The sequence below is a fragment of the Macaca fascicularis genome, chromosome 8 (assembly GCF_037993035.2).
Source record: "Macaca fascicularis isolate 582-1 chromosome 8, T2T-MFA8v1.1".
Lineage (NCBI taxonomy): Eukaryota > Metazoa > Chordata > Mammalia > Primates > Cercopithecidae > Macaca > Macaca fascicularis.
The window spans coordinates 135,055,238-135,125,800 of NC_088382.1; the positions used below are offsets into that span (position 1 = coordinate 135,055,238).

At 49.1% G+C, this 70,563-nt stretch overlaps 1 protein-coding gene and 2 long non-coding RNA genes across 5 annotated transcripts; all 3 read left to right on the forward strand.

The window, feature by feature from the left end:
- Nucleotides 1-24,540: 24,540 nt before the first annotated feature.
- LOC135964815 (uncharacterized) lies at nucleotides 24,541-30,696 on the forward strand. The gene is made up of 2 exons (XR_010577477.2): nucleotides 24,541-24,908; nucleotides 27,802-30,696. It is a non-coding gene; the product is annotated as an uncharacterized lncRNA (long non-coding RNA).
- A 6,681-nt stretch (nucleotides 30,697-37,377) lies between these two features.
- Nucleotides 37,378-45,418, forward strand: TRIB1 (tribbles pseudokinase 1). 3 transcript variants are annotated; one of them, XR_012416639.1, is made up of 3 exons: nucleotides 37,378-38,300; nucleotides 40,330-40,781; nucleotides 43,015-45,418. XR_012416639.1 is itself a non-coding variant. In XM_015455168.4 (3 exons), exons 2-3 carry the CDS (start codon nucleotides 40,468-40,470, stop codon nucleotides 43,478-43,480), a joined length of 621 nt encoding a protein of 206 aa, XP_015310654.1. In that variant the 5' UTR covers nucleotides 37,378-40,185; nucleotides 40,330-40,467; the 3' UTR covers nucleotides 43,481-45,418. The 3 variants fall into 3 exon arrangements, 2 of the variants coding, with proteins under 2 accessions (XP_015310654.1, XP_005564114.2); XM_015455168.4 differs by having other exon boundaries at nucleotides 37,378-40,185; nucleotides 40,330-40,622; XM_005564057.4 differs by having other exon boundaries at nucleotides 40,330-40,622.
- Nucleotides 45,419-62,880: 17,462 nt separating this feature from the next.
- Nucleotides 62,881-70,406, forward strand: LOC135964563 (uncharacterized). Its single transcript, XR_010577050.2, has 3 exons — nucleotides 62,881-63,058; nucleotides 66,963-67,062; nucleotides 68,925-70,406. It is a non-coding gene; the product is annotated as an uncharacterized lncRNA (long non-coding RNA).
- The last annotated feature ends 157 nt before the right edge of the window (nucleotides 70,407-70,563 follow it).

Genomic DNA, 70,563 nt, shown 5'->3' on the forward strand with positions numbered 1-70,563 from the left:
TTCCTCTCAGTCCAGGGGGACTAGTTTTTGTCTGATGCAGAATGCATGTGCAGGGAAGGGGGCTCCTCTCATGGCTGGGAGGCTCTCAGTGTGGGTTTAGGGCAGTGGTTGGACTCTGGGCTCTGGGCAGTGGTAGACACTTTTCCAGCAAGCAGAAGAGATGAGTTCTAATGCAGATTTCCAGACCTGCTCCTGTTCTCCGGCACCTATGCCAAATCACTGAGGGGGAAGAAGGGACCACTGTTGTCCTTTCCTCTCTCTGATTCTAGTTTGGGGGACATTGTGCAGGGATGGATGCTGGGGTGTTTAAGGACTCTTAGGATGCAGTGAGCTCATCATTCATGGTAGCTGTCCACACTCTTGATCTAGGCCCCAGGCTGCCCTTTCCTTTTTTGTTTTTTTTTGTTTTTGTTTTTGTTTTTTGAGATGGAGTCTTGCTATGTCCCCCAGGCTGGAATAGAGTGGCCTGATCTCGGCTCACTGCAACCCCCGCCTCCCAATATCAAGTGATTCTCCTGCCTCAGCCTTCTGAATAGCTGGGATTACAGGCACACACCACCACACCTGGCAAATTTTTGTATTTTTTTAGTGGAGACGGAGTTTCTCCATGTTGGCCAGGCTGGTCTTGAACTCCTGGCCTCAATTGATCCACCCACCTCCACCTCCCAAAGTGCTGGGATTACAGGTGTGAGCCACCATGCAGGGACCCAGGTTGCCTTTTCTATGCCTATGCAGCCAAGCCGGCTCCCTCCCACCTGGCTGGCCTGGCCCTGTGCTTGTCTATGGTGTTGCTGAGCAGAGCCAAAAGCTCTGGGCACAGCAAGGGGTTCTACGAAGCCCCAAGCCAGGGCTTACCGCCTGCAGCTTCCTTACATACAAAAACCCCAAGGGTTTGTTTTTGTTTTTTTGTGTTTTTTTGTAACTTTTAATTAATTTATTTATTCATTGATTTTGAGACAGAGTCTTACTCTCGTTGCCCAGGCTGGAGAACAGTAGCGCATCATAGCTCATTGCAGTCTCAAATTCCTGGGCTCAAGTGATTCTCCGGCCTCAGCCTACAGAGTAGCTGGGAATATAGGTGTGTACCCAGCTAATTGTCTTGAGTTTTAGTAGACATGGGGTCTCACTATGTTGCCCAGGCTGGTCTTGAACTCCTGAGCTCAAGCGATCCTCCTGCCTCAAACTACCAAAGTTCTGGGATTACAGGCATGAGCCACCACACCCAGTTCCCCCAGAGTTTCAACCAAGCTGCAGAATGGGTTCATGGTTGGGCTGTGGCAGCCAGAATGAAGAGGCCGTGTGACCCTGGGCAGGTCCCCTTTCCTCTGACCTTCTTTGATAGAATCCACTTCCCAGGAGCATCCAGGAAGACACCCACATGGGGATGTGTCACCTGTGTGTCCTTGTTGGTTTACTAGTTTCTCCTGTTTCCATCTCAGGCTGCAGGCTTCATGTGGATGAGGACAGCACCTTTCATGTTCACTGACAGATACTCAGTGCCTAGCACAGTGCCTGGGACATAGGAGGTGCTCAAGAAATATTTGTGATTAAAAGAAAAAAAAGAATGAGTATGGAAAAGAGGATCAAAAGGAAGAATGCAAATAGTTCCACATCCCACTCCCTCCATCACAGCAGCCACCCAGCTCTCTGCCCACCTCTCTGGCTGCTCCTCCTCCGTCTGCACTGTGAAGGTCAGTGTTCCTCACCTTCTTCCTGCATTCGCCGGCTGTTCATTGAGTGCTCACCGTGTGCTGAGTGCTGTGTGTGGCGCTGTGTGTCTTCAATTTCAGTAGATGCTGCCAGATGGTTTTCCAAAGTGGCTGTTCCTGTGTCTCCTCCCACTAGCAATGGATGAGTGTCCCTGTGGTTCCACATCCTCATCAGTGCTCGATGGTGGGGACCTGCCCTTTCACTCTTCTTAAAAAATTCTGGCCGGGCGCGGTGGCTCACCCCTGTAATCCCAGCACTTTGGGAGGCCTAGGCAGGTGGATTACTGGAGGTCAGGAGTTCAAGACCAGCCTGGCCAACATGGTGAAACCCCGTCTCTACTAAAACTACAAAATTAGCCAGGCATGGTGGCGGGCACCTGTAATCCCAGCTACCCAGGAGCCTGAGGCAGGAGAATCGCTAGAACCTGGGAGGCAGAGGTTGCAGTGAGCCGGGGTTGCACCATTGTATTCCAGCCTGGGCAAAAAGAGCGAAACTCCGTCTCAAAAAAAAAAAAAAAGAAAATTCTAGGCCAGGCACAGTTGCTCATACCTGTAATCCCAGCACTTGGAATACCAAGGCAAGAGGATTGCTTAAGCCTAGGTGTTCGAGACCAGCCTGGGTAACATAGTAAGCCCTGTCTCTACAAAAGTTTTTAAAACAAATTACAAACGGTAGCTTTAAAAAGTCACCCTGGACCATAAAAAAGAATGAGTTCACCGGGCGCAGAGGCTCACACCTGTAATCCCAGCACGTTGGGAGGCCGAGGTGGGCCGATCACAAGTTCAGGAGATCAAGACCATCCTGGCTAACATGGTGAAACCCTGTCTCTACTAAAAATAAAAATAAACAAAATTAGCTGGGTGTGGTGGCGCGCGCCTGTTGTCCCAGCTACCCGGGAGGGCGAGACAGGAGAATCGCTTCAACCTGGGAGGCGGAGGTTGCAGTGAGCCAAGAGAGTGCCACTGCACTCCAGCCTGGGTGACAGAGCAAGACTTTGTCAAAAAACAAAACAAAACAAAACAAAATGAATGAGTTCATGTCCTTTGCACAGACATGGGTGAAGCTGGAAGCCATCATTCTCAGGAAACTAACACAGGAACAGAAAAGCAAACACCGCATGTTCTCACTCATAAGTGGGAGTTGAACAATGAGAACACATGGACACAGGGAGGAGAACGTCACACACCGGGGCTTGTTGGGGGGTGGGGAGCAAGGGGAGGGAGAGCATTAGGACAAATACCTAATGCATGCGGGGCTTAAAACCTAGATGATGGGTTGATGGGTGCAGCAAACCACCATGGCACATGTATACCTATGTAACAAACCTGCACGTTCTGCACATGTATCCCAGAACTTAAAGTACAATAAAAATAAATAAATAAAATAAATAATTAAACAAATAACGTAAAAAAGGCACCCTGGAATCACAGGCTGGTCATGCTAATCTCCCTGCCTGCTCCCCAGGGCCTCTGGAACAAAGTCTATACATCTTATTGTGGTACACAAGCCCCTCCACGTGTGGCCTTTTTTGCCCACCTCTCCTTTCCTTCCTACTCCCCTTCCCCTCACCAAACTACCCAGCATTCCGGAACCCAAGCAGCCTCTTTTGCCTGCAACACCCTTCCCCGTTTCTCTGCCTGGCATCCAGCATGCAGTTCAGCTGCCACCTTCTGCAGGAAGCTGTCCCCGATCTCAACTGCATTTATAAGGTAGCCCTGCCCTGTGCCCCCAGAATCCCCTGCTTCTGTCTTTCCACACTCTGCCAAGTGCCTGCCCAAGCATCTTTCCCCACAAATAGCCAGGAGCCTGATCAAGTCTAGTTGGCCTCTGTACCCCAGCATCTGGCTTGCGGACAGTAGTATTCAATAACCAGCTGGATGGAGTCAAACCCCCCTCCTCCACCTGGGAATCTGACTTTACATAAGGCCCTAATGCCCATGTGGCGGGAAACAGGTTCTCACAACAGCCAGAGGTACACCAGGCCTCAGCGTGGAAGCCTGACCCAGAAGACAGTGATTTTCAGGGTGCTGGAATCTTCTCCTATTTTTAGCAGTGAGTCACTCACTCCACTGAAATGGCTTTGGGCGCATGTAGAAAATTTCACAGGTATGCAGGCTCCAGGCTCCTCCAGTCCTCCACGTCCCCCTCCACCTTGCATCTCAGCTGACACAGACCTGGCACTGAGGGCAGGGTTGGACCTCACAGGCCCCAGTGGGCTCTCCAGATAAAAAAAGTTGCTTATTGGGCCGGGCATGGTGGCTCATGCCTGTAATCTCAGCACTTTGGGATGGATCACGAGGTCAGGAGTTCGAGACCAGCCTGACCAACATGGTGAAACCCTGTCTCTACTGAAATTACAAAAATTAGCTGGGCGTGGTGGCGTGCACCTGTAATCCCAGCTACTCAGGAGGCTGAGGTGGGAGAATCGCTTGAACCCAAGAGGCAGAGGTTGCGGTGAGTTGAGATCGTGCCATTGCACTCCAGCCTGGACAACAAGAGCAAAACTCCATTTAAAAAAAAAAAAAGAATTGCTTATTTTTCACAATCTCATGGAAAAACAGCCATGATGTTTAGAATATCTGTTGTGCGTTGGTCCCAGGTAATGACCCCTATGTTTCAGTCACAGAGGCCACATGGGGATGGCCTGGAACAGTGAGGGCAGGAACTTTGGGATGACCCTACTGTGGGTCACCTTGGCCTGATGACTCTGGGGCTTTGTGCAGATTAAAAATTAACAAGAGGGGCCTGATGAGGTGGCTCACACCTGTAATCCCAGCACTTTGGGAGGTTGAGGTGGGAAGATCACTTGAGGTCAGGAGTTCCAGACCAGCCTGGCCAACATGGTGAAACACTGCCTCTACTAACAATACAAAAAAATTAGCGGGGCATGGTGGCGCATGCCTGTAATTTCAGCTACTTGGGAGGCTGAGGCAGGAGAATTGCTTGAACTTGGGAGGTCGAGGTTGCAGTGAACTGAGACCATGCCACTGCACTCCAGCCTGGGTGACAGAGTAAGACTGTGTTTCAAAAAAAAAAAAAAAAAAAATTAACAAGAGGAGTCTCTACCCTGACCAGCTCCAGGCCCAGGGCTTGCCTTTGAGTGATGGGCTGAGAACTTGCCATCTCTCTCCTCAGTGAATCCTCACAACTGTTTCTAGGAGGGGGTGGTCCTGGGCTTATCCCAGATTTCAGGAAACCAGGTCACAGAGAGGTTGTCAGCCACCTTGCTAGAAGGTGGCAGAAGTGGCAGAGCTGTTTGACTTTGAAGCTGTGTTCTTTTTAATTTGCTCTCCAAATAATAGGAGCAAGACAACATAAACTGTTCACAGGAGGTGCATGCACACACATGGGCAGAAGCCCAAAGCAACTGTGACTTTGAAGATTTGCATCAGTTCTGCCCTCAGGAGTCTGAAAGACCACTCAGCCCATCCCTTCTCCAAATTCATATTACCTGTGACCTTGGCCTTTCAGAGAACCTTCCCTCACCAATCACTGGGTTAAGGCCTGTCCCCTGAGGCCAGCCCTCTTGCAGGTATTACAGGAGGCTTTGGTTTCTAGGGGGGTGTGTTGTTTTGGGATTTGTAGGGTATCAGGGCACAAGCCCAGTGTGCTGTGTCCGAGAACTTGGGCCCTTGGGCAAGTCATTTTACATCCCTGAGCCTCAGTTTCTGAACCTGTAGAAAGGTGAATAGAACATATGCCTCCCTCACCTCAAAAAGGGGATGTGAAACTCAAAGGCAGGGAAGTGTGGGAGAGCCTTTTGCAGATTGTAATCCACAAAAGGGAGGTGGGCCATTGACGTTATTGTCATCATTTGAAGCACTGAATGCGCTTCCTAGGTTTCCCTGGCTTCTACCAGGTTCCCTGGGACTCCAGCAGTGGCCCATCACTTAAGGAAGGATAAAGTGCTAATGTTCTTATGGGGCATTCAAAACAGTTAACTGGGGAAATAGGGTGCCTGGTCCACCCTCTGTCACCCTGAATCACTTCCAGGTAGCTGAGCAATTGCTGAGCCCCTGAGCTGCTTGGGCTTAGAGGTACCCTGTGTTCGCTTAGCCACAAAAAAACAGAACTGACTTCTCCATGAAGCATGATAGGCCCAGGGCTTAGTGCCCACAATAGTTATAGGGGCCCATGAAATGTTTCCATTTTAATTTCTTATAAAATCTGAAGAAAAAAATGAATATAATAATAATGAATTCAGTCTAGATTATATTCATTATTATACCAATGTAGTCATAAAAGGCAATTATATATAAATATAATGTAATCATAAAATATATATAACAAATATAAATACATTATATTATAAAATAAAATATAAAATAATATAATATATAATATAAATAGAATGTATAATATATTATATAAAATAATGTAATAAAAATATAATATATTGCATTAAATATATTACAATATATCATATAAATATAATTTAATAAAAATATAATTATATATACACATATATATCACATATCATATATGTGTGATATATGATATATGTGATATATATCTGTGATGTATTTGTGGTATCTGTGATATATATGATATGTGATATATGATATATTGTATATCATATATGTGATATATATGATATATCTTGTGTGTGTATAAATACACACACACATACACACACACAAAGGTATATATACACATACACACATACTCATTTAAGCCACTAAGTTTTGGTATGGTTTATTATACAGCAAAAGCCTAACTGATGCAGCTGCCATTTGCCCTGAGGACTTAGTTGCAAATGAGGAAGTATAGGCTGTTAACTCATTTTCTAATCCAAGCAGGCCAAGGCCTGAGTAATCAACTAGCCCAGTGTCATCCAACAGAAATGTAATGTGAGCCACAAATGTGAGCATATATGTACTTTTAAATTTTCTACTAGCCATCTATATCTATATCTATATCTCTCTCTATATATATGTCCAGCTAATTTTTGTATTTTTTGTAGAGACAGCGTTTCGCCATGTTTCCCAGGCTGGTCTTGATCTCCTGGGCTCAAGCAATCCACCCTCCTTGGCCTCCTAAAATGCTGGGACTACAGGCATGAGCTACCATACCCAGCCTAGTAGCTATATTTTTTTAAAGTACAAAGCAATAGGGGAAAACTAATTTTAATACTATATTTAATTTTTTTTATATTTTGAATTTTTAAAATTTATTTTATTTATTTATTTTTTGAGACAGAGTCTCACTCTGTCACCTGGGCTGGAGTGCAGTGGTGTGATCTCCTCTCACTGCAATCTCTGCCTCCCTGGTTCAAGGGATTCTCCTGCCTCAGCCTACCCAGTAGCTGGAATCAGAGGTGTGAGCCACCACACCTGGCCAATTTTTTTTTGTATTTTTAGTAGAGATGGGGTTTCGTTATGTTGGCCAGGCTGGTCTTGAACTCCTGACCTTAAGAGATCCACCCTCCTCAGCCTCTCAAACTGCTGAGATTACAGGCGTGACCAACTGTGCCCAGCCTCCCCCAGATAATTCTAATATGTAATCTGTGCTGAGAACTGCTGGTTTAGTTTAAAATTATAACCCCTTTATTTCAGAGATGGGCAGAGGCCAAGAGAAGGGAAGTGAGTTAGTGCTGCAGCTAGGCAGAGGACCAGGACATCTAAGCTCCCACCAAAAGCCCTGTCCCCCGCACCCTTCCTCATTTAACAAGGAAACAATGAGTGCGGTCCGGGGCCTCCCTGGGCTCGCAGACCCTTGACTCAAATGTAGCCAATGCTGAGACTGAAGTCAGCAGGTAGGCAAAGAGGAAAGCAGGCAGCGCACACAGTGAAAGGGTCAGATCTTGTCTGGAAAAATCAAACCCCGATGCGGCACATACACCAAACCTCCACCTCGAACACCCGGATGACTTTGTTCCTGGTGTTTCTCTTGGCTTTTTACCTCTGTGAGAGACGAAGCAATGCTTGTTAAGGTTTTTCTAGCTTCCAATAAAGGAGAATCCACTTGACTCCCTGTGCAACTGAGACCAGGCTCTGCCACTTGCTAGCAGTGTGACTTGCTCAAGGTCACTTAACCTCTCTAGATGAGTTCCCAAGTCCAGGGGTTCTTGGGAGGTGTAAATGGTCATGACAATGCTTAGCCAAAGCCAGGCATGGGGTACATCCAATGAATGACAGCTCTTATCATGTTAATTATAGAATCATTATGCCTTCTTGTATGCCAGGTATTGTTTGAAGGTCTTCAGAGGCACGGAGTGACTGAGTAGGGTGCCAAGTTCACACAGCTAGTTAGTGGCAGAGTTACGATTCAAATATAGGCAGACTAGAATTCTTACTCTGAAGTGCTCCTGAAGCTGTGATGCTATCTTCATCCTTTCCTTCTCTCTCTTTCTGCCTCTCGGGCCCTACGTGAATGCAGACTTTGGTCTGCAGGAGGTGGTAGTGGGAAGACTGAGATGCAGGCCAATGGGGAGTGAGGAGCAGGATCTGGGCGGCTGGGGGTAGCAGTTGCTGAACACCTGTTTGGGGCCAGACACAATGCTGTTGCTTGGGGGCCCGGATAGAGGCTGGGCTCCAGGGATGGAAGGAGACAGCGGCCCTGGAGCACCAGCCTTTAGATAAAGCCTTTGCATAAAGTTCAGGCCTTTCTCTCACCTTACAGAAGAGCCAAGTGAGGCTCCCCAAATCAAGGATCTCATTCTAGATTCGGAGCTGCTGTGAGGCAGAGCCAGGAAGCTGCCCCTAAGGGGCTGCACAGGGCTGGGCTCTTCCAGAGATGGACTCTGGCCTGCCCTTCTCTGTCTCCTCCTTCCCACTCGAGGAGCCTGCACCCAGCTGTGGCTGAACACTCCAGGGAATGAAAGAGAGCAGATGACGGGTCTGGCGCGGTGGCTCATGCCTGTAATCCCAGCACTTTGGGAGGCCAAGAGTTCAAGACCAACCTGACCAACATGGAGAAACTCTGTCCCTACTAAGAAATACAGAAAAATTAGCCGGGCATGATGGTGCATGCCTGTAACCCCAGCTACTTGGGAGGCTGAGGCAGAAGAATTGCTGGAACCGAGAAGCAGAGGTTGCAGTGAGCTGAGATCACGCCATTGCATTCCAGCCTGGGCAACAAGAGTGAAACTCCGTCTCAAAAAAAAGAAAGAAAGAAAGCAGACGGGTGGGGGGGTGAGACAGTGGATGGGGGAGTACTCTGTGGATGGCCTGTGCCAGCCTCCTCTCAGGGCTTGCCCCAATCTGCTGCTGCTAGCCTGGGAGGCAGTGCTTCCTGTCTCTCTCTCTATCTCTCTTTCCTTCCTTCCTTTTTTCCTCCCTCCCTCCCTCCCTTCCTTCCTGGCTGCCTGCCTGCCTCCCGGTCTTCCTGTCTGCTTCCCAGTCTTCCTGTCTTTCTTTCTTCCTTCCTTCCTTCCTTCCTTCCTTCCTTCCTTCCTTCCTTCCTTCCTTCCTTCCTTCCTTCCTTCGTTCCCTCCCTCCCTCCCTCCCTCCCTCCCTCCCTCCCTCCTTCCTTCCTTCCTTCCTTCCTTCCTTCCTTCCTTCCTTCCTTCCTTCCTTCCTTCCTTCCTTCTTTCCTTCCTTCCTTCCTATCAACAAAGGATGACTGAGGATGCACCAGTAAATGAAACAGACATGGCCGCTAGTCTGACAGCACTTGTATCGTGTGTGGGGAGTGTCAGGCACTAAGCAAATAATTGCACAAAGAATTTTCTAATGATGGTCAGTGATGCAAAGGCGATCACTGGGAGCAGGAGTAACAGAGTGGTCCAGCTAGTTTAGTGTAGGGGCTCAGGGAAGCAGCACTGTAACTGAAACCTGAAGGGGAAGTGGGAGTTGGTAGGGAGAAGCAGAGGGGTGGATGGTGAGGAAGAGGCCCCGGAAGAGGACTCTGCATGTGCAAAGGTCCCGTGGCAGAAAGTGCCCGGCACTATTACATAGAGAAGAAGGCATGGCTGGAGCATGATGGCGAGATGAGGTTAGAGTAAGCAAGGTCAGGCGCAGCAGCCTAGAGGAGTTTGGATTTTACTTTATTTGATGAGGATGTGGCATGTTTTGGGAAGTCAGCTCTGGGAAGTCACACTGGGCTACTCCACTGAGCCACCCCATTTCCTTCCCTGGGGTCCAGCCAGGTGAGTGCCTTTGATGGCTCTGTGCACACAGAGGGTGCCCTGACTTAGAGACACGTTTGCGTGTCCCCCATGTCTGAGACACGGGAGGTGCTCAGAATCCACTTGCTGAGCATCCCTGGGTGCTGGGCAGAGGCCCTCAGGCTCTCTCCCCCTCTGTCTGCCACGGACAAGGTGGAGCTCTGCCCTCCTGGCTCCGGAAAGACACCTCATATTCCCCAACCCACGTCTGTGCCTCTACCCGGGAACTGCCCGCTTCAATAGCCTTTCTGTTCCGCAGTTACTCACACGGATTCCTGTGCTGGGAGAGCGACAATGCGCCACAATCCACCTAGTGCTTCCCGGGAGGAGCTAGCAGAGGGGCTCTGAGTCACCTGCAGGTCAGTTCCACAGGAGGCTCAGCTCTTCCTACCCCGCTCAGGCCCCTCCTGGGAAGTGCACTCAGACCCCACGCCACTTCCTGGCTCTCTTCGGGGCAGAGGGGCCAGAGCACATGGGGACTAACAGTGTTTAAAGCCCTGGCTCTGCAGTCACACGGATACAGGATACTGATGGCTGTGGGCAGGCCCCGACTCTGCCCCCTTCCAGCGGCTGCGTGGCCCTGGCCGTGTTACTCACAGCGCTGAGACTCCTGAGGACGGAGGGAGCGAGGAGTCCACTTTATAGGGCTTTGCGAGATCTGAGCGTCTGCCAAGGGCCTGCCACACGGAAGGAGCTCAGCACACGGAGACGGGACAATGATGACAATGACGCTGGTGATGAAGGTGTTTGGAGCAGGGCTCTGAAGAAGTGGGAGGTGACCAGATGGCCCAGCAGCCTCTGGGAATGTTCTCAGTGCCTGACTCCAAGTCTGGCTACTGCTCCAGTTCAGGGGACTGTTCTGTGGTGAGTGACTTAGGCCTGCTAGACAAGGGCCTTGGCAGGGATGGATCCCACCTAAGGAATGTGAAACAGCCAAGGAAATGGACTCCATGGGCTGGTCAGAAGGTGGGGGAACTGCTGCTTCTAGCTGCCACAGATAAGGTTCAGGGACACGCCCTCTGTTACCTGCTTAGACTGTCCACAATTTCCTCTAATTCCTGATGAAGCATCCACTAACCGCTGGTATTTGGGGGACATCCTCTCTGAAGAGGTCCATTTTTGAGTAGTTCACTAAAAACAATTATCAAAAACTTATGATGTCAGGCCGGACACTGTGGCTGTAATCCCAGCACTTTGGGAGGCAGAAGTGGAAGGATCACCTGAGGTCAGGAGTTCGAGACCAGCCTGGCCAACATGGTGAAACCCTATCTCTACTAAAAATACAAAAACGAGACGGGGGGTTGGTACACGCCTATAATCCCAGCTACTCAGAAGGCTGAGGCACAAGAATCGCTTGAACCTGGGAGGCAGAGGTTGCAGTGAGCCGAGATTATGCCACAGCACTCCAGCCTGGGAGACAGAGTGAGACTCCGTCTCAAAAAATAAATAAAAAGAAAACTTATTATGTCTATTTCTCATTTCATCATGTGCACAACTCTGTAACAAGCCTATTTTACAGACGAGGAAATGGAGGCTTAGAATTAAGGATTTGCACCTGTGACAGAACTTGAGCTTGGTCTTTTCCAGCTCTTCGTACTCAACCTCAGAATTGAGCTTCCCCTTCCCCTTCCCTTCCCCTTCCCCTTCCCTTCCCCTTCCCCTTTCCCTTCCCTTCCCCTTCCCCTTCCCCTTCCCCTTCTTCTTGACAGAGTCTTGCTCTGTCACCCAGGCTGGAGTGCAGTGGTGCGGTATCTGCTCACTGCAACCTCCGCCTCCTGGGTTCAAACAATTCTCCTGCCTCGGCCTCTCAAGTAACTGGGAATATAGGCGTGTGCCACCACATCTGGCTAATTTTTGTAATTTTGGTAGAGACAGGGTTTCACCATGTTAGCCAGGCTCGAACTCCTGACCTCGAGTGATTCGCCTGCCTCAGCTCCCAAAGTGCTGGATTATAGGTGTGAGCCACCATGCCTGGCTGAGCTCTAACTTAAATCTCAATGAAATAACAGGAAAAAAATCCTCATATTCATTGGGGCTCTCCCTACAGAATCTTGGTAAACTTTAAATGATCTTGCCCCTGGACTTTAGCTGGGCTGTCCCCTCTACTGGAATTCCCTCCCAAGCTGGGAACATCCTACTTAATCTTCAAGATTGTCTGTAGGTGTCCCTTCCTCCCCAAAGAGGCCAGATGAAGAAACCTTTGGAAGAAGCAGCAAACAGAATTGTCTGAACATGGAAACTCTCTTGCCCAACTCATAAGAGTAAAAGATGGTGTAAGGTCTTGGAGCTACTTGGGCTCCACAGCTCTGTCCCCAGCTACTCATCCCGCCACTGCACATGCCTAAAGGCAGAGATTGTTGTTTGCATCGCTGTCCTTGATCCTGGTGCCTGGCACATAGTAGGTGCACAAGAAATGTTTGTTGAATAAATCCCTGGATGGGTGGGTGGAAGAGGACTGGCGTCCCAGCTCTTTTCCTGGCTGCCTCAACCCTGCTGGCTTTTCTCAAAGCACAGAGGACAGTGCCCGTGTGATGTGGAGAAAGCAAGTGCACGCCACTGTGTAAAAACCAGTTTATCAAAGAGCCCCCTGGAATCTGAGAGGAGTGCCTGTGGACAAAGCAGTGGAAAGCCTCCACTCACACAGAGGGAACATCTTTCTCCTGGCTGTGGGGTTTTCACACCCTCTATCTTTTCCACTCCCTGTAGCAACCCAGTGAGGGAGGCAGGCTGAGTGTTTGATACCCATTTTACAGATGAGGAAACCAAGACACTGAGAGGCTAACATAAGACTTGTGCAGTCACACAACTAATAGCTGGTAAAACCCAGGGTTCTACACAATTATTACAATTAATATAATTATACAATTCATACCAATTACTTTATTTCTTTTTCTTTCTTTTTTTTTTTTCTTTTGAGATGGAGTCTCGCTCTGTCACCCAAGCTGGAGTGCAGTGGCGTGATCTCAGCTTACTGCAACCTCCTCCTCCTGGGTTCAAGCGATTCTCCTGCCTCAGCCTCCCGAGTAGCTGCGATTACAGGCGTGCTCTACTATGCCCAGTAAATTTTTGCATTTTTAGTAGAGATGGGGTTTCACCATGTTGGCCAGAATGGTCTCGAACTCCTGGCCTCAAGTGATCTGTCTGCCTTGACCTCCCAAAATGCTGGGATTACAGGTATGAACCACCATGCTGGGCCAGTAAATTGTATTTCTAATTTGTAAAAAGAAGTACTAATTAGAGCTTCAGGCCTGGTGACTCCAAGCCCCTGTGCCTATCAGCATCCTGGGTGGCACAGGACAAACACCCCTGAATAGTCCATAGAGGAAGGAGACGGTGCTGTCTGGAGGAGATGGCCTGGCCTTCACCTGCCCCCGGTCTGCCACGGGCAAGCCCAGACCTCAACTCCTCCTCCAGGCTAGACCCCCACTGTGCTTCTCTTTTTCTGAACTCCTGGGACGAGGCTTTCCCCTTCCCTTAAGATGCTCCAGGGTGGCTGGGCGCGGTGGGTCATGCCTGTAATCCCAGCACTTTGGGAGGCCACGGTGGGTAGACCATTTGAGGTCAGGAGTTCCAGACCAGCCTGATCAACATGGTGAAACCCCATTTCTACTTAAAAATACAAAAATTAGCAGGACATAGTGATGCATGCTTGTGATTCCAGCTACTCAGGAGGCTAAGGCAGGACAACTGCTTGAACCCAGGAGGCAGAGGCTGCTGTGAGCTGAGATCGCACCAATGCACTCCAGCTTGGACAACAAGAAACTCTGTCTCAAAAAAAAAAAAAAAAAAAAAAAGATGCTCCATGCTCCAGGGCCAAGCTTCAAGCCTGACACATAGGTGTCCACTGGATTACTTAGCCCTGGATCCATGGTGGCTGCACTGGGTCTGACCCCGAGCAACTTGTCCTACAGATCGGGGCTTGAGTTCACCCCTGACTATTCATTCCATGTTTGATCGTCACAACTCTTTAATTATGTTTTCTTTGTATGTTCTTTTAATATTTTATTATAAAATAGCTTAAGTATATATACATATATATGTTTGCACATTCTCATATATACACATACATATATAAAAACTTTTTTTTTTTGAGACAGGGTCTCACTCTTGCCCAGCCTGGAGTGCAGTGGTACAGTCACAGCTCATTGCTGCCCCCACCTCCCGGGCTCAGATGACACCTCCACCTCAGCCTCCCAAGCAGCTGGGACTACAGGTGTGTACCACCTTATCTGGCTAATTTTTGTATTTTTTGTAGAGACAGGGTTTCACCATGTTGCCCAATGTGGTCTTGAGCTCCTGAGCTCAAGTGATCCATCCACCCATCTCCCAAAGTACTAGGATTATAGGTCTGAGGTGGCCTAAAAACCCATTTTTTAAGTTGTAATATATCCATTTAATCTCTCTACTTTCAAAAAAGAAATATAGGCTCACGCCTGTAATCCCAGCACTTTGGGAGGCTGAGGCGGGCGGATCATGAGGTGAGGAGATTGAGACCATCCTGGCTAACACGGTGAAACCCCATCTCTACTAAAAATACAAAAAAGTAGCCGGGCGCAGTGGCGGGCGCCTGTAGTCCCAGCTACTCGGGAGGCTGAGGCAGGAGAATGGCGTGAACCCAGGAGGCAGAGTTTGCAGTGAGCCGAGATCACGCCACTGCACTCCAGCCTGGGTAACAGAGCCAGACTCTGTCTCAAAAAAAAAAAAGAAATATAAATTAGAGCTTCAGCCACATTCCCATCACCTCTCCTGTCTCCCAACCATATTTGTCTTTTTTTTTTTTTTTTTTTTTTTTTTTTTTTTTTTACTACAGAGTCTTTTTCTGTAAGCAATTTATACCAATGTTTTATGTGTTTTGCAGTTTACAGCAGTGATGTTGTGCCTTGCTTTTTTCACTGAAGATGTTTTTGTGAATTATTCAAGTTGATGTGTGAGGACTTGGTCCATTCATTCTAACCAACATAAATACTCCCGTATCTAACTAGTTTCCTTATCCACCCCTGACAGAGGCACTGTTGCTTCCACTTACTCACTCTTTACAATCAGGCTACAGTGAACATCTTCATACACACCTTCTCTTGTCCAGGAGGGATAGTGTCTCCAAGGTTTGCAGGCTCCTTGAGAACAGGGATTACAGCACTCTGCTATCCAGTCACAACCAGAAATGAGCGCATAGCAGGTTCTTGATATTTGGATGTTTACTTTGAATAACTGAACTCAATTTGGAACCACCTGGAAAGCCAGGTAGGGCAAAGTTTGCTAACTTCCTACTCACTATCCATTCTCCTTTCTTTGCTAACAGCATGCTAACCCCAGGGATGGATCACGATTGGGCTAAGCCAATCATCCTTCTGGCCTTCCTATCTCTCCTCCTATAGCTAGGAGTGGCCATGTGACCCAGTTTGGGCCAATGAGAGCTAAGGGATGTGTGCTGGGGAGTTTCTAGGAAGCTTTGCTCTCCTGATAAGAGGGAACTCTGATAGATTCCCCGAAGATGATCACAACACTATCTCCTACCCCTGAAAACACACTCCTTTGCAATGTGACTTTGCCATTTCTCCATCAAGAGAAAGAGTTTATTTCTCACCTCTTAAATCTGCGCTGGTCTCGTGATTTGCTTTGACCAACAAAATGTGGTGGAACTTCTAAGCCTAGGTCTCCAGAAACTTTGAAACCAACACTAGCTCTTTTGCTCCCGCAGGACTACTATGCAAGGAAGCCTTGGCCAGTGTCCTGGAATACCGGCTGGCAAACTTCTTGTAAAGAGCCAGCTGCCGGGCGCGGTGGCTCACGCCTGTAATCCCAGCACTTTGGAAGGCCTATGCGGGCGGATCACAAGGTCAGGAGATCGAGACCATCCTCACTAACACGGTGAAACCCCGTCTGTACTAAAAATACAAAAAATTAGCCGGGTGTGGTGGTGGGCGCCTGTAGTCCCAGCTACTCCAGAGGCTGAGGCAGGAGAATGGCCTGAACCTGGAAGGCGGAGCTTGCAGTGAGCCGAGATCATGCCACTGCACTCCAGCCTGTGCGACAGAGAGACTCCGTCTCAAAAATAAAAAAATAGTAATAATTAAAAAAAAAAAAAAAGGCCAGCAATGTAGAGCCTTGGTCTTGTAGGCCACATGATCTCTGTCACAGCTATTGTGCTAGCAGAAAGGCAAACATATGGAAAGGAATGAGCGTGGCTGTGTTCCAATAAAACTTTATTTACAAAATCAGGCATTGGGCCATAATTGAGTAAGCCCTGTCTTAGAGAATTAGAGAGCAGCCGGGCACAGTGGCTTACACCTGTAATCCCACACATTGGGAGGCCGAGGCGGATGGATCACCCGAGGTCAGGAGTTCGAGACCAGCCTGGCCAACCTGGTGAAAGCTCGTCTCTACTAAAAATACAAAAATTAGCTGGGCGTGGTGGCAGGCACCTGTAATCCCAGCTACTGGGGAAGCTGAGGCGGGAGAATAACTTGAACCCAGGAGGCAGGGGTTGCATTGAGCCAAGATTATGCCATTGCACTCCAGCCTGGGCGACAGAGTGAGATTGTCTCAAAAAAAAAAAAAAAAAAAAAAAAAGAGAGAGAGAGAATTAGAGAGCAGAGGAGGGAGATAGTTTCCTATGGCTGCTGCAACCAACTATGACAAACTTAGTGGCTTTAAACAGCATCAATCGATTGTCTTACAGTTCTGATGTTTCGGAATTCAGAAGACCAAAATGGGTCTTACTGGGGTAAAATCAAGGTGTTGGCAAGATTGCATTGCACCTGGAGGTTTCAGGGGAGGAGCCATTCCTTGCCTTTTCCAGCCTTTCTTGGCTCATGGAATGCTTCCATGCTCACTCTGACCTGTGCTTCTGCACTCACGTCTCCAACAGCCAAAGCCCAACACCAGATATGTGAGCGAGGCTATCTTGGACAAGACAGCCCCAATGAGCCATCGACTGATTGCTGTTGCATGGGTGAACCTGGTTAAGAGTGAAAGAACTGCCAGCTTATCCCACTCCAGAATGCTGACACTCAGACTCATGAGCTAATAAAGACTATTGTTTTAAAGCCTCTAAATTTGGCCATAGTCATTTGTGCAACAATAGATAATAGACATAGGAACAGACTCCAACAGCACCACCATTTTGTGCTCTTCTCTCCTTTTTCTGCCTTGAGAGTGGATGCAATATGTGGAGCTGCAGCAGCCATCTTGCAACCTTGAGGGAAAGACCGACAGAATCATGGTATGATTGGCTTTGACATCACCGTGCTGCCAAAAAAGCAAGAACAGTTCTTCTGTTCTGAATTTCTTTTAACGTGAGAAAATAAACCCCTATTTATTATAATACTGTAATTTCAGTTACTTGCAAACTAAAGAATTTCTAATGAATACATGGCAAGTTGCCAGGCCTCTGAGGCAGCTGGGAAAGGATCTCCAGTGGACAGGAATTAAGAAGACAGAAATGATGTTTGATGAGGGAAACTTGTGACCTGGGTTCAGGCGGGTTCTGTTCCCTCTTCTGAACCTTGACATGCCTTCAGCACAAACATCCAGAGCACATCCTTCCTGTGGAGAGAACTTGGAGCGGACTCCACTGAAGAATGCCTGGAAAGGCACTTAAGTCCACCCTCACTGATAGGACTCAGAGCGCTTGTCCCTCTGCCATGTCTTCTGTGAAGGGAAGTGACTCACGGCAGTTATGAAACTCCAAGGCCAATGTGTATTTACATTTTTGCCCTCTCACTACCCTGGCCAGGAACATTTCCAGCTTGAGGTAATTCTCCCAAGGGAATCTTTGTGGGGAGGGAGGAGTGGCTGAAGCGGGTGGGATTGCACTCCAGGTGGAGTGAATAAGGCACAAAGGTGAAGGCCAGGTGGGTGCTACAGAAGGAAATATCCCAAAGCCGGTCCAGGGCCAGCTTGGGTCCCCTTAACGGGTTTCTTTCTCCTTTCTAGAAGATTCCAATTCAATCTGTGGAGGGAGAGCTCTCCTGCACTTCCCCTCAACCACACCCTCCCCCCATGCCCCCAAATGTGCTGTTTCCTTTAATTTACAAAAGCTTTTTTTTTTTTTTTCTGAGACAGAGTCTCTCTCTGTAGCCCAGGCTGTAGTGCTGTGGCGCAATCTCGGCTCACTGCAACCTCCATCTCCCGGGTTCAGGCTATTCTCCTGCCTCAGCCTCCCGAGTAGCTGTGATTACAAGCGTGCGCCGCCACACCCAGCTCATTTTTGTGAGCGGTGGCTCATGCCTGTAATCCCAGCACTTTGGGAGGCTGAGGCAGGTGGATCACAAGGTCGGGAGTTCAAGGCCAGCTGAGGCAGAGAATTGCTTGAACCCGGGAGGCAGAGGTTGCAGTGAGCTGAGATCACACTACTGCACTCCAGCCTGGGCAACAGAGCAAGATTCTGTCTCAAACAAATAAACAAACAAAACAAAAAAACAAGCTCTTTTCTTCTCGGTTTTGCAGACAACATTAAGGGCTAATATTGATTGACTGTTTACCATAAGCCAGGCCTATGATAAGAGCCTTACTTGCATTAGTTAAGAAAATCCTCACAGCAAGCCTATAGGTGGGTTTTAAAAGGCTCATTCGCCAGATAAGGAAACTGAACCACAGAGAGGTTAACCGACTTGTCCAAGGTCACACAGCCTAGCCTGTAAGTAGTGCAGCCAGGATTACAACCCAGCCATTCTGACTTTAGAGTGCAAACTCTTAACAGTCTCCCTGTCCCACCTGCCAAGGAGAAAGGCCCAGAAAGGTTAAGTGACTTGCCTGATGCTGCAGAGCCATGATTTGCACTGGGGTCAGTCTGGCTACAGGCCCCTTATGCTTGCTCTCTTGTCACCTCTGCCATTCTCTGGCCCCTCCTCACAGCATCACCCATTGCCTCCAGTGTAGGCTCCTAACAGTGGAGAAATGAGCACTGGAGCAGGAGTCTGAAAGTCAGAATCCTTTACTTATCTGAACAAATCAATGTTCTCATCTGTGAATGAGACTTGGCTTTGCTCCTCCCACCTGAGGACCTCGTGCAGCCAATGGGATTCGGGCGTGAAGAGCTGGATCCCCATGGGGTTATTGTGGATGTTCCCTTTGTTTCTCTGGCGCCTAGCCTCCCGGTAACTGTTCTTCTTCCCTGTGGTTTGACCTGGAGGGCTGTGTTCCGGCAGCTGGGTGAGTTAGGGATTTCCTGGTGCCGCTTAGAATTACCACCCTCCATAAAGCGCTCAGGGATGCGAGGGTTTTGCAATCAGTTATTGCATCAGGAAAACTCTCTGAATAGCCTCATTCTACCCTCTTCCCCGCCCAGGTGCCGGCTTAGCCAACGGGAGGCTGGGCACCGAGGGGAAGGACAGAGATTTCCTTTCCTATCACGCCGACAGTGTCTGTGGCAGGAACTTCGGGACTTTGGATCTACCCCCAGCACTGCTGGGGAAAGTGCTAGTCCTCTGGAGGCATAGAGAGAGACCAGGACCAAAGCTAGACTGGGGAGTGAGGTGGGGAGGGGGGTGCATGAATGAGTTGGGCAGCAGCTCTCCTGCCCACCCCTCCAACCCCAAGGAGCTCTCAGTCCTGCCCTGCCGCTGTAACACAGCACACAATGCATCCCCCCCTGGAGCCTGGGGTTCCTTATCTGCAGAGTGGGAGCCATAGTTTATCCCTGTCTCGTAGAGCGGTGATGAGGATTGAATCAGCCCACATGCATGTACATCCTCACTTCCAAAATTGAGTCCTCAGGCCAGGCATGGTGGCTCATGCCTGTAATCTCAGCACTTCGGGAAGCCGAGGCGGTTAGATCACTTGAGGTCAGGAGTTCGAGACCATTCTGCCAACATGGTGAAACCCCATCTCTACTAAAAATACAAAAATTAGCCAGACATGGTGGCATGCGCCTGTAGTTCCAGCTACTCGGGAGGCTGAGGTGGGAGGACCACCTGAACCCAGGAGGCAGGGGTTGCAGTGAGCTGAGATTGCACCACTGCATTCCAGCCTGGGTGACAGAGTGAGACTCCATCTCAAAACAATAAAATAAAATAAAGAAAATTAAGTCCTCAGTAAACACTAGCCATGGTCATTGTTATTATTATTCTGTGACTCCATGTGTCCTGTGTGACCCTGGAAGCACCGTGGAAATACCGCCCCTGCCACTGTGACCTTGAAACCATTTCTCTGACCTCCCTACACCTCATCTTTGTGACAAGACTACGCCCACTAAGTCCGTGGGGCAGTGGTGTGAATTCAATGAAAATTGAGTCTGGAGGACCCAGCCCAGTGCAGGGTGCAGAGGAAGTGCCCGTCAATGGTGGCCTTTATCCTGACTCCAGCTTGGATGGGACTCTGAGGGAAGCTGAGTTCTGGAGCTCCGGGAACAGAGGAAGCAATTGTGCAGAGGTGAAGGGGGGAGGGCCCCTCCTGGAGAGGGCAATGAGAGTCCAGCAGAGCCCTACTTCCACTTATTATCCACGGTGGCATTCATCCTCCCAGCCTGGGAACAAGCGAAGGAGGGGATCTTTCCAGGACACGGCACCCCCAAGATTTTCCCAGGCCCTCTGCTTGCACACAGGTTCCCACCCAGGGGCCATAACATATTTTTAACCCTCTCCTACCCTGTGAGCCATTTTCTCATAAACATCATTTGAGATGTGAGCTCAGAATAGATGATAAGAGACTGGCCATTGTCACCACTGAAGGCAATGCAGAGGTGCCCCCTAGGCAGCGGTGTGTGTGCTGGAGCTGCCCAACTCTGTGCACTGACCTCACGTGAGTAGCTTCAAATGGGCCAGGACGGGAGCATTTACACCATGGAAATCGGCAAATGCTGCCACCAGAACCAACTGTTCCCACGTTCACCAGCACACCCCTGCTCCCAAGAACTTGGAATTGAGGTTGCTATCAGAGTAAAGCAGAAATCCCACCCCCAGGAGAACCCCAGGCTCCAGGAGGGGATGCATTGTGTGCTGTGTTACAGCGGCAGGGTAGGACTGAGAGCTCCTTGGGGTTGGAGGGGTGGGCAGGAGAGCTGCTGCCCAACTCATTCATGCATGTAATTGGCCTTTGGTTGAGGAAAGCAGGGGGCTGACCATAGGGTGAGAGAAGGGTTCGGAGAGCACCCCAAGCTCCTAACTCCCATCAAGAGAAACCAGAGCAAGTCCCAGATAAAGAACTGGAGAGTGGGCCGGGCGTGGTGGCTCATGCCTGTAATCCCAGCACTTTGGGAGGCTGAGACAGAGGGATCGCCTGAGACCAGAAGTTTGAGACCAGCCTGGCCAACATGGTGGAATTCCGTTTCTACGAAAAATACAAAAATTAGCTGGGCATGGTGGCAGGCACCTGTAATCCCAGCTACTAGAGAGGCTGAGGTGGGAGAACGGCTTGAACCTGGGAGGCAGAGGCTGCAGTGAGTTTGGCTCTTGTTGCCCGGGCTGGAGTACAATGGCGCGATCTCGGCTCACTGCAACCTCTGGCTCCTGGGTTCAAGAGATTCTCCTGCCTCAGCCTCCCGAGTAGCTGGGATTACAGGCGCCCACCACCACGCCCGGCTGATTTTTTGTATTTTTAGTAGAGACAAGATTTCTGCATGTTGCCCAGGCTGGTCTCAAACTCCTGTACTCAAGTGATCCACCCGCCTTGGCCTCCCAAAATGCTGGAATTACAGGCATAAAGCCGCCACACCCGGCCAGGGTTGGTTAATTCTCAGGTCTCTCTTCTTGGCTTGTCGATGGCATCTTCTCCCTGTGTCCTCCCAGGGTCATCTCTTGGTGTGTGTTGTTGTCTGTTCCTAATCACCCTTTTTTTTTTCTTTTTTTAACTAAGGACATCGGTCAGATTAGATTAGAACCCACCCAGATGACCTCATTTTCCTTTACCTCTTTGAAGGTCGTATCTCCAAAAGTAGTCTCCCTGAGGCTTAGGACGTCACCATATGAATGTCAGGTGTGTGGTGGGGGTTCGATTCAGCCCATTGCTCCAGTAATTGGCTCAGACATGGGCATGTGACCCACATCTGGCCAAAGTGCTGGGATTAACGGCTTTTTTTTTAAGACAGAGTCTTGCTCTGTTACCCAGGCTGGAGTGCAGTGGGAAGATTTTGGCTCACTGTAGCCTCCGCCGCCCAGGTTCAAGCCATTCTCCCGCCTCAGCCTCTCTAGTAGCTGGGATTACAGGCACCTGCCCCCACGCCCGGCTAATTTTGTCCACTGGAGGGGAGTGCCGGCCGGCCGGCATCTGGGGAAACTTCTTTCCTAAGGGAAAACACAGAAAGAGCGCGCTCCTCCTTCTTTGAATGTTGTCATGTTGAGACGTGATACTGGACCCACTGCAGCCAAGCTGAGGCCCGCCTGAGTGGGGAGCTGACCCACTGGAGATGAGGTGGTGAATCAGCGGACCCTGAAGCCTCCTCCAAGTTGTCCTGTGGGTTTAAGCTGGTTTAAATGAAGGGTTTTTTTTGTTTGTTTTTATTTTGGGACAGAGTCTTACTCTGTTGCGCAGGCTGGAGTGCAATGGCGCTCACTGCAACCTCCACTTCCTGGGTTCAAGCGATTCTCCTCTCTCAGCCTCCTGAGTAGCTGGGACCACAGGCACGCACCACCACGCCTGGCTAATTTCTGTATTTTTAGTAGAGACGGGATTTCACCATATTGTCCAGGCTGGTCTCAAATTGCTGAGCTCAGACAATCCTCCCACCTTGGCCTCCCGAAGTGCTGGGATTACAGGCGTGAGTCCCCGGGCCCGGCCCTTTAAGTGGAGGTTTTGGTTACACCTGCAAACATCCCAACTGCCATCTGAAGCAGAGACAGGTAGGGGTCCCCCTACACCTGCTGTCTGCATCTTCCTGGGCTCACTTCCTAGCTGGCCTTGTCGTTGGGTGAGACCGTGTCCTCACTGACATGAGAAATGTAAATGTGAGTGGAGGCTTTCCGTGCCATTGCCAGGCCAGGTGGGTGTGCCTCCCTCATGCTCTTGTCCTTTGCCAGCTCGCTGGGACCTGGATGTGACTGAGACCTGGGCTCCATGGTGCAGATGGATGTTGGAGCCATAACGTGGAAAGAGACTATGTCCCTAAATTCTACCAGTTGGGAATGGCGCCCTCAGAAAGTGACGGGGGGTGAAACGGCTTCTGCATCCCTTAAACCACTTTTTTCCGGCTGTCTTTGTTACCGCAGCAGAGCTGTGCTTTAACTAATACACCATCTGTGCTCTGTAAAGAGTGGGGGGATTCTTGCCAGCGCTAACTTAGCCAGAACTGTATCCTAGGATGACTTTCCCTTTAGAGACAGAGAAGGCTTCAAGCTACTCTGGCTACAAAATACTTCTCAATATCCATCACATTTGCAGATTCCATTTGTACAATTACATTTCTGATAATGCGACTTCCTGTGGGTGGCTCATCTGGGCAAAGTGAATGTTTTCATTGATCGACTGATGCATACATCCTGGCCTGCCGGATGGCTGCCTGTTTTAATGTGATTCTCGCTGTCTGTCAAATTCCAGGAGCTGGTTCAACTGAATCTGTCTTGGACATGGCTCCACTCTCAACAAGGACAACCTCACGTTCCAGGGGCTGGTCCATGGAGGGCTTTCTGGCAGAACTGACCTCTCCTTCCTGTGTCCCTCTTCTGGGATCCATTTCATTCTTCTCATCCTACAATTCTCTGTGCCCTTCCTTTCCCATTCCACCGTGAGTTCACAGAGGACAGGGCTGCTGTTTACTTCTCTACTGCCGGTGTGGAATATGATGCTTGGCACACAGTAGAAGTTCAATAAATGTGGGCCAAAGGACAAATGACTCTGACCTAAGGACAAGGATCCCTTCCAGAGCCCAGTCCAGGTTTGTCCCAATACACAAAAGGTCTTATACAAACAAGTTTTGATAACTTGAATTGTGTTGCATGTGAGCTAGGTAAGCCCTCCCTCCAACCCACAGGTGAGGCCGTATGTAATCTCACTTAAGCAGGGCTTAGGCAGAGGCACTTGCGCTGCAGTTTCCTAAGATGTGGAGCACAGAGAAAGCAAGCCTGGGAAGGAAGTGGAGAGAGGGGAGAGGGAAATACAATGTCTTGCTATGGGCCAACCTGGGGTTTGCTTGAATCCTGACTCCCAGTCTTTTATTTTTATTTATTTATTTATTTTTTGAAAGAGGGTCTTGCTGTTGCCCAGGCTGGAGTACAGTAGCATGATCATGGCTCACTGCATCCTCGACTTCCCAGGCTCAAGTGATCCTCCCACCCTAGCCTCCTGAGTAGCTGGGACTACAGGCATGTGCCATCATGCCCTGCTAATTTTTAAATTTTTTGTAGCAATGGGGGAGGGAGGGGGTCTTACCATGTTGCTCAGGTTGGTCTTGAACTCCTGGACTCGAGGGATCCTCCCACCTCAGCCTCCCAAACTGCTGGGATTACAGGTATGAGCCACTGCGTCCGGCCCACTGGCTCACAGTCTTTTTAGCTGTGTGGCCTTGGGAAAGTGACTTAGCCTCTCTGAACCTCCCTTTCCTCAGTTGGAAAATGGAGATAATAGTAACCACTTGCAGGGCTGTTTCGAGGATGGATGAAATAATGTATACAAAGTATAGCAAGTGACACTGAGTCAGTGCTCAGCATCGGTGGGTTCCTTTCCTCACAAAGACAAATAATCTGTGACCACACATCCTCCCAACGAAGGGGGCTGCCTGAACCCACAGGCTGTGTGGACAACTCCGCCTCTGCAATCTTTCACAGAAAGCCAGATTTTTGGCTACCAGGTTTGCATAAAGTGAGGTATAGCATCTGTGAACAGAGTCTGTGGCTTCTGAGCTCGCAGTGGCCATTACTCAACCCAGAGGAGAAAAGACTTCTGTGCCTCAGACGCTTGGTGATCTGGCATGATGTGGCCCCGGCCCACTCCATCTTTCAGTTCACGGTCTGCAGCCCTCCTTGTGAATATTGCAGAAGAGCCACCAGCCGAGAGTATTTTTAAGTGGAAACCCCAGAAACCACACAGTCCTGTGCTTGGGGCTAGCTTTGTTCAAGAATGAAAGGAGACAGTCTTGGCGGGCTGAGTGAGGGAAAATGGTCTGTTTGAAGGGGCAAGATGAATTACTTCAAAACAGCCTGCAGACTTGGATCTGATCATGGTAAGGTGGGGGCTTTTTTTTTTTTTTTTAATGAGAAAAAGGGAAAAGCAACTTGTGGATATATGTGTGTATATGTATATGTTTTTTGTTTGTTTGTTTTTTGTTTTATTTATTTATTTATTTATTTATTTATTTTTGAGACAGAGTCTCACTCTGTTACCAGGACTGGAGTGCAGTGGCCTGATCTCGGCTCACTGCAACCTCCGCCTCCCCGGTTCAAGCAATTCTCCTGCCTCAGCCTCCTGAGTAGCTGGGATTACAGGCACCCGCCACTATGCCCAGTTAATTTTTTGTATTTTTAGTTGAGACGGGGTTTTACCATGTTGACCAGGCTGGTCTCAAACTCCTGACGTCATGATTCACCCGCCTCGGCCTCCCAAAGTGTTGGGATTACAGGCGTGAGTCACTGCAACCAGCCGCTGTTTTTTTTTTGAGATGGAGTCTCACTCTGACTTCAGGCTGAAGTGCAGTAGTGCGATGATCTCGGCTCACTGCAACCTCCGCCTCCCAGGTTCAAGTGATTCTCCTGCCTCAGCCTCCCGAGTAGCTGGGACTACAGGTGTGCACCACCATGTCCAGATAATTTTTGTATTTTTAGTAGAGATGGGATTTCACCATGTTGGGCAGGAGGGTCTCGATCTCTTGGCCTTGTGATTCGCCCACCTCGGCCTCCCAAAGTGCTGGGATTACAGGCGTGAGCCACCGCGCCCGGCAATGCATATATTTTTGATGAGTGCTTTATGTGCCGAGATGACTCACTGGTGCAGCAGAGCTTATAAGGTCTGAGCACAGGGACCTTCCTGAGTCTTGAGAGATGCTCACTGGGATTGCAGGGCAATTGTGTGAGTGTTTAGAAAATGACTTTTTTCCTTTCAGCTCATCTCACACTGATTCATGAAGGACAGAAGAGGGCATCTCTGGTCGGCAGGGCCCCCTTGCATACGGTTGTACAGGGCTGAAATCCAGCCTGCTGTCCACTGGCCAAGCCCTCTGCCCTGCTGTGGGGGCTACCCGTGCCCTGCTGCGGGGGCTACCCGTGCCCTGCTGCAACCCATCCGGAGGGTGGGGTGCCCTTTTCTAGCTAGCATTGAAAGGTGTCCTATGGGCTGAAGAGGCTCTGCCTGTCAGACTTCCTGACTCATCTGGAACAGTTCCAGAATGTTGTTCTGGTTGTCTATTGCTGTGTAACAAACTACTCCTAAACTTGGGGCATAAAGCCGTTCTGTGGGTCAGGCCGCACAGGACAAGGGCTGGGGTGAGGATGGCACTTGTCTGCTCTGTGATATCTGAAGCTGGAGCATTCATTCCTAGGGTGGTTTCCTCACCCCCCTGTGTGGCACCTGGGCTGGGACAGCTGTGGGACAGGCTCAGCTGAGTCTGTCATTTGGAGAGGCTCCCCGTGGCCTCTCCAGCATCACGTTCTCAGGGTAGAGGGGATTCTTAACCGGCTGCTCAGGGTTGCAACTGCCAGTGTCCCGTGGAACCAGGCAGAGGCCGCGTGGGCTTTTGTGACCCAACCTGGAAAGTCTCAGAGTGTCACCTTCATTGCGACATTGGTCAAGGCAGTCATAAGCCCACCCAGATTCAAGAGACTCCCGACTTTTGATGGGAAAAGTGGCAAAGAATTTGCAACTGTATTTTTAAAACTATCACAGTGGGGCTGGGCATGGTGGCTCATGCCTGTAATCCCAGCACTTTGGGAGGCTGAGGCAAGAGGATCACCTGAGGTCAGGAGTTCAAGACCAGCCTGGCCAACCTGGTGAAACCTCGTTTCTACTAAAAATACAAAATATTAGCCAGGCATGGTGGGATGTGCCTGTAGTCCTAGTTACTTGGGAAGCTGAAAGGGAAGGACTGTTTGAACCTGGGACACGGAGGTTGCAGTGAGCTGAGATTGTGCCACTGTACTCCAGCCTGGGCAACAGAGCAAGACCCTGTCTCAAAATATATAAATAAATAAATAATGAAAAAATAAAACGATCACAGGGGTCTTCTGGGTGGGGCAGATAGGACAAAGGAGGTATCCCTTATACCTCAAACACCCTGCTCCCCTTTTGTCCTCTCCCTAGGTTGGGGGACGTCTGTTTCCAGGCTCTGGACCTCTTTTCTGCTATCTGGAGGGTCTCTTGGGAAGGGAAGGTCTCAGGGGAGCATTTCTTTTTTCTCTTTTTTTTTTTTTGAGACAGAGTCTCACTCTGTTGCCCAGGCTGGAGTACAGTGGCACAATCTTGGCTCACTGCAACCTCCAACTCCTGGGTTCAAGCAATTCTCCTGTCTCAGCCTCCTGAGTAGCTGGAATTACAGACATGTGCCACCACGTCTGGCTAATTTTTTGTATTTTTAGTAGAGATGGGGTTTCACCATGTTGGTCAAGCTGGTCTCAAACTCCTGACGTCAGGTGATCCACCTGCCTCAGCCTCCCAAAGTGCTGGGATTACAGGCGTTGAGCCGCCATGCCCGGCCTCAGGGGAGCATTTCTGGGGAGCAAACTCAAAGGTCTCCAGGGTCCAGGCTGCTAACCTAAATGTGATGTGGTGTGGTGGATGTTAGACAGTAAGGAGTGGTGGGGACTGTGGTGAACTAGACAGCGTACGCCTCACTCCCCAAAGAATTGCCAGCACTGAGATGGGCTAGCAAACATGGCCTAAGACTGGATTTGGCCTGTGGGTTCCTGGCTCATGATTCCTGACATTAAATAAAAGAATGAGTGTCAGAGATGAATGGGACCTCAGAGATCACCGAAACCACCAAAGTCAGTGGTTTTCATGTTTTTACTCAGGAGCAGTGGAAGCCTGTTCTCCAACAAGATCTTACAGAACATAATCTAGAACATTCGGTGAAAGCTGGAATGGGTAGCTCAGAGTCTCACGTTAGCTTCCTGCTCTCTTCCCAGATGCCACCATAATAACCTTAGGGTTGCAGGGAACTCAGCGTGAATATCACCAGTTCAACATGTTCGTTCAAAAAAGGAGAAAAACAGCCAGGAGCAGTGGTTCACACCTGTAATCTCAGCACTTTGGGAGGCTGAGGCAGGAGGATCTCCTGAGGTCAGCAGTTCGAGACCAGCCTGGCCAACATGGTGAAACCCTGTCTCTATTAAAAATACAAAAATTAGCTGTGTGTGGTGTCACGCGCCTGTAATCCCAGCTACTTGGGAGGCTGAGGCACGAGAATCGCTTGAGCCAGGGAGGCAGAGGTTGCAATGAGCCGAGATCACACCACTGTACTCCAGCCTAGGCAACGGAGAGAGACTCCGTCTCAAAAAAAAAAAAAAAAAAAAAAAAGGAGAAATGTATGATTCTTCAAGAAGAGAAGTGACCTGCTGTGAGTTAATGGCACAGCCAGCCCCAAACCCGGGTCTATTTAGACATGAAGATCTGTGCCCTTCCCACTGGCAATAGAACGAATGTGCATGAAGCTTTGCAGCTGACCGTGTTTCCCACCAGTGTTAGCCGCTCCTGCTGCCTGCTGCTTCTGTCTTCCAACCCCTTCCCAGACTATAGGGGATCTCGGTCGGGACAAGCAGGGCTTGCCAGGTAGTGGCTAAGGGCTAAGCCAAAAGGAGTGAAGAGGTGGAGAATGGTGAAGAGGTTGCTGGAAGACAAATTAAGGCAAAAATGAGTCAAGCGCCAACAGATAGGAAGAATTCTCAGATGAAAGTTGCAGGGGGGCTGGGCACCGTGGCTCATGCCTGTAATCTCAGCACTTTGGGAGGCCGAGGTGGGCGGATCACCTGAGGTCAGGAGTTCAAGACCAGCCTGGCCAACATGGTAAAACCCCTTCTGTACTAAAAATACAAAAAATTAGCTGGGCGTGGTGGTGAGCACCTGTACTCTCAGCTACTAGGGAGGCTGAGGCAGGAGAATCGCTTGAACCCAGGAGGCGGAGGTTGCAGTGAGCCGAGATTGCGCCACTGCACTCCAGCCTGGGCAATAAGAGTGAAACTCTGTCTCCAAAAAAAAGAAAGAAAGAAAAAGAAAGTTGCAGCAAAATAACTGAGAAAGACGTGAAGGGTGTGTTAGCATTTGCCAACGCAGGCATGGTGCGGTGTTTGCCCCTGCATCCAGGAAACCCCCAGCTCTGACCTTGAGAAGCTTCCAGTCTGGCCACCTCTACAATGCCTGCAAACACTGGACCAGCCATGCATGGACACAAGTGACAGATTGTCCATGGCCCTCCAAGGCCAGCTCTTCTGGGAAGTCTCTGATCCTTCCTTCTTCTCCCTGCCAAGTGATTCTCTTCCTTCTCAGCACTAGACCGTAGGCAGCTATTTGTCTATGTTTCTGTTAATGTGCCTTTCTCACTACGGCTCGTTCCTTGGAGGGCAGAGATTGTACTGATTACAGATCTGATCAAGAAGAACATTTTACAAGGGTCAGGAGTGGTGGCTCACGCCTTTAATCCCAGCACTTTGGGAGGCTGAGGTGGGTGGATTGCTTGAGTCCAGGAGTTCAAGACCAGCCAGGACAACATGGCAAAAACCTGTCTCTATGAAAAATACAAAAATTAGCCGGGCATGGTGGCGCACGCCTGTAATCCCAGCTACTTGGGAGGCTGAGGCAGGAGAATCGCTTGAACCCGGGAGGCAGAGGTTGCAGGGAGCTGATATCTCATCACTGCACTCCAGCCTAGGTGACAGAGTGAGACCCTGCCACAAAAAACAAAAACAAACAAAAAAAAACCATTTTACAAGTAAGAGACCGCAACGTGCATGTGAGGAGGGAGGAGAGAGGGCTCTGGCAAAGTGCTCCGGAATCCCTCCTGGCAAACCAGCACTTCCCTTAGACCCGGGCAATCCAGGCCCTCCCTGGTCCTCCAGGAGTATCCTTTCCACTGAGCAAGGGCCAGGGCCTACACAGAGCCTGTGCCTGCCCTTCCAGACCCATTCCAGGTACCCAGGACCCTGGGATTCCCTGCCCCAAAGGTTTGGAACCTGCCTTTGGGACTCAGGAGTCTTTTTCCTAGATCCCATTTTCCCAAGATGACCTGTTGACTCTGCTGTGTGGACCTCTAGGCCTACGGGTGGTCAAGGAAGGGCCAAGCTGTGTGTGTGGGGTGTGTGTGTGGATCGGGTTTGGATGTGTCAGCTGGGATCTCCAGGGCAGGCCCTGGAGGCCCTACGTGGTGAAGACTGAAGGAGGGAAGAGAAACTCAGGAGAGAAGAAAAGGGAAAACAGGTCACAGATTAGAAGTCTCTGTTTATACTCTTGTCCAGGCCTCCACAGACATTAGTCCTGTGCAAATCTAAGGCTTCCTGTGCTTTTAAAGAAAGAGAAATGTTTGGATAGAATTTCTCTTCATTAGGAGATTGAAGCAGTTTATAAAGCAGAAAAGGCATGGCTAGGATTCAACCCTAAGAACGTTCAATTCAACTTTGCCACCTTCTGGCTGTGTGATCTTAGACAAATTAATCAGCTTCTCTGAGCCTGTTTGTGCATCTGTACAAATGGTGGTAAAAAAAGAAAAAAAAAATTTTTTTTTTTTTTTTTGAGATGGAGTCTCGTTCTGTCACCCAGGCTGGAGTGCAGCAGCATGATTTTGGCTCATTGCATCGTCCACCTCCCAGGTTCAAGCAAGTCTCCTGCCTCAGCCTCCTGAGCAGCTGGGACTACAGGTGCCCGCCAGCATGCTTGGCTACTTTTCGTGTTTTTAATAGAGATGGGGTTTCGCCATGTGGCCAGGCTGGTCTCGAACTCCTGACCTCAAGTGATCTGCCCACCTCAGCCTCCCAAAGTGCTAGGATTACAGCTGAGAGCCACTGCGCCCAGCTTTTTTTTTTTTTTTTTTTTTTTTTTTTTAAAAAAAAGGTCTTGCTACTTTTCCCAGGCTGGATTTGAACTCCTAGTCTGAAGTGATCCTCTTGCCTCAGCCTCCTGAGTAGCTGGGACTACACGTGCGTGCCACTGCATCCAGTTCAATAACTATTTTCCATGATTGTTTAAACAGTAAATTAAACAACAGGAAAGTGTCTAGAATGTGGCAGGAACACAATACATGTTTCTGTCTTTCCTAGCTTTTGATACATTGTCTTCCCTAAGTATGTTCCTGTTTTTTTGAGACAGAGTCTCTGTCACCCAGGCTGGGGTGCATTGGTACAATCTTGGCTCACTGTAATCTCTGCCTCCTGGGTTCAAATGATTCTCATGCCTCAGCCTCCCAAGTAGCTGGGACAACAGGCGTGCGTCACCATGCCCAGCTAATGTTTTTGTATTTTTAGTAGAGAAGGGGTTTCACCATGTTGTCCAGGCTGGTCTTGAACTCCTGTCCTCAAGTGATCTGCCTGCCTCAGCCTCCCAAATTGCTGGGATTATAGGAGTGGGCCACCACGACTGGCCCCCAAACTTTTTAATTCATTTTTTTTTTTTTAGAATGTAAGGTCAGGGAGCATAATGCACTGTGTGTGACTACAAAGCCTCATGTGCCGTGAGACAGGGAGATGGAAACTGGGGGCCCTGGCCTCTGAGGATTTCCATTTTAGAATGGGTAGAACACTCAGAGCCTTCCTAATGTTGCTGTCATGCATCTACCTTGGCATGAATGAAAATGAATCAAGCCAGAGGTCATTAGTAGCCTAACCTTGTCCAAAAAAATCAATACAGGTTTCCCCATGTTACGTAATATGTGAGCTCCTGAAAAGTCAGAGTTAAGTCAATTTTCTTGCAGTTGGACATGTACTGAGCATCCAGCATCAGCTGAGCATCATGCCGAGGCTACACAGGACACACACGCATGCACGATCAGTGGTGAGTCTGGCTTTCAGGCCTCATCAAAAGTGAACCACAGGAGCTTGTGAAGGGCATCACCTGGTAGAGACCCTTTAATATGGAAAGAATGACTTCCTAATTACCATCCTATTTATTTCGATATTTGTATTTGTTGATTTGGAGTTTCATAGTACAGGCCTTTTTTTTTTTTCTTCAATTCTGGCATATAGCAAGTCTTTAATGAATAGTTGTTGATGAAATGAATACTGTTCAAAATCAAGGCACGCCCATACCTGATAATCTCCCACATTAGCGTCTGGCTGGATGATCCGAAAGTACTTTCCACGTATTTATACTTCCTCGTTTCCATTAAGAACTGTGTAGGGGAGGAGGCCAGGCTCAGTGGCTCACACCTGTAATCCCAGCACTTTAGGAGGCTGAGGTGGGAGGATTGCTTGAGCCCAGGAGTTTGAGATCAACCTGAGCAACATGATGAAACCCCATCTCCACAACAAAACAAAACTAAACTAAACTGTGTAGGAGAGGAAAACCAGGCCTTTATTATGCCCATTTCACAGGCGAGACAACCGAGGCTCATAAAGAGCCACTGGCTTCCTCAAGTGAGTATCTGAAAAGTCTGAGGGAAGTTCAGTCCACATTTTACCAGTAGGGAAGCCCTCCGCAAAGAAATCAAGACAATTGTAGCTGCCTTGTGCCTCTGCCTGCCTGATCTCAGACCTTGCCAAAGGTCCATGTCCATCTTCCCCAGCATGCAGGCTGGGAGCCCCACAAGCTTACGTCCCTGCTTTCCCCAACACCCCACCTCCCATTACCTCTCCAGGGCCAGACGTCTAACTCCAAAATCCGTGCCCTGCTCTTCAGCCCCTGTCTGTCTGAAGGCCAGTTTTCCCTCTCCATCTGTTATCTCAGGCTCTCCTTGTGGGTGACCCTATGCCCTGGAGTGCATTTATTTGGTTGACACTTACTAAGCCCCTCTTTTTTTTTTTTGAGATGGAGTCTCGCTCAGTCTCCCAGGCTGGAGTGCAGTGGCACGATCTCGGCTCCTTGCAACCTGGGTTTCCTGGGTTCAAGTGATTCTCGTGCCTCAGCCTCCAGAGTAGCTGGGACTACAGGTGCCCACCACCATGTTTATCTAATTTTTGTATTTTTAGTAGAGAAGGGGTTTCACCATGTTGGCCAGGCTGGTCTCGAACTCCCAACCTCAAGTGATCCACCTGCCTGGCCTTTCCAGAGTGCTGGGATTATACGCGTGAGCCACTGTGCTTGGCCTAAGTCCCTCTTTTATAATGGACATTGGACTGGGGGCTGGATGAACACAAATGAACAAGACACAACCCCTGCCCTCTGGGAACAGAGTTTCGTGGAAAGGGTGGCGAGAGATAGATGGACAGAGGACTCGACAGCATTCGGTAGGACACTGAGATCTGACTGCAGGCGCTGGGGAAGTCCGAATGGTGTTTTGAAGGATGAGTAAGAGTTCCTTTCCTTGGAAAAGGAAGAGAGGGAATTCCAGTGGGAGGGAACAGTGCAGGCTGAAGTGCAGAGGTGTGACTTGGCAGATAGATGAGTTTGGGGCCCTGCCAGGAGCTGGCATGGGTAGGACAGAGGGGAGGAGGCGAGAAAGGTGAAGCTTGGAAGGAAAGTGGGGCCTGGAAGACGGCCTACTTTTCCATACTGCTGTGTTCGGATTTCATCTGGGGGTGGGGTCCCTGCAAGGGTTAGGTCAGTGCCTTGTATGATCACATTCAGATTTTAAGAAAGTGACTCGACAGCTGTGTGGGGGATGGATCAAGGGGATACGGGACATACTGTGTTTTGTGCATCACTGTGTCTCCAGCGTTTAGTGGGTGCTGGCACCAAGTAGGGGCTCAGTGTTTGTTGAAGGGATGAATGAGTGACTCCATTGAGAACTTCCTGCAGGAATCCAGGGGAAGGTTGTGAACTAGGATTATGGGAGTGGAGAGAGGGCCGAACATGGGGAAGGGAGAGGGTTTCTATTAGACAGGGTCTGGACAGGAATACGGAACTTAGGCAAGGAAGTTCAGTGGAAAGAATTTATGTGGAAAACTAGTTACAAAGGTATAGAAAGGGCAGAAACAAAACAGAACAAAACATGGTGCAGGGGGTCACCCAGAGATTAGCAACATCTGGAAGCCGCTGCCACCCTACAGCTGGAGGGACAAAGGCGGTTTCACCTGCTCCCAGAAGCCAGAGTCCCTGGAGTGAGCTCGGACCATGAAGAGGGGGTGCCATGGGTTGAGCACCCCAGGAAACCAACTCTGAGATGCAGGCCAGCCTGCAAGAGGTTTATTAGGGGATTCTGTGGGAAGAGGGGGAGGAAGGAACAGGATTGGGCAGAGGAAAAAGCTGGGCTGTGATGCAATTTTAGGAAGGCCTCAATTGACCCAATCTGGGAGCTCTGAAGCTGGGATGCCTTGGAGAGGTGGCCCAAGTTGGGACAAGGGGACGTTTATTCTTCCATGATCAGTGGTCACTGGATGTGGACCCTTGGGAAGGGAGTGTGACCTCCGGCAAAGCGGCTCTTCTCAGTCAAGGGAATTTCCAAAACAGCTCCTGATAGGCACTCCCAGCAGCCAGGGAAATAGATCCTCCAGTTGGGCAGCGAGATCTGGGCAGCACATCGCAGCAGCCTTGCAGAGGGGCTGCCTCCTCTGTCACCCCAGGGGAGGTGTGGCCACCTGCCGGAAGCAAAGAGTAGCCTGGGCCTTCTCTTCTTCCGCCTGCCTTCCAATCTCCCTCCCCGGCCTCCCACTGGGCAAACTGGGCTGGAAGCCAATGGGCAAGAGAGCCTGGGAAGTAGAGCTCACGAGGGCCAGCCCCAGGGAGCTGAACAGTGTGGGGCAGGGTGCAGCACTGAGAGCTCACAGGTCTAGGGTGGGCTGTGGGAGAGAGGAAAAAGGCAGATTCAAAGGGGACCCTGCAATGAGTGCCTGTGATCCTGGCCCCTGGGTGGGTGGAGCTGGGTAGATGGTGGCATGCCCTTCTCTCAGAAGAGGCAGAGAAGGAGGCACACACCTGGGAGGTAGATGCTCAGGGGCCATGCTGAGTTTGCCATTCAAGTGCTGGCAGCTCAGTGGATCTTAAATTCTGGAATAGAATAATCTTCAAAGACAAAAAAACGTAGGTGGGGCCGGGCATGGTGGCTCCAGCCTGTAATCCCAGCACTTTGGGAGGCTGAGGTGGGTGGATCACATAAAGTCAGGAGTTTGAGGCCAGCCTGGCCAACATGGTGAAACCTCATCTCTACTACAAATAAAAAATTACCCAGGCATGGTGGCGGGCGCCTGTAATCCCAGCTACTAGGGAAGCTGAGGCAGGAGAATCACTTGAACCTGGGAGGCAGAGGTTGCAGTGGGCTGAGATTGGGCCACTGCACTCCAGCCTAGGTGACGGAGGGAGACTCTGTCTCAAAACAAACCAACCAACCCTTCAGTGGGCTCTCCTCTGGGCACAGGGCCAAGTGCTACATGGCCTTCAAGCCCTTCCCAACACTGTCCCAGGCAACCTCTGCAGGCTCAGCACCCACCACCATTGTAGTTCCTGTGGCCTGCCAGCCCTGCCCTTCCGCACACCCCTTGCCTGGCCTGGCCTCCCACCATTCATACTCAGCCTTGAGCAACTCCCTCACAATCCCTGCACATCTCCCAGGTCAAAGGCCTTCTAGAGTCCTCCCCAACTCCTGTGTTCCCCTACAAATTGAGTCGCCCTAAGTGCTTAGGAGCTTGACTGCACCACCCCTTATGAGCTACTTAACCGTAGCAAGTAACTTCATTTTTTGTTCTTTCTTTTTTAAAATTTTTATTTTTTGAGACTAAGTCTCACTTTGTCCCCAAGGCTGGAGTGCAGTGGTGTGATCTCGGCTCACTGCAACCTCTGTCTCCCAGGGTCAAGTGATTCTCCCACCTCAGCCTTCCCAGCAGTTGGGATTACAGGGGCGTGTCACCACACCCAGCTAATTTTTGTACTTGTAGCAGAAACGCCTTTTCACCATGTTGGCCAGATTGGTCTTGAACTCCTGACCTCAGGTGATCCGCCCACCTCAGCCTCCCAAAATGCTGCGATTACAGGCGTGAGCTATTGTGCCTGGCAGCTTCATCCTTCTAAGGCTTCAGTTTCTTCCCTGTGAAACGGGGCAAAAAATAACCCCACAGTGTGGTTGGAAAACTGAAGTAATACATGTAAAGTGCTAAGAACAGTGTCTGACACATTGTAGGCCTCGATTCATGTTAGCTATTATTATTATTTTAATTTTCATCTTCTAATTCCCAGTGTTTAGCTCTTGGTAGATGCTTAATTAGTATTTGTTGAGTGAATGGAGAATTAATAAGGAAAATGATTTATTCTTGGGGCTCGACCTGGTTTTAGAAAATTATTTAGTAGAAGTGCAAGGACGGGCTCTCTGATAATAGTTATATTGTTGGGTGCCCAGGGACTCCAACCTGAACTGGTTCATTCAAGAAAGAAAAATGACAGATTCCAAGTTGTTTCACGCACAACTTTCACGCTCACCCAAATCACGCGGGCTGCCCGGGTGCAGGAGGTATCTCTGGCAGTGGCCAGAATGACTTCCACCGGCCTACCCACCTACCCGGGTTGGCACTCAGGCCCTAGACCCTGCGGGGCGTGTGGAGGCTGGGGAGGGAGCAGGAATCTGGCGGCAGCCACGTGGGCCCCTTCCGCCCGCTCCCCACATCCTTTGTTTCCCACCGGCCCTGGCTCAGGAAGCTCTTTCTGCGAGTCACTGCGAAGGGGCGGCCCGGGAGCCTGGAGAAGCTATTTCCGTGCAATCCGGGCGGGCGGCAGGCGCGGGGGGGTTGGGGGGGCGTGGAGGTGGAGGCAGCGCAGAAGGCCCAGTGTTTGCTTTTCTTTCATCCAACAGAAGGTTCTATTTGTGGAAGCGAACAGACGCTGGGGATTAGAGCTGGGAGGGGGCAGGAAAAGAGAGAGAAAAAAAAAGCCACATCCACTACCACGCACAGGTCTTCCCCGGAACTACCGCGTGGGGGTGAATGACTGATTCTGGAATTCATCACCTCCCCATCCCCCTCCTTCCTCCGGCTGCAGCCGGGGCTCGGCGGCGCCCACGGCTCCAACTGGAGCTCCCCAGGCGCTGGGCGGTGGGGGTATCCCCGGGGCGAAAGGCGTCGCCGCGGGGCTGCAGCGGGCGGCGGGTGCACAGAACCGTGGTGCGCGCTCCCGCCTCACGCCCGCAGCCCATTGTGCTTGCTGTGAATGAGGCGCGCGCACCAATCAGCGGTCGCTTCGCTCCCCGCGGCCCCGCCCCTCCCGCCCACTTCCCCGGACCCTTACGTCACGGGAACTTTTCCTCCGCCCCCTCCTTCGGCTTCTCGGCCGAGCTGGGGGCCTGCCGGAGGGCGCGCGCCACCTCCTGCCCAGCCCAGCCCGGGGGGCGTGTGCGCGCGCCCAGGCCGGCCCGGGACGCACCACCTGTGCCCGACAGCGCGCTGCCCCGAGCATCCCCAGCCCTCGGGCCACCCCCATTCCCCCCACCTCCTGTTCTCCCTCCCCTCCCCCAAGTCTCCTCCCTCCGCTCCTGAGACTGCTCGCCGGGCGGCGAGGCCGGAGTCGTCGCAGCCACCTCATTGCACAACCCGGCTTCCCAACTGTTTACACAGCCCGGCCTGTGAGTGTGTGTGTATACAGCGTGAGTCACCGGGAGGCGGAGGAGGTGGAGGAAAAGGAGAAGGAGGAGTGCACTGGCCGGGATCGGTGCGGCGCTCACACTCACTCACAGTCACTCTCTCTGAGCGCGTCTCGCTCGCTCTCCTACACGCCCGGAGCCCAGGAGCGCGCAGGATCCCGAGCGCCGCGAAAAAGTTCCCCCGGCTTTAGCTCGAGACTCATCGCTTTGGGAAGTGCATTTGCTTCGTGGCTCCGCCGAGCCTACTGAATCCTGTCCTCGCGGCTCGGGAAGCCGGGATCGCTGGCCGCTGCCGCCGCCGCCTCTGCCTCCCGGACTGTCGGCAGCCTAGGCAACAATAGTGGCGGCCGCCCCCAGCGAGGCTCCGGGAGCCCTTGCCTGCGGGGATCCGGGGACCCAAGCCGGCCTCCGCTCCCCGGACGCACAGCCAGCGTGGTCCCCGCGTGCAACGCGAGCGCCGGGGAGCGGCTCCTGCTTTGCCCCTAGTGGGGGCCGAGCCAAGAGCAGTCTGCAAACTCCATCCCGCCGGCTGGAAGAAGTCGCGGAGCCGGCGCCAAGCCCGCAGCGTCTTCCCGCGCGGATCCCGGGACTTAAAAAGCCGGGGCCGCCCCGGCCCAGGACGGGATGCGGGTCGGTCCCGTTCGCTCTGCCATGAGCGGCGCCTCGCAACCCCGCGGCCCGGCCCTGCTGTTCCCAGCCGCCCGAGGCGTCCCGGCCAAACGCCTGCTGGACGCCGACGACGCGGCGGCCGTGGCGGCCAAGTGCCCGCGCCTCTCCGAGTGCTCCAGCCCCCCGGACTACCTCAGCCCCCCCGGCTCGCCCTGCAGCCCGCAGCCCCCACCTGCCGCTCCGGGGACCGGCGGCGGCTCCGGGAGCGCGCCGGGGCCCAGCCGCATCGCCGACTACCTGCTGCTGCCCCTAGCCGAGCGCGAGCATGTGTCCCGGGCGCTGTGCATCCACACTGGCCGCGAGCTGCGCTGCAAGGTAGGCGCTCCCGGGCCAGGACCCGGCTGGGGTCGGGGGCGCAGGACGGGGTAGTAGGCAAAGGTGCTTGGGGTGCGGCCAACGCTTGGGCTGGGCACAGGGCAGATCAGTAGATGGGGTCAGATAAGACGCCATCTGACCAGGTTCACCTTTTTGTGGATTGAGGGGTTTCCCATGGAGTGGTATAATGGGGGCGCCTAGAGGAAGTGTAGTGTTCAGTGGCCTTCTCTTTCTGTTCCTTTCCTTAGCGCCCAGTGTAGCGCGTGGCGTTCCATATAAGTTGTGGAATTGAAATGGATTCCAGGGCCATGCCATTCCCCTTCTCTCATTCTCCTCGCTCTCCACCCCCCGCCCCCCCCCACCCCATGTCCTGGAAGGACGCCCTGCAGTGGGTGCCTCCTAGGAGATTGAAGCAGCTGGCATCTCTCTTGCCGGGTTTGCACGGCACCCGGGCTCAGTTGTAGGTGGTAAGAGCGCTGGAAGACTGTGTCCGGCTCCTGCCTTGGGGATTCCGAATTGAATTCGCGCTGGGACTAGAACACGTCCTCCCAAGGGAGCAGTCCCAGAGTCTTCCACCCGAGGCGGAGGAATCTGCTCGGAGTAGAAATGTTGAAAAGCCCACACCGGGCAGGAACCCTCGCTTCGATTCACTTTATTTTCCAGCCAGCGATTTTCCTTTGAACGTAGGGATCCCATCCAGGAGGAGGAGACACAGCTCCTAGAAACAGGATCCGCCGGGTCCTCCTCCTGCGCGGGTAGACGCAGAACATTCCCACAGTCTACTTTATGCGAGCATGACACCCCTGCTTGAGGCACCCCAGAGCACCCTCGGGCTGCTCCTTTTCACCCGAAAGATAGGATCAGCCCCCAGTTAAGTCGCTTCTGCGTTTTCCGCAACTCACCTGACACTCCCAACACCCCGACCCCGTCCCGGGGCTCGCTGCTGCCACCTACTGCCCAACCCGAATGAAATTTCAAACGCATGATCAAGCCCAGTTTAATAGGGGGAGATAAAACCCTTTTCTTCTCCGTGGCTGGGGCTCAGAGCTGTTCTGGGACAAGCATATGTGTGTGGTGGGATGGGGTGGGTGGGAGGAGGGGGCAGCAGGGGATTGCCAGAGCAGCCAGGCCTCTTAGAGGTGGGGTGAGTCTGGCCATTGTGCAACCCCTTCCAGTTCCTCTGAGCAGATAATAGCTGAATCCAGATGGTGACAGCCCGTGTGTCACCGTTTCCAGTTGAGTCTAGGATATGAGTAACTGGACTAAACAAAAGGCCTCTAAAGAGATCAGCCAGCTTCCTAGAAGAGAGGAGATGCTACTCATTTTTAGGGGTGGGGTCGGGTGTGGGGGGTAAACAAACAAATGAAAAACCGATTCGCAGGATCCCCTACCCCTCCTGTGAGAATTGTAACTCAAGGCGGCTTACTTACACTTGAGTCGGACTGTAGGCAGGTTGCTTAAAGCTGCATTGTCCCAGCCTCCCCCTCCAAGTCATCTGTTCCTTCTGATTATTGACAGCTCTGCATGTTCTCTGGCCCCTGCTTCCCCTTGGAGGCTGCAGAGTCACCACATTCTGTGCCCTTTCTGTGCTGAGCACTTTGGGTCTGCAGGAGACACATGCATGTCCAGGGACTGCTTTTCAGCTCCTGGACAGGCCAGGGGCTTCCTTCTATCAACCACTCACTAGTGTGGCCTGCAAACAGGAAAGGGCCACAGATGTTGGGGGGTTTGCTTAACTCTCAGGAGCTGATGGAAGATGGGAACATGTAAAGGAGACAGTTCTTTCAAATGATCTGTGTGAAAGCGGGTAACCCTTTGGGTATTTGCAAGTCTAGAGCTCCAGGTGTTACTGGTTTTAAAGGTGTCGGGGGCAGCTGGGGCCGAGGTAAGGTGGCAGAGGAAACGGAGTAGGTGAATGGAACTTACATTCTAAGCCCAAACGTTGAGAACTTCTGCTCAGCTCCCTCAGGGGTTTGGGAGGCTGCCTTTGCTTTTCTAGCCCCCTAAATGGGCCCCCTTCTCTCTGCAGGTGTTTCCCATTAAACACTACCAGGACAAAATCAGGCCTTACATCCAGCTGCCATCGCACAGCAACATTACCGGCATTGTGGAAGTGATCCTTGGGGAAACCAAGGCCTACGTCTTCTTTGAGAAGGACTTTGGGGACATGCACTCCTATGTGCGAAGCCGGAAGAGGCTGCGGGAAGAGGAAGCCGCCCGGCTCTTCAAGCAGATTGTCTCTGCCGTCGCACACTGCCACCAGTCAGCCGTCGTGCTGGGGGACCTGAAGCTTAGGAAGTTCGTCTTCTCCACGGAGGAGAGGTGAGCGGCCGCCATGGCTTCTCCTGTGGCCTTTTGGAACCAAAGTGAAGGTGCAGGTCGTGTAGTTAGGTGCTGTGTGTTGGTGCAAAACAAAGTCAAGGGCTCATATGTCCCAGATTTAGTATTTAGAGCTTCTGTTCCTGAGGAGTCACAGCTAAGGTTGGTTTATTTTACATTCTCTTGGACGGGGTCTGGGGACACTGTGACGCTTCTATGGGATGGCACGTGTTGACAGGGTGCCCTTCCTCTCCTATCCCAGGATCAGGTCCATTGTTGTCAGAAAGGTCAGTCATCTGGGGTACAAATATTAAACTGCCCTTTACAATATTGCCTTCTGAAGGAAGTGTTCAAACCTTTGCTTATGCCAAGTGTCGTTTTGTACCTGGAAGGTTTCACAGAGCTAGTGAGACTGTCATATATGCAGAATTCCACCCTCTTCTTTCACACAGCATTCCTGTCCCATCCCAGGCTGGTTTCTCTGTAACGTCACATTCTCTGGTGACTTTTTAGACATCTCGTTTGGATCCGTCTTCAGAAAATAGCCACGTTGAATAGAATGGAAGTTGGCTAGGATGGATTGCTAAATATAGATCATAGCTTACCTCATAAAGAACAAGATGAGCTTGATAAGAGAGTAATGAGGCATTAAGATTCAAAGCTGAGGTTTTAGCTAGAGAATTCAGGAAGCCGCATGAGATAGACCACACTTGAGTTTAAGAGCCAGCCACATCCTTTGTGGAAAGATTACGAGCAGTAAGGCTGTAACATTGCAGAGGTGAGAGTGAGTGAGTTTGTTGTAAGAAGTGGGCTTATCTCACCTGTGCATTTTTACCTTTGACTCCAGAACATATGAAATTGTACAGGGTTGAGCTGTCATAAAGCATGACTTTGTATCTGACCTTGCAATAATTATTGGAACACACTGATTAGCAAAGAAAAGCAAACTGTTTGCAATGAAGAAGTTTCTAATTCCTGGAACATGCTCCTTTGATATGGTGATGCATTTTCTGAAACATGCCTTACACACCTCCTTACTAGCTTTTGAAACCTGCATTGCACAGGCGAATGTCATGGGCATGGGGTTTGGCAACCCGGGGGTTAAGCAATGTCAGGCTGACGCTATTCGTGTAACCAGCACAGGTGCAGGGTTTTAGTGCTGTAGCAGCCAATCAGGGGCAGACAGTGTGGGTTGAGTCATATTTTCCGTTTACAGAACCAATGGGTATTTTACATAACGACAGGGAGGTCACGCTGAGGACATACTGAAGTTAGCACATGTATACTACACTCCAGGGAACAGGAAGGCAGGAAAAAAAAAAATACCAGACCTTTGAGAGGAAAAGGAATTGACCCATCAGCCAGTACCAAATGTTTGCGTTTAACTTCATAAGTGACTTACTGAAACAGGGCTATTTCAGAGAAGCAGGCAGAGACAGGGTGTCACCGGATATTGGAGCTTCCTTACCACATGGCTTTAGGCTTTGGGGGATCCAGACTTGGGTGGCTGGTTTTGAATAAGGAGGCACCTGCAGCTTCATAAGAGAGCCTTTGACTGAAGGTTTTTTAGACTTTAGTTGCTACCTGAACAGAGACCCCCCCTGTAGAGTGAATATGCTCACATGTTGATGTGCCATCCCACTGGGGAGTGTGTGTCCCTATGTAAGAATTTCAGAGGCCCTGCATCCCTGAAATCCATCAGCCACTTTTGTTTGCTCGTATAACCTCTCTGTCCATGCAAAGTGTTCTTTGCAATTAAACACCCCAATACATGTAATTAACATTCCTTGCAACTTTCCCACCCTAATTGTCGCAGCCTGGGCCCAGGTGGACAAAGTTTGCTCCCTGTGCATGTATCAGTGCGGACACCAGCGCTGATGACCTGTGTGTAATAGCAGTGACTTTGGGCTCCATGTTGTGTAATGCAATGTGGGTCCAGGTAGCCCTGGCAGTCATAAGAGAGAAGACGGGCTTGTAGGATGCGCAGGTCCTCCCTGAAGACGTAGGATATGCTGCTCTTCCCTGATAGCTTTTGTAGAGAATGCAGCATTTCCCTGAGACAGGCTCCCAGTTCTGCAATGGGAACTTAGTACATTGCGTAACTCCTATTAGGATCTCTCTTATAAGCTCTAGCATTATGAATACTATTTGGGGCTTTGCATCATACCCTCCACCCCAGGCGCTCTGTCGATACTTTGCAAACATTTATTGCAGTTTGTGTAGGTTTGTGAAATTACGAGTCCTCGGTAGTTGCAGGGCACTGCTTACTGGACGAAGGGGTAAATAGCATTCCTGGAGCCTTTGCTGTTAGTGCCTGTGGGCGCTGTTATTGGGAAGGCTTTGTTTTTCATAGCAGCTGGTGTGGAAATAATGGCTTGGTTCCTCTCTCTTGCAGAACCCAGCTCAGACTAGAAAGTCTAGAAGACACACACATAATCAAGGGAGAAGATGATGCGTTGTCAGACAAACATGGCTGCCCAGCCTATGTGAGCCCTGAGATCCTCAACACCACCGGGACGTACTCCGGAAAGGCTGCGGACGTTTGGAGCCTAGGGGTGATGCTTTACACGCTTCTGGTTGGACGATACCCCTTCCATGACTCAGACCCCAGTGCCCTTTTCTCCAAAATTCGACGTGGACAGTTCTGCATTCCTGAACACATTTCCCCCAAAGCCAGGTGCCTCATTCGCAGCCTCTTGAGACGGGAGCCCTCCGAGAGACTCACTGCCCCCGAGATCCTGCTGCACCCCTGGTTTGAGTCTGTCTTGGAACCTGGGTACATCGACTCAGAAATAGGAACTTCAGATCAGATCGTTCCAGAGTACCAGGAGGACAGTGACATTAGTTCCTTCTTCTGCTAATCCCCAAAACCTCAGAAACCTCATAATTCTTACACCTGGCATTTCCATTTCTAAAGATGGACAGGCCCTTTGGCGTGGTACCAACCAGACAATGACTGCATCAGGATGAAAGCTGCTGAACTCGGCATGGCGCCTCCTCTTCTCTGTTGGGATGAGTGACTTTATTGATTTGAGCAGCATAGGCTGTGATTGGCTGCCCTGCAAAGTTGTTTCCCTTAAGGAACCCTCACCAACTATCTCTGCTGGATTTGGGAGTGCCGCATCTTTTGTGGAGGGCAAAGAGTATGGACATCTTACACCCGGTGGTCAAGTGTGTAATAAACTTGAGCATTTGAATGGGAGAAAAAGCAAATCGCACAATGACATATTTTGGGCAATAACCGTATTTTTAACAGGGTGACAAATTGGGCCAATAAATCTGCCATCTTTGAACTCACCTTTGGTAGCTAGACACGTTACCACAGCTTCTCTGATGGGAAAGTTCCTTTTTTGGCTTAACACTCACCTTTTCTTCACACTCACATTTACCAATGACTCTGCTCCGTTTTTGGAGCAGACTTTTAAGTTGCTCAGGAGCCTGACGGAACCATGAACCCAGACTCTCCTCTGTTTCCTGCCAAGACCTCATCTGCACTAATGCCTTCTCCCTGACCTTGACACTTTCCCTCTTTAGCTATAAAAGCACTTACCAGCCGAACGTGGAACAGTATCACAAAAGATCCCATCTCCCAACGATTTCAGAACTCTGAACTCAGACAGAGAGACTCCAGATTTTAAAAAAATAATTTGAGTGCTTGGAAACTATTAGCTTTTTAAGTTCCTTCCAAATACGTTAGTACCTACCCTTTACTTTTCCCCCAAGACCATCTCAGGGTGGAGCATTCTGTCTAGAAGAAGAAGGATAAGGAGGCTCCCACCCACCTCTCCCAAGAGCAGACATTAAACATCTTTGTGCTTTGAAGAGAGTGAATTTTGGATAGTCTTGTGATTCTCAGACTAACTTCTAGAATTATACTTCAACCCCTCCCAGATACGGTCCGCCTCTGGCATTGTGTGTGCATCTGCGGTTTTGCATGATGGGTTGTTAATATTTCAAATGTGTGGTTTATGAATACGTCTGTATAATCGGCTTCTGGAGTGAAACAGCAAACCCCAAATCTTCAAAGTTGGAAGGAACTTTAAAAATCATCCGGTCCAATCTCTTTCCTCTTTCCACCACCTCCCAAGGCAGAAATCCTCTCTTCAGCTTCTTTTGTAGGTGGGAATCCAGCCTCTGTTAGGTATGTCCAGGGATGGAAACTTACTCCCCTACAAAAAATAGAGCTTAATGGAGAAATTGCAACTTTCATTAAAAAACAAGTTCAGATGAAATATCAGTAACTGTCTTGGACAGTGCTGAAATCAGGTGGTTAAACGGGTAAACAAAATATACTGTATTTTGATAAATGGCACAAAAACAGGCAGTCATCTTTAAGGGCTACGCCTAGGCAAACTACTAACATGCATTGTGAGAATGCCGTGTATACCTCACGTACTGTGTACTTTGTACATATATTTTACCTTTTATACCTACGTTCGGTTTTGTTTTGTTGTGTTGTGTTCTGGCTTTGAGGCTTGTTTCGTTGTCTGTGTCTGTCTGAATAACCTGCGTGTCTAAAACCACGTGAAATGTGAATGATTATTGGCAATATTACCTTGACAGAATCATGGGACTTTGAGAAGAGGGAGGACAGAGGCCTCTGTCGCACTAACGCTCTCGTGGTTGCTCGACTGTTGTATCTGTGATACATTATCCGACTAAGGACTCTGGGCTGGCAGGGGCTTCTGCCGGGAACTCTAGAAACACTAGGTTCTTCCTGTACATACGTGTATATATGTCAACAGTGAGATGGCTGTTTCTGACTCGTAGAGAAATTTTAATAAACCTGGTTTCGTAAATAGGTGTGGTGAATTTCTTTCGAGTTCAATCTGCTTTGCCTTTTGCAGTTTCATGCAGAGGTTGCAAAGGTCTCTGGCCCCGGGGCTTATAGTCTAGTTGGGGGTGGATAGCAAGGGGAAGGTGGAAAAGTAGAGATGATGAGGATCGTGGATGACCTTGGGCAGACTTGAACCGATTTGCTTTTTTCGTTTCGGTGGGCAGATTTATTCTGATGGATGAAGCCCACGGGGTGACACCAAGTTGTTGCGTACTTTGGGTTGAATTTAGACTCAGGAAACATTCTTTATTTTTCATACTCTTTCATAGCAGAATCAGAATCAAGAAACGTTTGCAGATGAGCATTCATAAATTAACCTTGAGTTGTACAAATCAGCTTGTCTTTTTTTTGGGCCACGGACCCTTGAGAATTTGTTAAAGCTATGGCCGCTCCTGAGAACAGTGTCACATGTATAAAACAAAATGTTGTTATTGCAGAGGTTCACACAGATCTCTGAAGGCATCATGGGACTTCCGATTGTGAACCAATCCCCCTTCATTAGACTTAATTAAAATGGCTAAGCAAGCCATTTTCTTTTTTTTTTCTTTTTTTTATTTTTTGAGATGGAGTCTCGCTCTATCGTCCAGGTTGGAGTGCAGTGGCGCAATCTCGGCTCACTGCAATCTCTGTCTCCCAGGTTCAAGTGATTCTCCTGCCTCAGCCTCCTGAGTAGCTGGGACTACAGGCGCACACCAGCACACCCAGCTAATTTTTGTATTTTTAGTAGAGACGGGGTTTCACCATATTGGCCAGGCTGGTCTTGAACTCCCGACCTCGTGATCCACCTACCTCGGCCTCCTAAAGTGCTGGGATTACAGGCGCGAGCCACTGCGTCCGGCCAAGCAAGGCATTTTCTTTCTTTTACTTTTTTCTTTTCATAAGTGTGAAAATGGAAATGGAAGCAAGGAAAATACTAAGGTGACATTAATTTGAATCACAAAAGTAGAGAAAGGAAAAGGTTTTTTTAAATTGAGTTTATAGCTTAACTATTTATAGCTTCACTTCAGAATCTAGTCTAAATGAAGTAAATTTGCACCCAGATTGATTTTTAAAAATACTTCACATTGTAAAGTGTAACAGCAGAAAAATGCACATATAAGTGTGTAGCTCAGTGAATTTTCACAAACAACACATAGCCATAACCACTAGATCTAGAAAGCAAAACACCGGGAGGGCCTCAGGAACCTCTGCTTGCCTCTTTTAATTTTTGCCTGGTGCCTGCTCTAAGCGTAACCACCATGGGATGGAATTTTAATTCTAACCTGTATAAGTTAGAATAAGGACCAGCTCATCAACTCTGGACTCACACGAAGAGGCGGACAGAAGTTAGCGATGACACAATTGCCCTTTTTTAGGACTCAGGCTGAGATCACCCAGGAAAGCAGACATATGACACTGAAGTTAGAGCAGCTCAGGCCTTGTGACCCAGGAACTTAAGAAATGTAAAAATCATCTCAAAGCAACGTGGGAAATGGCCAAAAACGCCTGGGTAGCTTAGGAACTCGGAAGTTGGGGGTTGGTCTCTGGCCATCCCCTGAATAGGACCTTAAGCCCCAAAGTTCCTGAGCAGGCCTCACAACAGACCTTGTTTCCTGCTCCAGTGAACCCAGATGAGGCTCAGCGTGACTTCTTGGGCATTCAGGATGCTAATACTTTGGACTTCACCGAGGTTTTAATCTAAGGATTTCAAAACTCCTTGCAAGCAATTAAGGTTATAACACCCCTTTGTACTGTTGTTGCATGCACCAGATGGACAGAAATATGGGTCAGGATTGGCTGGGATGACATGTGATACCACAAATCCATACATTTAATCTCTTCTAAGGTTGGAACAAATCTGGGGCAATTGCAACCAGTTAGATTATATAAGGTCAGAATGAGTGTGCTGAAAAGCTGGCTGCTTTTATTTTCCCTTGTGTCCTCAACACACTTGTCATTTGAGGAAGTCATCCAAGTAACATCTCAATAGCCTTTTATTCATGTCACATTTTCTGGAAGTTTCTTCTCTTCTCCTCAGGGAGTCACAGCACATGAGTGAAACAGGCGAGTCAAATATTTCCCTGAAGTTGAAAAAAACTCAGGCTCAAATGTCTTTCAGTAGCTACTCAGGAGTAAGCAGCTCAGAGCTGGGATATGAACTTTGGTTTTTGGACTCCATGCCCAATGTTGTTGCTCTGTCTACACACCACCACACAACATCTCCTGGTAAGAATAATGATGAGAGAAAGTGGTTCAAGACAAACACAAATACTGAATTTTTAGCTCCACAAACGTCTTCAAATGACCCAGCATGTCAATTATAAATGTGTAGGCATTATGGAAGATGAGCAATCCATTATTCATTCAACAAACATTTACTGGGCACCTACCATGTGCCAGACATTGTGGTAGACCCTTGGGAAATAGATGACTGAGGCTCAGTTCTGGCTCACTGAATGGGAAGCTCCAAGAAGTCAGGGACTGTGACAGTCTTGTTCTCCCTTGGCTCCTCAGCACCAGCAAAGTGCCTTCCACAAGAAATTTGTCAAAGCCAACGTGGGCCAGGTGTGGTGCCTCACACCTGTAATCTCAGCACTAGCACTTTTGGAGGCCAAGGCAGGAAGATCACCTGAGGCCATTTGGAGACCAGCCTGGGCAACAGCAAAACCTCATTTCTATTTTTAATGTATATATACACACATATGCATGCCAATATGGATGGATTGGTGGGTGGGTAGATGGGTGCATGGGTGGGTGGGTGGATGGATGGATGGATGGGTGGACTAGTAGGTGGATAGATGGCTATCCCCTAGCAGCTCAGAGTCTAATGGACCTCTAAGTCAGAGAGCCGAGGGCACAGAAGTAGAAGTCTTGTGACCAGGATCTCTTCCTAGTTCCAAAGTTTTTTTTTGCTGTATGACTGTGAATAAGCAGTCTGCCTGGTTCTTATTTGCTCATCTTTTTTTAATTTTTAACTTTTCGAGACGGAGTCTCACTCTCTTGCCCAGGCTGGAGTGCAGTGGCATGATCTCAGCTCACTGCAACCTCTGCCTCTCTAGTTCAAGTGATTTTTTTGCCTCAGTCTCCAGAGTAGCTGGGATTACAGGCACCTGCCACCACGCCCAGCTAATTTTTGTATTTTTAGTAGATACAGGGTTTTACCATGTTGACCAGGCTGGTCTCAAACTCCCGACCTCAAGTGATCTGCCTGTCTCGGCCTCCCAAAGTGCTAGGATTACAGGCATGAGCGATTCTGCCCAGCCAAGTGCCACATACTTTCAGATGAACAGATCTCTACCAGATCTTGTGTGAACTCAGAGCAAGATCTCAGTTATCACCAAGGGGATGACCCAAAGCCATTCATGAAGGATCCACCTCCATGATCCAAGCGGCTCCCACCAGGCCCCACCTCCAACACTGGAGATTACAATTCAACATGAGATTTGGACGGGGACAAATATCCAAACCATATCGGGCATTGCAGCAATGAACATTATGGAGTTGGCTTTTCAGCATGGCTTTGACTGGGAAAAGGAGGATCCCCACCACCTCCAAAAAAGAGGAGCAGGATTTCATTCCTAACCCCTGGCAACTGCCCACGTCAGATTTCAGTTGATTCTCTGATGATTTGATTGCAGTCAACAACTTAGTGGTCCTGGAAGCATTACCTCGCAATCCTGCTAGACGTTTTGCAGTAGGCATCTTACTCTACCCTCTCGGCCACCCTGTGAAGGGGATGCTTTGTCCTAATTGGCCAGATGTTGGTGCTGAGATCCAGAGGCTGAAGAATTTGCCCAGGATCACACCGCTAATGAGTGGGGGTGGGGGTGGGGTGAAACTCCAACCCCGGCATGCAAGACTTTAGATCTTTGCCCTTTTCTGCCATGTGCTTTCCACACTGGGTCTGATGTGCTACACCATCAACATGATGTCTTCTTTTTGGAGCAGCCATTTCGCTGGGAGATGTTTTACTCGGGAGAGTACAGCATGCTGGGTCACACCTGATTTCTGTGTATTATTTCTACCAGTGGAGAGTTGCCAAGGGAGTGATCATGATGCACTAAGAGCCCTGCTAAGTGCCTCACATAAATTATTAGCAAGTGATAACCTCACAGCACCCCTTGATGCAGTACTGTTATCATCCCCCTTTTGTAGCTAAAGACAGTTAGAGACACTGAGGCTCAGAGAGGGTAGGTGGTTTGCCCAAAGTTGCACAGCGCAGCGTTCATTTGCTAATTGCACATACCGTTAACGTGAAGGCTTACTGCTCTTTGTTTTTAGAACTGGGAGCGGAGCGCATAAATAATTTAGTGCTAAGTGCAATATGGTGTCCTGCGACAGAGAGAAGAATATTAATGGACAGATGAGTGAAGTCAGAATGAAGTCTGGAGTCCAATAATAATGCATAAATGTTGGTTTCTTAGTTAGATAAATGCACCGTGGTAATGTAAAATGGTAGCCTTAGAAGAAACTGAATGAGGTACATATAGATATAGGCACTCCCTGTATCATCTTTGCAACTTTTCTTTAACTGTAAAAATTATTCCAAAATAAAAATTTTATTTTTTTACTTAATTTATTCTTTTTGAGATGGAGTCTAGCCCTGTCACCCAGGCTGGAGTACAATGGCATGGTCTTGGCTCACTGTAGCCTCTGCCTCCCAGGTTCGAGTGATTCTCCTGCCTCAGCCTCCCAAGTAGTTGGGATTACAGGTGCCCACCACTATGACTGGCTAATTTTTATATCTTTATTAGAGACGGGGTTTCAGCATGTTGGCCAGGCTGGTCTCAAACTGCTGACCTCAGGTAAACCCCTCGTTTCTGCTTCCCAGAGTGCTGGGATTACAGGCATGAGCCACCGTGCCTGGCCAAAAGTGTATTTTTAAAAAGAGATTTAGTTTGCACTTCTCCCTTTTTCAGCCAGGGGAAACTAAGGCTGAGACTGGGGACATTAATAACCAAGTAGCTATAAGCTACTCCTGACTCAGCACCCTCAGGCCTTCACCTGAAGCTCGAGCTTCCCGGGCCTGTTGGTGTGATCTGAGTGACCTTCTAGAATGCGGTATGAGGTGAGTATGCATGGTGCTTCCATGGAATGTGTCAGAAACTTTTCTCGACACGGGACATGGCATTTTGAAAAATCAGCTCATAGGTCTGACCTTTGGATCAGTGACTACATGAGTGTCTCCATCAGCTCCATCATGCAGTCATCACTCTCAGTCCGCCACAGCACAGGGAGCCAGTCTGGGGGACGTGCCATGCACTCATGCATTTTCATGCCATGCCTCATTAGCTAGGAGACAGCCAGAGCAAATTGGGAAAAATGTCGCTGGCTGCAGGGCCTGGCCTCAGTTTGAAAAGGAAGGGATTTAGGGGTTAGGCCCTGAGTATACTCCAAACGAATTTCTCATCCAAGCTCCAATCCAAGAGGCTGTGTGGTCTGGGAGGTGGAGACACCATGCCGTCAGCTCCCTGCTTCACCAGGAGGGCTTCTCTGTGGTGAGGCAGATGAGGCCGGGAAGCAGGTTAGTTTACACTCCTCCCGTTTTACAGATGGGGAGCTGAGTTTGAAAGAGGGAAAAGAACAGCCAGTGTGGGGCCAATGCTCGTTCTGTATTTGTACTTTTGTTGCTCTGTAGCTGGTGTTGAAGTTGGGTTCTAAATTCCTGCTGATTGACGTCTTTTTTCACTTCTACATTGCAGAACAGAATTGGTGGGTGACATTTCACAGGCAGCCCCCTAATGCTCAGTCTGTCTTAGACACCCTGCTGGATGGCCTGTGCCTACTGGGAGTGAAGAAAAGAAATAATGACGATAATAATGATGATAGGAACCCCCATGAATTAAGTACTTGCTATTTGTCCCACCCTGCCTTTGGTACTTTGAAAGCATGTCTCATTTAATTTTTACAACAACTCTGTGGGGAAGATATTCTTTTTTTTTTTTTTTTTTTTTTTGAGACAGAGTCTCGCTTTGTCGCCCAGGCTGGAGTGCAGTGGCCGGATCTCAGCTCACTGCAAGCTCCGCCTCCCGGGTTCCTGCCATTCTCCTGCCTCAGCCTCCCGAGTAGCTGGGACTACAGGCGCCCACCACCTCGCCCAGCTAGTTTTTTTTTTTTTTTGTATATTTTAGTAGAGATGGGGTTTCACCGTGTTAGCCAGGATGGTCTCGATCTCCTGACCTCGTGATCCGCCCGTCTCGGCCTCCCAAAGTGCTGGGATTACAGGCTTGAGCCACCGTGCCCGGCCAAAGATATTCTTATTTGCCCCATTTTACAGGTAAGTACATGAAAGCCCAGAGAGTGTAAGTAACTTGCTCAAGGCCAGGCATGATGGCTTATGCTTGTAATCCCAGCACTTTGGGAGGCTGAGGCGGGCGGATCATCTGATGTCAGGAGTTGGAGACCAGTCCAACCAACATGGTGAAACCCTTTCTCTACTAAAACTACAAAAATTAGCCAGGCATGGTGGCATATGTCTGTAATCCCAGCTACTCTGGAGGCTGAGGCAGGAGAATCGCTTGAACCTGGGAGTCGGAGGTTGCAGTGAGCCGAGATCATAATACTGCACTCCAGCCTGGGTAACAGAGCGAGACTCCATCTTAAAAAAAAAAAAAAAAAGAAATGGAGTCTTGCTCTGTCACCCAGGCTGGAGTGCAGTGGTGTAATCTCGGCTCACTGCAGTCTCTGCCTCCTGGGTTCGAGTGATTCTCCTGCCTCAGCCGTCAGCCTCCTGAGTTGCTGTGACCACAGGTGGACGCTACCAGGCCAGGCTAATTTTTTGTATAGAAAGGGTTTTTCCATGTTGCCCAGGCTGGTCTTGAACTCCTGAGCTCAAGCAATCTGCCTGCGTCAGCCTCCTAAAGTGCTAGCATTATAGGTGTGAGCCACCGCACCTGGCCAACGTCCACCTTTCATATTATAGTCCCACAATTAAAGCCCTATCTTGTCAGTCTATCTGGGTGGAGACCCTTACCTCCTTTGGGGGAAAACACCAGCACCTCATGGAGTTGGCGGTAAAGAGGAAGGATCTTGAACTTTAGGGCTAGAGAGACCTGGTATCAAATCCCAGCTCTATAGCTGTTAATCAGCTGTGTGACCCAGACAGGTCACGTGACCTCTCCATGCCTCAGGCGTGGTAATAACTGAAATGCCAGGAATACTATCTACCCCATACAGCTGTGGCTGCAAGGATTCCATGAGTAATGCATAGTCCAAGGTGCCACATAGTAGGCGTGAAATTCAGACAAATTCCTTACAAGTGGGAAGAACCCAGTTGGGAAGTCAGACAGACCTGGATTTGAATCCCAGACTAGCTCCTTCTTTGCTCTGTGACCTTCAGCAAGTTGCAACATCTCTCTGGCGCATCGTCTCATCCATAAAATGAGAACCTAATAATGGGTGTTTTGCAGGGCTCTGGGGCTGCGGGCAGGATTGGTGATAAAACACACTCAGGGCCTGCTTTGGAGGGGGCGCTCATCTGGGATTGCAGTCAGGGATCAGTGTCCTTGTCATAATTATGCATTTTCCCCTCTCTCCTTTGTCTCCCCTGCTCTTTCCCCGCTGCGGTGCAGGTTTGCGGAGGCCAGTGTTGCCTGCTCCACAATGGCTTGGAAGGGAGGACAGTGGCAGGGAGCAGAGCGGTGCCCAGGAGCCACCGAACCATGGCAGTCAGGCAGCCTTCTAGCCTCCTGCTGCCCGAGAGTCTGCTGACCTTGATCTTAGTTCAGGGGACCAGACAGCAGTCTGGCTTCTCTGACCTTGTCCAGCCATCAGCACCTCCCGTGCTCAGAAACTCCCCTTGTGGGGAGAAGTGGTTAAGTGAGAGGGCTGGAGTCACAGAGGCCCTAAGTTCGAAGTGTAGCTTTAGTACTTACCTGCTGAGCAAAGGAACTGCTTCATCCTCAGTTGTCTTATCTGTAAAATGGGTGGTAAGAATTCCTGCCTCCTGAGATCATTTCGCAGTTTAAATCAGATCACGCCTGTAAAATATTTCCCACACTCCTGCCATGTACAAAGTGCTCAGTGAATGTTGGCTATCAAGACTTTGGGTCAAAGAAGGTCAAAATCAATGAGTTGAGTCATTACAAATGTGCTAAACTGTGCTTCTTCTAAGTAGGGCTGGAGGATCTTGTTAAGATGCACATTCTGTTCATCAGGGCTGGAGTGGGGCCCCAGACTGCATTTCCAACCAGTTCCTGGGTGAGGCCGATGCTGCTGGCCTTCAGACCACAATTAGAGCAGCCCAGGGTTGAAACTGCTCCCTCCCTCTCTCCCTTCCTCCCTTCCTCCCTTCCTTCCTTCCTCCCTCCCTCCCTCCCTCCTTTCCTTCCTTCTTTCCTTCCTTCATCCCTCCCTTCCTCCCATCCTTCCTTCCTTCCTTCCTTCCTTCCTTCCTTCCTTCCTTCCTTCCTTCCTTTCTTCCTCCCTCCCTCCCTCCCATCCTCCCTTCCTTCCTTCCTTCCTCCCTTCCTTCCTTCCTCCCTCCCTCCCTCCCTCCCTTCCATCCTCCCTTCCTTCCTTCCTTCCTCCCTTCCTCCCTTCCTTCCTTCCTCCCTCCCTCCCTCCCTCCTTTCCTTCCTTCATCCCTCCCTTCCTCCCATCCTTCCTTCCTTCCTTCCTTCCTTCCTTCCTTCCTTCCTTCCTTCCTCCCTCCCTCCCATCCTCCCTTCCTTCCTTCCTTCCTCCCTTCCTTCCTTCCTTCCTTCCTTCCTCTCTCCCTCCCTCCCTTCCATCCTCCCTTCCTTCCTTCCTTCCTTCCTCCCTCCCTTCCTTCCTTCCTCCCTCCCTCCCTCCCTCCCTTCCATCCTCCCTTCCTTCCTTCCTTCCTTCCTTCCTTCCTTCCTTCCTTCCTTCCTTCCTCCCTCCCTCCCATCCTCCCTTCCTTCCTTCCTTCCTTCCTCCCTCCCTCCCTCCCATCCTCCCTTCCTTCCTCCCTCCCTCCCTCCCATCCTCCCTTCCTTCCTTCCTTCCTTCCTCCCTCCCTCCCTCCTTTCCTCCCATCCTCCCTTCCTTCCTTCCTTCCTTCCTTCATTCCTTCCTTCCTTCCTTCCTTCCTTCCTCCCTCCCTCCCTCCCTCCCTCCCTTCCTCCCATCCTCCCTTCCTTCCTTCCTTCCTTCCTTCCTTCCTTCCTTCCTTCCTTCCTTCCTTCCTTCCTTCCTTCCTCCCATCCTCCCACCCTTCCTTCCTTCCTTCCTTCCTTCCTTCCTTCCTTCCTTCCTTCCTTCCTTCCTTCCTTCTTTCCTTCCTTCCTTCCAGACAGGGTCCAGAATGAAGTAGCAGGATCACAGCTCACCTCAGTCTCGACCTCCTGGTCTCAAGCAATCTTCCCACCTCACCCTCCTGAGCAGCTGGGACCACAGGCATGCATCACCACACTCAGCGATTTTTTGTATTTTTTGTAGAGATGGGGTTTCGCCATGTGGCCAGGGTGGTCTCTAACTCCTGGGCTCAAGTGATCAGACCGCCTCAGCCTCCCAAAGTGCTGGGATTACAGGCGTGAGTCACAGAGCCCAGCAAAACCCATTTTCAAACACTGACTTATTAAAGCTTGGTTCTGATGAGTTAATTCCTGAAAATCGGTATATGTGGGGTAAATCCAGGAGAAGGGGAGTGGGGAGGAGCGGGTATGATTGAGTAGCTGCTCGGTGTTGGCATTGTTGAATGAATTATCTCCTGGAATGTTGATAGCCTCCCTGAGGGATATTACCATTTCCATTGTACAGATAGGGAACCAAGACTCTGATGTTAAGTGACTTGCTCAAGTTCACACAGCTATACAGAGGTGGGGCTGGGGGAGGACTTGGTCTCTCTGCCTCCAATCCCATCACTGTCCTCTACCTTGGAGGCAATGGCAGGAGACCGAGAACACAGCCAAGAGGATCTTAGGCAAGCCACTTCCTCTCTCGAGACCCCAGCTTCCCTGTTAGCAAAATGGGTGGCCTGGGTGTAAATGACCTCCAAGCTCCCTCCCACCCTCCTGTTGGAAGAGTTTGTGCTATCTACTCTTACTCAGCATTCATCTGGCTGCGTCCCCACTCTGCTTCCTAATTTGGTGCTGATATTCTGGTTGCAGACATATCAGTTTCACCCTGTCATGTCAGTAACACCAGCAGAACTGCTGGACACAGTCGCCTTCCCAACAGCAGACGAAACGGTGTAGCAGTGACCAGAATAAACTCAGCACTTGGGCCAGACAGAACATTCTCCCATACCCGGAGATGAGCCTTTTAGCGTCTGCAGGTACAAAATGCCACTTGCATCAACTCAAAGTCACATGGAATCCAGTTTCACCTGGAGCCCTGTCTTGGAGAGGCAGGCAGAGGGGCCTACATTGCTAAGATGGGCTCACGTGCACCTGCTGAGATCATACAACAGAGGCTAGAACTAGGCAGGATTTCTAACTGGGTTCAGATCCAGCTCTGCCACTGCCAAGTGTATGACCTTTGGTAAGTTACTTAGTTTCCCCAGACCTCAGTTTCCTTTTCTCTAAAATGAAGCTAACGGCAGTAGTTGTCTTGTGGGGTTGTGGCGAGAATTAAATGAGATAATACATGAAAAGCTCTCAGAACAGTGCCTGGCATATGGTAAGCACTCATTGCAGGCAAATCATCCCATAAAAGTGAAATCCATCACATTTAGTTGTTTTGCTTATTGTTGGACACCCAGTACCTAGAATGGTGCTTAACAGTGGTAAATGTGAATATTTGTGTAATGATTAAATCAGGGGGGTTCTAGTATATGTGCTGCCAAAGTGAGCACCAAGTCAGCAAGGTTCCAAAGTGGTAGCTTTCAAACGGTGTTCCAAGAAACCCCAGGTTGCATCCCACTGTATGGTGGGATGGAGGGAGTGAGGAGAAACACTTGAAAAAGCATCATTCTGCTCCTTTCTCCTGCCCAGAGCCTCGCTGATGTATATGCTTTGTATGTTTATTTACACGCTTTACATGCCACCGAACCATGGCAATCAGGCAGCCTTCTAGCCTCCTGCTTACATGCAGAGAGCAGTCTGGCTTCCCTGACCTTGTCCAGCCATCAGCACCTCCACTGCTCAGAGTAACAGGTTGGGGACACTGTTTTAGACAGAATGGCAGAGAGAAGGCCTCTTTTGAGGAGATGACATTTGAGTAGAGACCTGAGGAAAGTGAGAGGCAGAGTCTTCCAGGTAAAGGAAGTGCAGAGGCGCTGGAACAGGAAAGTGCTTTGTGTGTGTTGGGGACAGCAAAACCGAGGCTTAAATCAGACAATGTGTGTACAGCTTTTGAGACTGCGCCTGAGACACACTGGCTGTGACGATCACTGGTGTCATTTTATCTTCATGATGAGAAGGGCGGGTCCCATTAGATTCACATTTTATTTTATGTTATTTTGAGACAGGGTCTCGCTCTGTCGCCCAGGCTGGAGTGCAGTGGGGTGATCTCTGGCTCACAGCAGCCTTGACCTCCTGGGCTTAAGGAGGGCTCAAGCAATCCTCCAGCCTCAGGCTTCTGAGTAGCTGCAACTACAGGCATGGGCCACCATGCCTGGCTAATTTTTGTAGAGACAGGGCCTCCCCATGTTTCACAGGCTGGGATTTTATGTTACTTTAAAACTCGTATTTATTGATGTAGAATTTCACTATAATAAAATTAATCCTTGTCTAGTGCACAGGTGGGTAAGGTTTTGTGTTTTTTTTGATAATTCAGTCACCCAGGCTGGAGTGCAGTAGTACTGTTATGACTCACTGCAGCCTCTGCTTCCTGAGATCAGGCAATCCTCCTACTTCAACTCCCAAGTATCTGAGACTACAGGTGTGCACCACCACACTTGGATAATTTTTGTATTTTTAATAGAGGCAGAGTTTTGCCATGTTGCCCGGGCTGGTCTTGAACTACCGACCTCAAGTGATCCTCCCACCTTGGCCTCCCAAAGTGCTGAGATGACAGGCGTGAGCCACCATGCCCAGCCAGTGATTTAGATTTTAAAGGATTGGTTTGCCATTATTTTCATGAAATTTTTACTTTCCAAAAGTAATCATAGAAATTATTCTCCAACAGATAGGAATATGAAGTGGAGTTGTTTCCTCCTTTTGTGATTGTGACACTTCGACTCTTTCCTGAAAGAAGTGTTTCTCCCCACAAAATACTTGTCATTTAGATGGACATTGGAGAGTTAGGTAAATAACAGATTACAGTTCCTGTCATCGTAGATCTTATAATCTAATAAACTTTTGGTCAGATATCTTGAAATCTTAATGCTTATAGGACCATAGAGACAGGATTTCACCATATTGCCCATGCTGCTCTGGAACTCCTGGGCTCAAGTGATCTGCCCGCCTTGGCCTCCAATGTGCTAGGATTATAGGCGTGAGCTACCGTGCCTGGTCTGCAGGTGGATAAGGTTTGACAAATGCATCCACTCGTTTAAGTTCCGCCATAATTATAATATAGACCATTTCCATCACCACAAAAAAATCTCTCACGCCTGCTTATAGCCACTCTTACCAATAGCCTTTGGCAATCACTGATATGATTTGTCTCGAGTTTTGAAATTATAGTGTGCCATATTTTGTGTCTATTTTCTTTCACTAGGCATGCATTTCAGATTCATCTGTGCTGTTGTATGTACATGTACAGTAATGTGGTCATTTTTACCGCTGAAGAGTATTTCATTGCATGAATGTACCACATATTGTTTATTATTTATTTGTGTAGTTATTTTTGAGAAAGAGTCTAGTTCTGTCATCCAGGCTGGAGTGCAGTGGCACGATCTTGGCTCACTGCAACCTCTGCCTCCTGGGTTCAAGAGATTCTCCTGCCTTAGCCTCCCGAGTAGCTGGGATTACAGGTGTGTACCACCACGTCCAGCTAATTTTTGTACTTTTAATAGAGACGGGGTTGTGCCATGTTGCTCAGGCTGCTCTCAAACTCCTGATCTCAAGTGATCTGCCCACCTTGGCATCCCAAGTGCTGGGATTACAGGCATGAGCCACAGCTCCTGGCCCCACATATTATTTCTTTCTTTACCAGTTGAAGGATATCTGAATGTCTCCAGTTGGAGGTTATTATAAAGCTGCCACAAACGTGTATACGTGCCTTTGTGTGAACACATGTTTTCATTTCTCTTGGGTAAATACCTAGAAATAAGACTGCTGGGTCACTTTTTTTTGAGACAAGGTCTTTTTCTCTTGCCTAGGCTGGAGTGCAGTGGCATGATCATAGCTCACTGCAGCCTTGACCTCCTGGGCTCCAGTGATCCTCTTGCCTCAAATTCCCAAGTAGCTGGGACTACAGGTGTGCGCTACCATGTCCAGCTAACTTTGTTTATTTTTTGAAGAGACGAGGTCTTACCGTGTTGCCCAGGCTGGTATTGAACTCTTGGGCTCAAGTAATTCTTCGGCCTTGGCCTCCCAAAGTGCTGAGATTACAGGTGTGAGCCATCGCACCCAGCCATGTGTTTAACTTGATAAGAAACCACTGAATTGTTTTCCAAAGTGGCTGCACCATGTTGCATCCCCATGAGCAATATATGTGAACTCTAATTGCTCCACATCCTCACCAACACTCAGTATGTCAGGTTTATTTAGTTATTTATTTACAGTTTAGACATCCTAGTAGATGTGTATTGTATCTCATTGTGGTCTAATTTTCATTTCCTTAATGACTAATTAAGGTTTAGCATCTTTTCAAATGCTTATTCTCCTGCCTTCTTTTTGTTTTTTGAAACGGAGTCTTGCCCTGTCACCCAGGCTGGAGTGCAGTGGCACAGTCTCAGCTCACTGCAACCTCTACCTCCCGGGTTCAAGCGATTCTCCTGCCTTAGCCTCTTGAGTAGCTGGGACTACAGGCATGTGCCACCATGCCTGGCTAATTTTTGTATTTTTAGTAGAGACGGGGTTTCACCATGTTGGCCAGACTGGTCTTGAATTCCTGACCTCAAGTGATCATCCTGCCTCAGCCTCCCAAAGTGTTGGGATTACAGGCGTGAGCCACCGCGCCTGGCCAGGATGTTCGTTTTCATATTGAGTTGTAGGAATTCCTTTTATATTCCAGATGCAAATTCTTTTTCCAATATATGTTTTGCAAATAGTTCCTTTCAGTCTATAGCTGGTCTTTTCATGGTCTTAAAGAGTGTCTTTTGAAGAAGCAAAGTTATATTTTTACTAAGTCCAATTTATCAATGTTTTTCTTTTGTGGTTCATATATGTGTGTATTTTCTATTCTTGGAAATTTTACCTAACCCAAGGTTACGAAACTATAGCCCATATTTATTTTCTTCCAAAAGTTTTGTAGTTTTAGGTTTTACATTTAGGTCAGTGATCCATTTGAGTTAATTTGTATATACGGTGTGAAGTAGGGTCAATAATTTTTTTTAATATTAATTGTGGCCGGGCGCGGTGGCTCAAGCCTGTAATCCCAGCACTTTGGGAGGCCGAGGCGGGCGGATCACAAGGTCAGGAGATCGAGACCACAGTGAAACCCCGTCTCTACTAAAAATACAAAAAATTAGCCGGGCGAGGTGGCGGGCGCCTGTAGTCCCAGCTACTCAGGAGGCTGAGGCAGGAGAATGGCGGGAACCCGGGAGGCGGAGCTTGCAGTGAGCCGAGATCGCGCCACTGCACTCCAGCCTGGGCGACAGAGCGAGACTCCGTCTCAAAAAAAAAAAAAAAAAAAAATTAATTGTGTAATTGTTCCAGCAGCATTTGTTGAAAGACCTGCTTCACAGACAGCAAGACAGAAAGGCGCCAGACTTCGTCCCCCGCTCTGTGTCAAATAGAGTGTCTAGTGCAGTGTGAGTGTTGGCAGAGAAGGGGTGAAGGTACAGACTGGGGGAGACCTCATGTGAGAAATGGGGCTCCAAATGGCCTACCAAGGTGGCCCTCATGGTAGCCAACAGCAAGCACCTCTGTGATGAAAACACCAACTCGAAAACAGCACGCAGGACGGCCGGGGAGGTGCCTGGTGGGGTGTTTCTCTTGGTGTTCTCAGAGATTTGTACTCCTCTTGCGTAAGCTGCAGATTAGGAAAGCATTAGGTAACGACAGGGTGGCCGGAGCGTATTACACACCAGCCTGGCTTGGGGCCACGGAATGTGGCCTGCGGGGATGGCCTTGCCTAGCAAGTCAAATATAGCTTGATCTAGGAGAGAGATGGTTTCCTCTCTCCCTGCTGCAGCCAGAATGAGATTCCGCTGGTCTCTGGCGCCAGGAAAACAGGGTCTCTGGAGCCTCCTTGGTGTCGCACAGCCTCCGGAGGTAGAAGTTGGGAGGGAAGCCTGGAGTCCTTGGGAGCCGCATAATTCATTCCACTTGAAGAAGTCAGACTACAGAGCCTTTGCCCAGGGGAAAGTTAGCAACAAATAACAATTCATGCTAACCTCCTGCCTCCTCCAGTTCCGACAGGGCCCGACTCCCACTAAAGACCACTTAGATGTTGATCTTCAGCACCCCAAACCAGGGACCAGGGAGACTGCTCCTTTCACGTAGTGCTGTCATGGCGCAGATATTTGTCCAGCATCTACTTATTTTATTTTATTTATTTATTTTTTTGAGACACAGTCTCACTCTGTCACCCACGCTGGAGTGCAGTGGCATGATCTCTGCGCACTGCAACCTCCGCTGCCCTGGTTCAAGTGATTCTCATGCCTCAGCCTCCTGAGTAGTTGGGACTACAGGTGCGCGCCACCACGCCTGGCTAATTTTTTTTGTATTTTTAGTGGAGATGGGGTTTCGCTATGTTGTTGTTGCTTACCAAGAGACCAGGCTGGTCTCAAACTCCTGGCCCCAAGTGATCCACCTGCCTCGGCCTCCCAAAGTGCTGGGATTACAGGTATGAGCCACCGCGCCCAGCCAAGCATCTACTTAAGAGCTCACAAATTTTCTCATTCACAGGACTTAAGCTTAATCCCTGCCCTCTACGTGCTTATACTCAAACAGTGGAAGATGTGACTTCAATGTGTATTGAACGTGGAAAGAAACTAACCTTCACCGAGGGCCTCTGCTGCGTCAGACACTGTCCACAGTCTTCAGATACTGTCGGATTTATTCTCACAGCACCTCTGCAAGAGTGGGATGGGCACCCTCGTTCCTTATGTGGAAACTGGAACTCAGAGAGGTTAAGTAACTTACCCATAGTTGCACAGCTAGTAAGTGTTGCAGCCACCGTGTGAACTCAAGACTGTCAGGCTCCAGAGCCTGTGAAATTTTACTAACTACATTGTCATACTGTGTGTCAAGAGCTCTGCTGGAGGCTGTGGGAGGCTGTGTTGGGGGCTGCAACAGAGGGGAATGAGGGACAGTGTCTAACCACAGGCCTTTGCTGTCTGATGAAGGCAAACAGAAGCAACCATGATACTGAGATCATGGGAACAACCTGAGCAGAAGCTCAGTGGTGGGAATAATAATAAGGGTTAGCCCAGCTATTGGCATGCACCCAGCCTTGTTGTGCTTTGCACACGTTAACTCATTTAATCCTTTCAACAGTCCTAGGACATACTTTTCTGTTGTTGTTGTTGTAGTTGTTGAGATGGAGTCTTGCTCCGTTGCCCAGGCTGGAATGCAGTGGCACGATCTTGGCTCACTACAACCTCCATCTCCCGGGTTCAGATGATTCTCCTGCCTCAGCCTCCCAAGTAGCTGGGACTACAGGTGTGCACCACCATGCCCAGCCTTTTTTTTTTTTTTTTTTTTTTTTTTTTTTTTAGTAGAGACAGGGTTTTATCCTGTTGGCTGGGCTGATTTCGAACCTCTGACCTCAGGTGACCTGCCCAGCTCAGCCTCCCAAAGTGCTGGGATTATAGGTGTGGGCCACCGCGCCCAGCCGGACGTAGATATTTTTATGATCTTTATTCTACCGAGGCCTAGAAATGGAGGCCCAGAGAGGTTAAATAATTTGCCCATGGTCACACAGCTAGTAAGTGATAGAGCCAGGTGTTAAACTCAGGCTTTAGAGGGGGAGGCAGAGTCAGCCAGGGGCGTTGTGTTTGTGGGGGCAGCATAGTGGATTGTCAGGTTGGACAGGTAGGTTGGGGAGGGCTGAAAGAGAGTTTGCATGCCAGGCTGCGGGGTCTGGCCCTTGTCCTGTGGCCTTTGTGAGCACCAGGAGGTTTTGGAGTAGGGGAGTGATGTTAGCAGACCTGTGTTTAGGCAGATGACTCTGGTAGGAGGCTTGGGGATCCAGGAGGGGAGGCAAGATTGTAGCTGAAAGAAGGGCTGGAAGGCCACTGTCCTGATCCCAGAGGGCACTGCTGGTGGCAGCCTGCACCAGGGCTAGCAGTGGGAGAGAAGACTGGCTCAGCCCCAGGCTCTGGCCTTGCATGCAGCGGGCACTGTCAGTGCTACATGAGCCGTGACACGTGCTCAAATCACAAAGAAGGCCAGGACCGCATTAAAGGCTGCGGTGTGGAGTGTCAAATGGCGCTGGATTCCTGAACCAGAACTCTTTGGTCTGAGCCCGGCTGAAGGCAGCTCCAGGGCAGAGGACAGAGCTGGGCCGTGCGTGGGGGTCAGGGCAGATGGAAGGAGGAAGCCGATCAAGAGGCCTGTGTAGAAGAGGGACGAGCACGGCCAGAGGCTGGGAGGCCGAATCTGCAAGGACCCCATGCGTGTGGGGTCTTCTCTGGGATTCTTCTGGGAAAGGATGATAGCAGGTATGCTATTGCTTCCAAAGGTTGAAAAGGAAATTTGGGGCTGGGCACGTTGGCTCACGCCTGTAATCCCAGCACTTTGGGAGGCTGAGGTGGGCAGATCATGAGGTCAAGAGATAGACACCATCCCGGCTAACACTGTGAAACCCCGTCTCTACTAAAAAAAAAAAAAAAATACAAAAAATTAGCCAGGCGTGGTTGCACACGTCTGTAGTCCCAGCTGCTCGGGAGGCTGAGGCAGGAGAATCGCTTGAACCTGGGAGGCGGGGGTTGCGGTGAGCTGAGATCGTGCCACTGCACTCCAGCTGGGTGACAGAGCCAAGACTCCATCTCAAAATTAAATTAAATTAAATTAAATTAAATTAAAACCAAAAAAAAAAAAAAAAAAGAGAGAGCGAGAGAAAAGGAAATTTGGCCAAAAAGTTAAGGCCCGCTGTTTCCAGAGGAGAGGACTCATGTCCCTGGAGCACTGCCTGCTTTTGATAGCTTCAAACACCACTCCGGACTCTCAGATGTCTATCTTCAGCCCAGATCTTATTCCCCAACTCCAGGCCTGTAAATCCAATACTACCTGGGTGAGTATCAGCTCCACCTGGATGACAACTGTCTCAGCTCAGACTCAAAGAGCCCAAAGCTGAAAGCATCATCATCAAACTGAAAGCTTCTCGGGTTACCAGCTGTCTTAGCTTGATGAGACATAGCCATTAGCCCAGTTAGTTGGTCAACACAAAAACCTGGGAGTAATTTTAGACTCTTCTTTTTCCATTATTTCTCAGACACAATGTTCATTAAGTCCTGTTTCTGCTAGTTTTACCTCTGATGTTGACCATTCAACAAATATTTATTGGTCCCTCAACAAGTATTTATGAGACCCCACTATGTGCCAGGTAATGAGCATATAGCAGTGAATAAAAGTGGCAAAATCCCTGTCCTAAGGTGCTGATATTCCAGTGGCATGTTGGAAACCACTGATCTGTTCAATGAAACCTTTGTCATTGCAAGCCACTGGGAATTGGGGGCTGTTTGTTACTGCAACATAACCTAGTCCATTCTGACGAGCATACCAGTAAGCAGTGCATCAGCAGTGAGGAAAGAGCTGGAAAAGGAATGTATATTGTTCTGTGGGAACACAAAGGAGGGGAGGAGAGAACAGAGATTAACCTCATTGGAGAGGTCTCTGAATGGTTTCTGCTTTTCATCTGCATCCCCCTTGCCTTTCCCTGACTCAGGCTTTGTCAATATTCTTGTAATTGAACTTCTCCCTGTGAGCTATTCTCTACCCTTTTAAAATGTAAATCCGATCATGCCGCTCTCTTGCTAAACCTGATAAGGACACCCTGTTATCCATAAGAAGAAAGTTACACTCTTTAGCTTGGCATACTGTGTTCCTCATGATGTGGTCTCTGCAAACTTCCCAGCTTCCCAAATACTGGGCCTAACTCTGATAACTTGGGATTCTTTGACCATCTTTTTGTTGTTCTCTCCATGCCTTTGTACACCCTGTTCCCTCTACATGGAATATATTCTCCTTTTACTCCTGGAAAACTCTTACTTGTGTTCCAAGGCTCTGATCAAATGTTCTCTCCACCTTGAAGCCTTCCCTGATATCCCCAGGCAGAGTTAAGGCTCTCCTCTGTGTGCCTGAAGATTCCTGCTCATCTTTATTTCCCAATGCTTTGCACACTGAAATCGCTGCTAGCCCGAGAGCCTTGGAGAGCAGGGACTGGACTCTGTGGCTGACACCTAGAGTAGAAGGGGTGTCTGACACATAATAGGTGTTCCAATCATGTGTGTTGAATGAATGAATGAGTGATTCAGTGACAAAGAACACTATATTCTACCCAGTGAGCAGGATTAGGGCTGGGGAAGGGAGATATTCCACACTCAGATGGTGAGGTGACTATGGGTGAAGTTAATACAGAGATGGAGGCAGTCATGGTGAGAAGCCACGCGGTGTTAGAGAAAGAACACTGCACGCAGATTCTCAAGTTATGGCTCTTTCTCTTCCCAGCTGTATGCCCTTGGGCAAGTCACTTTCCTTGGTCCTTTTAAAAAAATTGTGGTTAAAAAATATGCATAACATAAAATTTACCATCTTAACCTTTTATTTATTTATTTATTTATTTTTCTGATGGAGTCTCACTCTGTTGTCCAGGCTGGAGTGCAGTGGCATGATCTCACTGCAACCTCTGCCTCCAGGGTTCAAGCGATTCTCTTGCTTCACTCTCCTGAGTAACTGGCATTGCAGGTGACTGCCACTGTGCCAGGCTAATTTTTGTATTTTTAGTAGAGATGGGGTTTCACCATGTTGGCCAGGCTGGCCTTGAACTCCTGACCTCAGGTGATATGCCCATCTTGGCCTCCCAAAATGCTGGGATTACAGGCATGAGCCACCATGCCCAGCCCCATCTTAACCATTTCTAAATGTACAAGTCAGTGATGTTAGATACATTCCCATTATTGTGCAATCATCACTACCATCCATCTCCAGAATTTTTCTCATCTTCCCAAATGGAAATTCTATACCTATTAAACATAAACCTCTCATTTCCCCTCCCTCTTTCCCTGGACAACTACCATTTTACTTTCTGTCTCCATTAATTTGACTACTCTAGAAACCACGTATAACTGAATCATACAGTATCTGTCTTTTTGTGATTGGCTTATTTCACTTAGCATCATGTTCTCAAGGTTCATGCATGTTGTAGCATGTGTCAGAATCTCCTTCCTTTTTAAGACTGAATAATATTCCATGGTATGGATATACCACCATATTACCCATCCCTGGGCACTTGAGCTGCTTCCACATTTTGGCTGTTGTAAAGAATACTGCTATGAACATGGATGTACAAATATCTGTTTGAGTCTCTGCTTTCACTTCTTTTACATATACACCCGATCATATAGTCATTTTATGTTCACTTTTCTGAAAAGGTGACGTTACTGATTTCCACAGTGGCTGCACCATTTAAATTCCCACCAGTAATGCCCAGGGTTCCTATTTCTACTTCACTGTCCTTTTTTTTTTTTTTTTTTTGAGACAGGGTCTCACTCTATTGCCTAGGCTGGAGTGCAGTGGCATGACCATGGCTCACTGCAGCCTCAAGGTCCAAGGGATTCTCCCACCTTAGTCTCCTGAGGAGCAGGGACTACAGGTGCACACCACCGCACCTGGCTAATTTTTGTATTTTTTTTGTGGAGATGGGGGTTTCATCATGTTGCTCAGGCTCGTACTTCACTGTCTTGATGGCCTTATCTTCCTGCTGGGGATGTCATGAGCTATGTGCCTCCTGAGGTCCACAGGAATGTTTTGAAGGTCAGATGAAACAACACTTGTAAAGCACTTGGTGAATTACTGTTATTATGCCCACATACACGGGAGGCTTGGTCCCCTGGGCAGCAGCTGGCACCTTTGGGAGTTTCCTCCTGCCAGCAGACACACTTTCTTCTGGTGACCTGGCATGGAGACGGCTTGCCTCCTGGTGATGATGGGTTCACTCCCCTTTCTATGGCAGAGGTGACCAGAGGAGAGCTTTCCACCTTGGGCAGAGTAAACCTAGATGCTCCAGGCCAAATTAAAGAACCCTCAACCTTGCTTAATTCACCAAACCTTGGGGGCATCGTGCCAGGCATGGGGTGTGCCTCTGACTAGTGCTCAGACCTTGCCTTCCAGAGGCTCTGTTTAGTGGCAGATGCAGCCCAGTTGTGATGTAATATTACTATCCACCAATGTTCACTGCTCCTCCCTCTAAAAGGATGGCAGATCATGGCCATGTTCAACAAGGTATAGTCATTTAACTTACTTTGAACAATGAAATGTGAGGAGAATAAATGTGTGTTACTTCTGGGCAGAAGCCTTAAGGCCAGCACCTGGTTTAACACATTTCTTTTCTGTCTCTCATGATAGCCAGCAATGCCCTCAGAAACAGGCTGCACTGTTCAATTGGGTTCCAGAGTGACAATGATGGATGAACAGAGCAGCAGTCAACCTGCGGTGGACATGTAGGGTGAGTGAGAAAGAAACCTTTGTCAACGTAAGCCACTGGGAATTGGGGGCTGTTTGTTACTGCGGCATAACCAAGCCCATCCTGACTAATACACCAGTAAGCAGTGCACCATAGCAGTGAGGAAAGAGCTGGAGAAGGAATGTATGGTGTTCTGTGGGAACACAGAAGAGGGGAGGAGCAAACAGAGATTAACCTCACAGGAGAGGTCTCTGATGGTTTCTACTTTTCTTTCATCTTTTTTTTTGAGATGGAGTCTTGCTCTGTCACCCAGGCTGGAGTGCAGTGGCGTGATCTTGGCTCACTGCAACCTCCACCTCCTGGGTTCAAGCAATCCTCCTGCCACAGCCTCCCATGTAGCTGGGATTACAGGTGCCTGCCAACACAAGTGGCTAATTTTTGTATTTTTAGTAGAGACAGGGTTTCATGATGTTAGCCAGCTGGTCTCGAAATCCTGACCTCAGGTGATCCACCTGCCTTGTCCTCCCAAAGTGCTGGAATTATAGGTATGAGCCACCACACCCAGCTGGTTTCTACTTTTCATCTTCTACTCAATTACTCCTTCCAATGAATGAGAAAGGAATTTTTCAGGTAAGGAACTTTCAGCTCAGAGATGTTAAATTTCAGTGTCCTTCAGCTTCTCATGCATGGGTTGGTATTCAAATTTAAGTCTTGGTGATACCTACACCCTAGATTTTTAAAAGAAAAATGGTATTAATAATAGCTAACACTTATGTAGCACTTTCTGTGTGCAAGTGCCTGATAGTGTGCTAAGAGCTATGCATGAATGAACCCATATAACCCTTATATCAAACCAATGAGGTAGGTGTATTTTTATCCTCCATTTTACAGATGCGGAAATTGAGACCATATGCCAACTCCCACATCACACAGCTGGCATTTGAAGCCCAGAAGTCTGACTCTGGAGTACATGCTCTTAACTACTGCACTTAGCTGGTTCTCCCAGGCTCATGGGGGAGAAAGATCAGCACTCAGATAACTCCACCCTCTGCGTGCTTTGCTTGGGTGATCTCATCAACACCATGGCTTCAACCATTACATATCAGTTTCCACATATTCAGCATGGATCTTCTTCTACTTCCTATTAAACTCTGTACCTGGGTGTCTGGCGGGCATTACAAAGAAGTTTCAGACCTCAGTAGGTCACTGTCAGACTCCAGTGCACAAACTACAAGGGATCCTCTTGCTGAACATCTTCCTGTGTCTTCCTATCATTTTCCCTTAGCACAGTACCTTTGCTGTTGCTGTCTATTTCTCCAGTCTCAACTGTAAACCACCCAAATGTCCATCAACTGGTGAATGCATAAACCAACTGTGGTACATCCAGACCGTAAATACTTGGGCTGGAAAAATCTCTAACCAGAATGCCATAGGCTGTATCCAACCGCAGTTCATCATCTCTCTGGTCTGAAGAGAGATGCAGACAGAGGATTCGGAGGGCTCCCGACCGCCCAGTGCTGTTCCTGGCATGGACTCTGAGCAGAGGTTCTCCTGGTCACTGTTACCCCACAGCCCTTTACTGGTTCAGCTGTGTATCATGCATCCTAGAAAGGAATGCTAAGCCTCAGGAGGGAAGCGGCTGTGTTTTTCTTTCTCGTCAATGTTTCTCTAGTGCCTAGCACAGTGCTTGGCCTGCAATAAAATCACTCTCTCTCTCTCTCTCTATATATATATATATACACACACACACACACATATTTTTTTTTATAACACAAATAGATTGTGAGGTTTGGACATCTGGAATAAACACGTTGTTAGTTTGTAGCTGGAAATATTGGAGTCATTTCTATTTATTTTTAAAAATTTGGTTTTTTAAAATAATTTGTTTTTTATTTTCTTTTTAGAGATGGAGCTCTCTGTGCTGCCCAGGCTGGACTCAAACTCCTGGACTCAAGTGATCCTCCTGACAGAGCCTCCTGAGTAGCTGGGACTACAGGTGCCTGCCACCTGGGATTTCTATTCTTTTTTTGTTTCTTTTGTTTGAGGTGGAGTCTTGCTCTGTTGCTTAGGTTGGAGTGCAGTGGCGTGATCTTGGCCCATTGCAACCTCCACCTCCTGGATTCAAGTGATTCTCCTGTCTCAGCCTTCCAAGTAACTGGGATTATAGGAGCATGCCACCACACCTGGGTAATTTTTGTATTTTTTAGTGGAGACAGGGTTTTGCCATGTTGGCCAGGCTTGTCTCGAACCCCTGACTTCAGGTGATCCTCCCGCCTGGGCCTCCCAAAGTGTTGGGATTACAGGCGTGAGCCACCATGCCTGGTCGGTTTTTATTCTTGAAATGATGAAATGCAGGGCAGCTCAGGCATAGATCATTTTCCCACCCGGGCCCCTATAGTTTGGGACTTCAAATAGGGCCTGACACTGTGGGGGAAGAAACACAAGAGAGGTGAAATCTTTGATGTGTTTAACTCTTGATGACTGGGTACATTTTTGAGGGGGCAAGGGGGAAGGGTTTTCAATATCTTGTTTGTTTGCTTTTTGAGACAGGGTCTGGCTCTGTTGCCTAGGCTGGAGTGCAGTGGCATGATCACAGCTCACTGAAGCCTCAATGACCTGGGCCCTAGCGATCTTCCCGTCTCAGCCTCCCGAGTAGCTGGGACTACAGGCATATGCCACCACGGTCTGCTAATTAATTTTTTCTTTCTTTCTTTTTCTTTTCTTTTTTGAAATGGGGTCTCACTATCTTGCCCAGGCTGGTCTCGAAAGTTCCTCCTGCCTCAGCCTCCCAAAGTGCTGGGATTACAGGCCTGAGCCAGTCCACCCAGCCTGTTACTAACATTTTGGAGAACGCTCTGCAGTACTTCACTTAGAAGAAAAAACATCAAAATCTGATTTTTTAGGACAGATTTTCATTTACAAAAATTTCAAAGACAGCACAGAGGGTTCCCATATACTCTGTGGCTAGTTTCTCCCATTATTAACATCTTACTTCAGGATGGCACACTTGTTACAATTGATGAACCTATACTGGTGCGTTATTATTAAGTAAAGTGCATAGTTTATTTAGATTTTCTTAGTTTTTATCTGAGGTCCTCTTTCTGTTCCAGGATTCCATCTACAATCCCACATTACATTTAGTCACCGTGTCCCTTAGGGTCCCCTGGACTGTGACAGTTTCTCAGACTTTCTTGTCTTTAGTGACCTTGGCAATTTGGAGGAGTGCTTTGCTGAAATATTCTGTACAATGTGTCTCAACTGGGATTTGTCTGATGTCTTTCTCATGTTTAGACTGGAGGTCATAGGTTTTTGGGGGGGATGTCCCCAGAGGTCAAGAACTGCCCTATTTTTCAGATCTAAATGCAACTTATTAGTTTAGATGAAAATGGGTTGTGGTTGACGTTATATGCTTGCGAAATTGCCATGCTGATAAGGGATAAGAGGACTTAATCCCCAAATAGAAAACAAAATGAAACAAAATTACACAAATCCCCCACTTACCCCAACTCCCAAATGTTTTCCATCCTTCATTCCCTCCCCTCC

Excerpts from the sequence above, each read along its gene's own strand:
- TRIB1 (XM_005564057.4), top strand. The coding sequence starts at position 37,941 with ATGCGGGTCGGTCCCGTTCGCTCTGCCATGAGCGGCGCCTCGCAACCC. Across the intron at positions 38,301-40,329 it reads GCCGCGAGCTGCGCTGCAAG|GTGTTTCCCATTAAACACTA; the intron begins GTAGGCGCTCCC and ends TTCTCTCTGCAG. Across the intron at positions 40,623-43,014 it reads GTCTTCTCCACGGAGGAGAG|AACCCAGCTCAGACTAGAAA; the intron begins GTGAGCGGCCGC and ends TCTCTCTTGCAG.